A 72,089-nucleotide genomic window follows, 5' to 3' on the forward strand; every position below is an offset into this window, starting at 1 on the left:
TTTTATTTCTAAAAACTCTATTAAAATTAAATCTAAGAATGTTGGAAAAATAGACCCAAAATTACACATGGGTAGAGAAATCAATGCAAAACGGAATGTTTTTTTTTTTTTATTAGGATTTGAATTGATATACATGCTATTGTGTTTTTATTAGGCTAAAGACTGAAGTCATTAATACTTGTAAAGATGGTGTGAAGAATACATTAAACACCCACTATATAAAACATACATCATATTATGAGAGCAATGTATGTATTTACTTTTATACCTATCTTCTCTATACAAACTTTACCATAAGTAATAATATTCTAAATTTAATAGCGTCTAAAGTATATGTATTTTTTTTAGATTTATAAACTTGATTTTTTGCCACATGTATTATACTTAAAATATTGCAGCATGATAAAATTTTATCTTGAATCAAATCAAATTCAATAGTAAGTATTTTTAATTTTTTCTTTTTCCTTTTTTTTCCTCTTGCTACAATAACGATATATTTTAATTAAATTATGAAAAGAAATATGATAGATTATAAAGTAGACTTTTAATTTTAAGTTCTATTAAATATTATAAAAATGTAACATATAATAGAGTTTTTTGTGAAAGTTTCTAGCTAAAATAACATTTTCAAATTATTTGGTGTTTTTTTCTCATATTTTCACCAAATATGATATATCTATAGTACATTTTGAATAGCAAATTACTCACATTATTATTTTTTATTATTTTTTTTCAATATTTTTTATATACCTATTAACTATATTAAAAAATAAAAATATATATAAAATAGAAAATTTTCTATTTTTATAATTAAAAATATAATATATATATAAAAAAATATAAAGACTTTTAATTTTTCATAATCCTTCTAATTTTAGATTTTAAAATTATTACCATTAATTATCTTTGATATAGTAGAATCTAAAGTCTTTTCAAAACTACAAAAGTGTTTGAGAACATAAAACAATTAATTAAATAATTAATTTTTTTAATTAATGTTTTAAATTATTATCTTTTAATATAGATGCTTTATTAGACTTACATCTCTACTCACAATTATTGTGTAATTAGATCCTGTATTTTACATATTTTTATTAAAAAATTAAAATCTAATATATATATATATATATAATTTTTTTTGCACTAACATCAAATTCAGATCTTTTATTTGGTGAATATAATCTAATGTTGGGCACCTGAAAATTCTACATTTAGAATAGTTTGCAAGTCTATCAATCCACATCTCCTTAAGTGTCTTACATTCAATAGTTGTGGCTTAAGAGAAATTTTTAAAATACTACTGAAGTCAATAGTTCTAAAATCACTTATTTAATATTTTTTAAAATCTTTTGTACTTTCTTTAACAAGATACAATGCAAAATTATTGATCATCTCTTTTGTTAAAGAGTTATTTTTAGAATAGCCCTTTTATCTTTACTAAAATTATATGATATTTTAATTTATATACTCTCCTATTATTAGATCTCAAATGTCTTTTTTTATACATCATCTTCTTTTGTTTTTTTTTTCTTCATCATAATTACAAAGGATTTAGTTAAAGGTATTCAAGTGATCTAATATATTTGTAAATTCTTTTAATGTACAAAATATACAATTAATGATTAAAATTTCTCCTATCTAAAAAGCCACTATTACATAAATAATAATAATAATAATAATAATAATACTCTAAAATATTAAATAATACTTAATAAAAAATCAATAAAAAATAGAATAATAATAATATTCTATATATCAAAAAAATTATGATATTTTTTAATAATTTTATTTAAATCTTATTAAAAATCTATTGTATTTTGAAGATATGTGTACATGTTTATCAATCTATATATCTATCTTTCCATATATACACATACATAAATACATAAGTAATATGATTCTTTAAAGAATTGAAGTAATTATTATAATAATAGTAATAAAAATAAAAAACAAATCTATTATTTTATTGTAATTGATCTTAAGGCTTCAGACTGGATTTAAAAAATAAAATAAGTTCTAAATTAAAGTTATAAAAGCTTATAACTTAGAATATTTTCAAAATAAAAATTTAAAAATAGTTTGATTTGAATAAGATATAGAGGTTTAAAATCTTTTTTTTTTTTTTTTATTTTAAACTTAAAATTATATCAATTATATTTCAATACATAGTGCACCTTATCTATCATAAGTTATTTAATGCTTTGATCTAGGTTGTTTAGAGAGTGTAATTAATATTTTTTTATAAGCTATGAAGAAAAATATTTATTATTTAATTAAAATAAAAAATAAAAAGTAAAAAATAAAATATATTTGACTTATTTCATAAAATAATTTAGAATTATTTGAATAAATAGATAATATATATATACATATATATTTATATATATCTATAATAATTAATTAATAATATATAATAGAAATATAATATCTAATTTTTTAAAAAAATTAAAATATCTATTGTCAAAAAAAGCTTTCAAATAATCATAAGATTTAATATCTATTCTTATATATATATATATATATATATCCATCCATTTACTAAATCAATCCACCTTGTTGTAACCATATTAGAAAAATGGATCATCTTAAAAAACCATCATTACAATCATGGCTCGCATTCCGACCTCTTTTGTTTTCAATCCCTACTTCTTTTGTTAGCAAAGCTTGTTCCAACCTCTCTTATTCTTATCTTTTATCTCAATCCCTCTTGTTTCTAGTCCCCACTCCTTCTATTCTTAGCTCTCATTCCAATCTCCTCCATTCTTGGCTCCTGCTTCTAGTAAAAGTATAAGAGATCATGAAACAAATTCTTCTCATTGTGTATAAGTCAACCACACCAATGTTTGGTGGATTATGTAATTGTATTCCTCTATAGTTGAGTATTTATATGTAATTCTTATGAATTGTTTAATTGGTATTAAAATATATATTCCAATGGCATTGTGTATATTTTGCTCTTTGAAATTTGCATCAGTATCAATTAAGTTAGATTAGATATAAGATTAGAATGTATTTGAAGCATATTTTGACACAAATGTTGGTGTAGTTGGTATATAATCTTGTTGCACCAAAAGTAAGTGCCTTTTTTGTAAAAGTAATAAGGATTTTTTCAAGAACTTAGAAGTACGAGCCTACAATTGTCAAAATTAACCTCAAGAATAAGTGGACATTTATTTTTGTTTTCTTTTAATTGAAATAAGACAGTGGTTTCAATTGTAAGTACTATCAACTTGTGATTTTGAGCTATTATATGTGATTTAGAGTTTTTATTGTTCTTTTGTTGTTATCTTATACTAGTTGGATGTGGTGACAAAGGATGATGGTATCATCCAAAATATTCTATTTCGAACTTCGAAGCAACTAACAATGCAAAATATTTTCATTAGCAATAAGCACATTGGTGGCAACAATGCCATAAAAGCATTATATAATAAGGATCAACTTATTAAACTAAAATATAAGAGTGCTCTAGGCTAAAGACAAAGAAAAACCATAGCCTAAGGATGAAGTGAGAAAGACCAAAGCAAAATTTGCCCAAGAATAAGCTTTAAAAAAAGATAGTACAATGAATATTGTGGTTTAGATCAACTATTATTATTTATAGATGTTGATTTATATTGAATAAAACAAGATTTTTTGATATCTAAAATAAATTTAGTTGATCATACATTATTATATAATATATAGTAGAATTAATTCCAAAGAATGGCCTAATTATGATATGTGTTTGGTTGGTTAATCCAAGTCAGTTATAATTTGAGTGTTTTATATAAAAAAAAAAAAAATTAGATTTTATTGATTCTTATCTTTCTCCTCTTAAAAAAAAAACATTATAATCACATGAGTACCACCAAAGAAAGAAAAACATGCTCTTCATGAAATATTAAGAGCTATGAATGGAGAGAATTGTGATGAGAGTTGGAAACATAGGGAGCAAGGATTGAGAACAAAAAGAGTTAAGATGAAGGTTGAGAACAAAGGACAGGATATGAAGGAGGTCCGGATGATGGCCATGATTGTAATAGCAGGTTTTTGAAATGATCTATTTTTCTTATGATAGTTATAATATGGCGGATCGGTTTAGTAAATAGATGGATCTATTTAACAATTATATATATATATATATATATATATAAAGTGAGAGAAAAATTATTTTTTGAATCATCTAAGCCTTAAATTTTATTTTTAATATGATATATGACAAAAAAAAAATATTTATTTGAAATAATTATAAATATGTAACTATGATTTTAATTTGGCATATTTTAAGAGTTTTGAAAATAACTACACAATCTATGAGCAATAAAATTACTCTTTTATGTGTGTATTAAGAATAAAATTATTTTCTTTTTACAAAATAGAACTTCACTTGAATTTATATATACCAATCATAAACCCTTCAACTGTATTATATTTGCTTATATTTGCTTGTTGCATATTCACTTGAGTTTATTATATTTGCTTGTGTTTAAGAAGTCTTAGCCTTCCTTTCACAATTTCTATCTTCTGTTAATCTTTACATCGTAAACTCAATCTTAAGAATAGTTTGCAAATGCATAGTTTGTACAACAACAATTTTGTATTAAAAGAAAATATCAGCAAGTACATCAATACTATTGGTTGTCTCAATTCTTACAAAGATTTGCAACTATGCATCAATCACACTTATTATAATAAACTCACATATTTATAATTATTTTGATCATACAAATAGAAAAGTTGTTTTAAATTCACATTTCATTAATGACCACCGTTAATTGTCAAGAGGGAGAGAAAAAACTACACTTTCAAGCTAAATGATACACTGATCCATTTCGAATAGTATTGAGTACTTGCAAAAAGTTAATACATATTAAAACCATGCTTTAGTGCCCTCCAACAGTTTGAGGTCAATAGTACAGTTGAACTCGTTTGTGAGTAATTTTGATTGGCTCAAATGCAAGAATAATCTAAATTACAATCGGTTTCTATATTTTCAAGGCAAGAGGCACAAAAGAATGAATCCAAGAAAACTATACAGGGTGAGGCTAAACCCACTGATCCCCCTATCTCTGTTTTATTTTTGATGTTCCTGATAGGAAGCCCATGTCAGAGTGGTCATCCAGTGTAAGTCGACATGGGTCAAGCTGTGAGGAGAAGAAGAAATTCCTCCTGCCAGCACATGACTACAGCTGTAGTGATCATGGTGTCGATCGACTAGGACAGACACCAGGAGGCCACAACTTCTGTGAACCTGGCGTCACTGGCATCACCGGCATTGAATTTAGTTGACAGCTCGGAGAAGAAGGCCCTTGTTGATGGAATGTGGTGATTTGGTGCGACTAACAGAGGAGCTGTCAGTGCTATGCTGAGAGGCTTCGGAAATGAGAACATCTAAGTATGACAGGATTAACATGCGGCCTGAGTTTCTAAGTGCCATGCCACTTCGTCTGAGCTTCCTCAATAGCTGTCTTCGTTTGAGCCGCTGTTTAATTTTAAGTCGAAGTGACGGAGCATGTTGCATAATCAAGAATGGTTCCAGTTGTTGCTTGCGCATATCAGTATCCAAAGGTAGGTTGTGTCCTAGTCTGAGGTGAATGTCATAGTGTGACAGAAGGATTCATGTTGAGTCATGGCAGACTCTTCGGATACCCGCGGTTGCTGAAAGTTTCGCTGCGAGAGAGCCCAGCTCGCTGCCATGATTTTGCCTTAGGCTTCGGAAAGGTTCCCAGCTCAATACTCCTCCGAAGGATCTGCCGCATTGCCTGGGCCAGATCTGCTGCAGGGTCTTGTCTCGTGAAAGTGTTAAACTTGAAGCAGATTTTCATGTGAGCACAGAGAGCACTCTCCATTGAAGTTTCAGGACCCATGCGCATTCTCTCTTCCTTCACAGCCTCCCCGCAGAGACCGCACACGAGACGGCCGCAAAACATGGCCTTCATTCGGGCGACATAACCCGGGGTGCACTCTTCTGTTATCCCACAACACTCGCACTTGGACATATACTCTTGCTCCACCTCTGGCTTCTCCTTCACGGAGGCCACTGCAGGCACCTTGAACGAAAACTTGGATAGGCTCTCCACAATCACTGCAAGATCGGGCTCCGGCTGTGACCTGATCCGAATGAGGTGTTCCTTGAAGCTCTGCGACGTGACAAACCTCTTCGGTCTGACAAAAGTGCAGACCGGGCTCATAACTTCTACCTTAGCGGTGCCCATGATAGCCAATACCTTCGGCCTCGCAGCAAGGCTCGTTGGTCTGACTCAGTCTGCACCAGATGCCGATCCTGAAAGGATGCTATGTCTCAGTTCCGAACGTTTCTCGACTGCTTGATCCAAACAACGTGAACAGTTAACATTGTATAATGTTTATGTCAAATGAAGAAAGTTGATCCTGGTAGTTCAATTTAGTGTGTATACATACCATCGACACTGAATTTAGCTTGTTTCAGAAACATCTAGCTACTTGCTACGGCAAACAGCACACAAACGTCGACAACAAACGATAAGTCTAGCCCGAACCAGAGAAGACGCTCGCAGTCAGAGTATCTCCACCACTATCTCTGTAACCAACAACCGGCGCTGCGGCGATGAGATCCACTTCTCCTATCATTTGCACACCAATGCAGCACCATACCCATTCCCTATCTAATTCGCAAATTATCCTCTCAAATTCACCGTCCACAGACATGAAACAGACTCTGATTCCGAAAACAGTGTCATCTCTTTCTAACGACCAGGCCTGGAGTTCCGGAATCGGGTCGAACCCTGCAGAAACCCCACCAATCCATGGCTTCATGCCTGGGACTAATCCACTCAGACACTCAAAAACTCTTACCATGAAACCTTGTCCGCTACAAACGCACCCAATCGTGGCCCCGGAAGCCTGACCCTAGGTGATCTACCCTAGGGCAGTCGGCGAACTGCGCAGCGCAAGGCTTTAATGCACAGCAACATGTTCCCTCCGAGCAGCGGGAAGCACATCCAGCCTGCCTGGCTCGGCCTTCGCAGACCACCGCGATCCGCCACATGGGCGTGTCAGATACAAGTCTAAAGCGGGTGGCTGGCCAGCAGCTGACAATACCGAACACCGCCGATGTCGCAGCGCGACAACAGCAGTCGAACCAATTGGCCGTGGCCACTCGAGATCATGGGGCTCCCGGTATCTGGACTACGATCCGGAGCAGTGCCCAATTCTCCGCTGAGTGCTGGATTAGCGTCTCAGAATCTGCGGCCAAGGAAGAAAAGGATTTGCATCGCATCGTCCACGTCTAGGGCAGGGCTGCTGGAGCACCTCACTACCAAGCTTCGTGTCCCGCGCTGTATCCCCACCACTTTGGCGCGGCTTTTTCCTGGTGTATTGGTACTTTTGGCCAGCTTTAGCGCCAAAAATTGGCGCCAACTTTGGCCCTTGATCTGGCGCCAGTTCTAGGGGCTGCTGCGCGGGAGCATCTGAAGTCCCTCCACTTGGGCACCATCATCGGCAACGGAAACACTCTGAAAAACAGGAAATTTTGTTTTTTGTTTTTTTTTGTTTTTTTATCGATTTTTTATATATTTTATTATATATGTATATATAGAAACTAAAAAATAATTAAATTTGTATAAAAATTAAACAGAAAAAATTGGAAATTCCTATTTAGGATCTATAGCCACAAAAGACATAAAATAATATTTCATAACTACTTTTAATAGTGCTAGTGATTTAAATTTGTGAATAAAGACATAGATTCGAAATATTATTCATTGTAATTGAAAAATTAAAAACTAACAACTATTATTATGTCATATATCTGTGTGTTGATTATAGTTTATTAGTGTGTATATAAATATATATATATATATATATATATATAATTTTTATTCATAAAGAATTACTGTGGTTATAATATGATTAGTAAAAAATGTAAAATAATAAATGAAGTAATTTAAGATAATTGATATAGATATAATGTTATTTGCGTTTATATGTATTATATTATATATGTGAATTTTCTATTGCTACTATATCATAAATGATAGTAAAATTGATTAGGCACTTTAAAATAGTATATAAGAAAGTGTTCTTTAAAAAAAAACACAAAACAAAACAAAACAAAAAAAAACTTGTTTGGTCTTCTATCACTTGGTCTTAAATTTAAGTATGTATTTATGAATTATTGGCTTGTTTTTTTATTGCTTATATCACTATATATATACATATATACATATTTTATAAATTATTAATAGTATTATATTTAATCATTCAAAAGAACTAAAAATATTATATTATTTAGTAAAATATGTTGCATCCAATATTATATATTTCACATTTTATAAAAAATTGATGTAATATTTAATTAATTTAAGAAAAATATATATTTATCTAAGTTATATGATTTTTTTTTTAATTTTTGTGTTTTTTAATTATAGATCTTTTGGTTTTATTTTTTGAAACATTTTCAGTTATTCTTTAGTAATATAATATTATATGTAAGTATAAATAATAGATGATTGTATAAAAAATTAAATAATTAATATTCAATCAATATTTTATATTTAATTTGGTATACAAACAAGACTAGAAAAAAAAACTATTCTATGTTGCAGAAAATTTAATTACAAAATCTTGATATATATATTTATATTTTTAAAATTTCCACCAAAAAAAAAAATAATAATAATAATAATAATAATAATAAAATATTGGTGTTATATGTCTTATTTAAAAACATTTGGTTACATTTTAAATATCATTTTTAAAAAACATATATACTTAAATTGTTAATTAAATGGAAGAAAAGCCAAAGCTTGTTGAGATATTCTTATATAAAAGTTAACAACATTCATTTGTAATTGTGATATTTCTTTGTAATTATTCAATCTCTTTGACATATTTATACTTTGAAAAAAACTAAATTATTGACCAATCTAGTTAATTAGGGATTAGACTAGGACAAATAGGATTCAAATAAATAACACACTTGGACCAGTAAAGTCCACAGTAGAAAAACCAAACTTGTTGGGTATTAACAAATAGAAAGATCCAAATTAATAAAGTCCAAGTAGTACACTAGTTAGATCTAGATAAAAACTCATGAAGGGTTAGGCACTTCATCTACTTGAAAAACCAAATCCTCATATATAACAATTAGATTATAATACTAAAATAGCCATCTAAAAAAATTCATACCTTGCATAAGTAATTAGAAGTAATATAAGTATACAAAAAATCCAAGGAGAATCTATTTTTTAATGTTTTCTTTTTTGCAATTGCTCATTTTTAGAATTCTTATGTTCTATCAAAGATCAATCATATTTTCAGCTCAACCTAACATTATTTTAATTTTTTAGTACTTTGTACAATTACAATAAGTTTTTGTTTTAACTTGACTTATAAATGTAATCAATGAAAAATCTCCCTAACTAAGATTTTTTAAATTTTTTTATTTGGTAGAGACCAATATTATTGAAATTGTTAGAAGTTAGTATTAAGGTTTATTTAAACATAATTGGAACTTTCCAAAATTGGAAATTCTTGAGATAATTATTAAAAGAGTGTTTTATCTACTAACTTAAATTACTAGATTTTGGACCATTTACAACCTCTAATACAATTAAAGAACTTTTTAGAATTGACTACTGTTTCAGTTAAGCTCTTTGAAGGATTTTTATTACAACTTGATTTGTTAGACTTTGAATCAACATAGGTCTCTAAGTATCAAATCTCTAATTATAGACTGGTGAATAAAATATCTAAGTTTAGATTTTGAAAATAATTACAACTATAAGATTTATAATTATATATCTACCAAGTAGATATCTAAGCCATTTGGCTAGAATATATGTCTTGTACGAAAATCCAAACTAAGAGTAATTTAAAAGGATATTCAAAATCTAAATCAGCAAGTCCTTGCTTCCTTCATCTTATTTGTTATAACTTTTATTTATTTTTTTCTAGTGATTGTTCTAAGAAAACTCTCCTTTGAAAAAATTTAAAACAAAGTTTAACATAGATTTTATTATATAATAATATGACTATTTGTAAATAAAAATAAAAATTATATTATTTAATATATCAACATTACATATATATATATATATATATATATATATATTAAATTATTTTTTAATTAAAACTATATTTTTTATTGGATAAGTCAAATTAACTTAATATTTAAAGATTTTTTTTATTTACTATATTTTTCTTTTTCTTTTTACCAAAACTTAGCAGTTGTATAAATCATTGCATAAATAAAAAGAAATATAAATTATTTTATTATTTTATTAAAATAATTAAATGAAAAAAATTATAACTATTGGAAGGATTTCGCAACAAGATAGTAATTGATTTGTATTAAACAATGAAATAATGTTACTTCTATTACATCTTTAACTTGTAACATATATATCATAGTTTTATTTTTTATAAGATCTAATAACTTATCTTTTTTTTACATACCATACAATTAGAAAAAATTTCAAATAATTTAATACTATACACTTATCAAAAATACAAATAATTTTTTATGATTGTATTTTTAAAATCTCAAAATTTACTTAAATAAATAGAATAATTTATTATCAAAGATACTTAAATTACTTTATAGAATCACAAATATTTTAAAATATTTTTTAAATTTCTAACTTACTATTTACAAATTAGTAGTTATGAATAATTTTTGTACCAAATAATATTATGATGTATGCAAAGATACTTATAATTATTATTTTATATATATTTTTTATTACTCACTATGTTTATAAATTAATGTATTATATTTAATATTTAAAAACTAAGATTATTATTTCTTTCTTTCTTTCTTGATTATATTCAAATTAATTAAGTTTGTGTAGATTAATGAATTTTATTTTTTCTTTAATACTACTACATTGATATTTTAAAATTTTGAAATTTAGCTTTTATTAAAATAAATATTTTAAATATATTTTACTTTAATTTTAAAATTCATTAATGTATTATTTAATATCTATAAAATAATAAATCTTCTTTTTGCACTTCTTTTTACAAAACTTTATATTAATAGATGTAAAGAAAGATCTTTGTTGGTTTTTGACTTGCTTAAAGAAAAATACACATATTTTATATTTTTCATTTTCATTAAAACACTCTCTTGCTTTTGATCACTTTTTTTGAAAATATAAAAACAAATCAAAACATTCCAAAAATCAATTGACCTCATGTCAAGATACATGTCTTCTCTTGGACAACACTCATTAAATGTTATAAATTTTGCAAATAAATATATAAATGAATAAACAAAAATCCAAATCTAAAAGATAATAGCACATTACATCGAACGTGTTTAATTACACAGGCTTTTGCATTGTGCAAAAATGATTCGCCTGATGTTGAGAACCATATCAGACAAAACCAGAGCTACACCAGAAATTCAGACAACTTGTAACACACAATTTCATAGCACTTCTTTCCAAAAGTGGGCCCCTGGATATAGAAACTATATTGTAAAAAAATACTGCAGTTGTGAAGAGGGAGATAAACACAGAGGCTCTGCTTTCCGGACCAAAAAATACGATATCATTACACAATCAAATTGCTTCAGACAAATTTTGTTACACGTTTGGAACATAAACTGACCTAGGCCTAAATGAAGTCTACTGGAGTATAAAGTATTACTGGATCATTAGACTCGAGCAACGCGGCGTTTACTGTTTTGAGGCAAGTTTTTAAAAAATGATATCAAGCTTGATATCAGACTGCATCAGTGTGGTCTCAAATTGCATCATTCTGAAGAGCATTGGGATCCGTTTCCAGATTTCGACGTTAATCACATTCTGAAACCTTTGACCCACTTGGTGTTTGCTGGAGCTGGAACTGTGGCTAGGATTCTGGGCTCTCCTGCTGCTTTTAGGTTCCATCACTGCGCAGTTCACGGTCCGCTGTTTGACCATCGCCTGCGCTCAGTTTAGAGCCACAAGAGTCGCATGTTGTCTGTACACTACCTAGCGTGGATTTATTTGTTCTGCGTCATTGTGTGTCATGTCGTGTATTCAGTGATGAGTGATTAATGATTCCAGCTTGAGTGGCTGCAGTTGCAGTCTACACGGACACGGTCAGTGTTCACGTCATGATATGGAAGATAAACAGTATGGTGTCAAGACATCGATAAGTCGGCCACTGTAAAGCAAATGCTTCTGAGTTCTATCATCAGTTTGCTAATATTGTTGGTTGTGAAGGTGTTGAGCGATTTGTCCCATCAGCAGGATAAAGAAAAAGTGTGAACGTTGAATCCTCGACTGGACGTCTTCTTTGTATTACATAATGTGCAGATATCATTCCTTTCTGTACATAACGGCTGCAGTATCGCCTAAACTATTTACCACGCTCACTCTGCTTCTAGCTGCTGATCGGTTCGAGGATGATTACATATACGGCATGTATGATACATACAGCGTTATTCCTGTTCTGAATGTCGTGGTTCTGACTGCATATCATGTGTAATATGAATGATATTATGACGTTTCTACAGTTCACTTGTTAATCAACTTCCCTTTGTTTTTTCTTCCCACATGAAGCCACCGCCTCATGCTTCCCGTCCGCGATCCTTTCGCAGCAGTGCGTGATGCCATGAATGCCGCGATTCACAATGTCACTGATACTCTGTGGTCCACTCCGTTCCATGCATTCGTGCAGTAGAACAAACTAACGAAAGATATCTCGATTTGATAACCGTTGTTCCCTTTCAACACTATCCCACTAAATGTCTACTATAATTATCGACTCACCCCACCCATAGTCGAATGCTAGATCCAAGAGGCAACTTAGTGTCAAATGAGATGCTGTAGAAGTCCGGCAGAAGCAAGGCATTTCACAAGAGCAGAATAAAACCTCCAGGGGAGAATGTTACATGCATCTAATCATAGGCAGACGACAATGTCAGCTTAGACGCGCTACTCAAAATTTGATACACTTGGTTCTGCGTTGATGGTACACAAGTATATGACTTCTGCAAGGTAGCCCTACACTTCTGGTTAAAGAATGGTAAACCTAACTCGTGGACCCCTCTGCAAGGGAAAGGTTCCCAGGTTAAATGCGACCATCACGTCATGTTTACTATACAAAAGCATGAATGGCAGGAGCAGGTTTCATGATAAAAGTACAATTCACCTCCGTTGGCATCACAACCTGCAGCTGCGTGGAAACCAATACGACTATGACTGGTCTTTGAGCGAAATTAACAGGGTCCACAAAGCAACACCTATGGAGCAGCCACATCCTTACTCTTATGTGGAGTCGTCGAGGATTGATAATTGAGCCCAAAGCAGCGGGGAAGCTCTCATCGTCGCCGCTTCCGGAGTCATGTTCAGTGCCTCCGCGAGCATCCGACTTACCTTCCGCATAGAGGGCCGCTTGTATCCCTTGTCAGACAAACACATCTGCACTATCTTACACAACGCTACTAGTTCCTGGGCATTGTGCAACTTCAGCTCGGGATCAACCAGATGCAACATCAACTTCGGGTCGGACAAATATCTTTCCGCCCAATTCACCAGATTCTCCTGTTCTAGCTCACAATATGGGGGCCGTCCACTGATCGTTTGCAATATAAACACGCCGAAGTCGTACATGTTGCCCTCAAACCCAGGGCAGTGTCGGTATAAGCCATCCCATTCTTCCGAGTATCCCTCGCTTACCGTACAACCCATCCAGCTATTGCACCCATGAAGCATTTGGTCTTGTTTGGGATTGCCTGCACTCATCCTCGCAATGCCGAAATTGGCGATCTTAGCGGAATGTTCGTCCGTGAGGTATATAGCATTAGCGTCGAAGTTCAAGTGGCTGCAAGGTGGGGTCAGGTCGTGATGCATGTACTCGAGCCCGTATGCAGCTCCCATGATGACGCGCATTCGAGTCGGCCAGTCCAGATGCTCCATCTCCTTGGGGTTGTGAAGATGGTCCGAGAGAGTACCATTCGAGGCATACTCGAAAACAAGCATGCGCGTGAAGGGCTCTTCTTCGACACAGTAACCCACCAAATTTACAAGATGTTTGTGCTTCATGCGCGATAACCCCTCCACTTTGCGGCGGAAGGAGAGCTCGTATTTTGGCGACCAGTCCGCGGCGCACATCCGGATGCTCGTCACAGCGATCTCAGTGCCATCGGAGAGTGTTCCTTTGTACAGGAACCCGTCGGGTGACGACCCGATGATGTTGCTGAAATCTTCACATGCGGCTTCGAGCTCTTCCCTTTTCAGCAGAGGGCATGTAGTGTGGAAAGAAGGCTGGTTGCTCCGTCCTCCGCTCTTCCAGGGCGACTCGGGTATCAGGACAGTATGCCTACGATGGTGCAAACGACGAATCATGAACACCAACACCACGATTGCTACGGACAAAGCCACGGCAGTCACAATCAGAAGCGCGTTCATCCACACCATGGCATTTGCACTGGCGTCGGCTGGTGGAAGCGGACGCGCTCGCATGTCACTGGCGGGCAGTGTCGCATTGGAGCTAGACTCTTCACCAAGGCGGAGGACTCCCAAGAATGTACCACCAACTCTGCCGGAAACCAGTGCGATGGATACTGACCAAACGAGTGCCCCGACCAACATCTCCTTCATGATGCAGAACCTTCTCACGTCGTCGCTGAGCAGACACCCCCTGAGAACCCCTGACTAATGCAACAGAACTGTAAGAGCGCTGGCGGTCGTGATCATAAACATAGCCATAACGAACTTTCCCTTTGGTCGTTTCTTGCATCGCCTTCACCCCTCGTCCTTCGGACAGCAGAACCAGGAGCGAACACTGTAAACACCATGATCGTCAATCTTGACTGCTTCCAGAGAACGTTGACAGATGTGCGAGTAACAGATCTATACCCAACTACAAAAGATTTCAATCACCCCAGACTTGGTATGAAGCGTACAATGCACACAACGACACAACTAGAAACTGGAGCGCTCTGAGCCCCGGGAGCTGCCTAGTGCAGTCACAGCTCCAACGCGCTCTAGTTAGTTCCACCCATGCACAAGCTCTCTGCAGACCTGCACCCATGCCCGGCGGTCCTCCGGTCGGACAAGTCGAACAAGCCCAACCAACCGATCTAATGTCTCTCGCCACAGCAAAGTGGGTGTGCTGCCGCGGACGCACTTCGACGTGACGAAACAGTGCAGCGATGGTGCTGGTCCTGAACGGGCCTGGGGCCGATCGATAAAACCAAATGAGATCTAGCCCGTCGGAATAGGCGGTGGATGAGCATGTGATGTGAGTAAGGCACGAGAGAAAAATGGGGGCAAGTTACTGCGACTTGCCAGCTTTTCGCTACTGCTCCTCGCGTCTTCCCTGTACAGTTGTTTAACTGGGTCTTCTTCGGTCGTTGACTGCAGAGCGAAGTCACCTCGATAGAGTCGACCAAAATAGTGAACGACAGCTCCGTGGTGCAGGAATCCTCCTAGATGTCAACTGCAAGTGCTCCCTCTGCCCCACTATCTTCTCGCTCTTGTGGCAGTTTATAGCAAATCATCCATTGACACAGTCCCTCAGGCGCTCCCTAGAAACGTATCCCTGGAGCATTACAAACCTTGTGATCGACATGTTTATAGCATCAGGCATATTGTGGAGAACAATTGAAGTATGCAAAATTCGAGTACCTTTATTTACTATTCTTATTTTGGAAAACAAGTGGCAACCAAAATCACCGAATCGCACTTCTGTCAAACTTACTGGAAGATATTTTTCAGTCTTCAAACTCGCTTAGAATTAATTACCTGCTAAGAATCCCGAAGCTGACACTGAAACTCATTGCTCGAAGCTTGTCGAATATGTGTTTTACTTGAAATATCCTTCGATCTTGAATGGTCGAATATTCTCGCACAATCGAAAAATCTGTCAGGCCCACTCACACTATCACATCTCCATGTGTGAAAGAAACAATAAATTTCTAATACTTCGTTAAAAACTATCTATTCGGCTAGATTCGACGGTACCTACACTTCTAAGTTTGCAGCTCCTCGCTGGTTCTACTCACTGAAGATCTGCAAGACCAGTCACACCAAATCTGCCCGTGCTTATGCTTCAATAATCACATCGAACGACTCCCAAAAAAATTTACATTCCGTAAAACGCGCGCATCAAATTACAATCCGTGCAAATCATTGTAACCTGAAGGAGTGCAAACAATAGGAATGAACACAAGAAATGAATGAAAACGCGACATGTTTCCAGTGTAAAAATCTGTGCATTGAGTGTTCACAGCGGGAGCCAATTGGGTGAGATGTTCTAGAACCCAGAGGCAGCGCCGATGTATGCGGTGGACTGATCCACAGTTGGGGTGATGGGGGGGGGGGGGGGGGGGGGGGCATGTCTCGCAACCTTCGGCGAGACTGACTCCCTGTTAACACTGTGGGACGATGATCTTCGGTTGGTGCAGCTACTGCTGTTTGTTGGGATTTGGTCTCGGAATGGCCACTGACAAAGGAAGCTCCAGCGCAAGAGGATTAAAATGCAGGGTGAAAAGTCTTAAATTAGCAAGCTCCCTTGCTGGCTGGGTGCTTGTAGACTGGCTGGCACACACATGTATACTTAGGCTCTATGGTTTTTTTTTAGCCTCTGGCTTGATTTCCGTGATGCTCTTAAGCCATCGCTGGATGGTTGCAAACACACGAAAAGCCAACACCGAAACCACCACCACGAACAACAGCTACAACAAACAAAGAAACAAACAAACAAACAAAAGCGATGGAAAACAGCTTTTCGAAAGGTTCCTCATAATTTTATGGAATGTGAAGGAATTGGTTCCATAAGCAGCAGAATGGATTGTTGTGGCATTAGCAATTCCCTGGTAACCAATGACAGGAAAAGGGATGAAAACAGACAAGTCATGCACAAAGACATGATGCTTTTGTCTTTGATTTCTTTGGAATTTTTACTTTTTGTTTAAGTTGTTGCAATTCTTTGATATTTGGGTGGATGAAATGCATGTGTGTATACACTTTATAGTTGTGCTGGGTGCTACCTAAAATTTTAATTTAGTGTTTTGGTTTCTTTTTATATCAAATTATGAAAACCAACCACATTCATAAGAATATATATAATCTGTATTTTATTTATTTATTTATTTATTTTTTACCACTGAAAAAATTACAGCGCTTATCCAATATGAATTTATTGACTACAGCGATATACATGCACAAGGTGTAAGACTTAATTTTCCATAATTTTCACAAAAATAACAAATAACATAAAATGCAAAATCCTTCAAACATCATATTTTATATGAAATATCAAATAAATAAATATTTATGTTCTTAAGATGCAAAGTATATATATAATTGACAAACATGTTAATTAAATTTAAAGGAATGTACTTACAAATTTTTATATTTTGAATTAATATTCATATTGCATTGAATAACCAAAATATTTTTTAATAACATTTTAAATTATCTACACAAAATATAAGATAATTTGAGTAATAATAATAATAATAATAATAAATAGACATATATGCACACAGTTATTTTGGATGTAAATTTTCCATTTAACAACCATAATTTATTACAAAATAGTAACACATTTTTTAATTTTTTCACCAGATATTTGTAAGTTATAATAAAATATGGAAATATTTACACTTTAAGTTATGTGTATGATTACACTATATATATATATATATATATATATATATTTATATATATATATTTATAACATAATTATATTAGTTTCAAAATATACCATTTCAAATATAAACATATTTGAATCTTATTATAATATTATTGAATGTATATTTAAGTAATTCATATATATATATATATATATATATATATATTCAATGACATCAATAATAATTAGTTACAAATATGTAAATATGTGAATTTATTTATTTAGATAAACATATTGAGTATATTTTATTTTAATTATTTGAATTAACGTTTTAGTTGTGGTGTTATTAGATATTATATTATCATTTAAGAGTTAAACCAAAGTTTGGATATATTAATAACCCGTTGCAAAACTAGTTATATATAATGTACATGAAATGTTTTATTGAAAAACATATTGAGAAATACTCTGGTTCACATTGAATAGAAAAAAAATTCAATAAAACTTGCAAGTGTAACATCCAATTATTATACTTTAAAGATGGACTATAGCTTTTTGATGTTCAATATCTTTAAAGTGGTACTTATTAATTATATGCATATAAAGAATAAAGAATCTTGAGCATAGTTGGAGAAGAGCATTGTCAAATGGAAACATGAAATTTTACATTGTAAAAGGACAACATATGTTTTACATCTTAAAAGGGCAACATGCATTTTTACATTGTGAAAGGACAACATATATTTTTGGCCAATAAGAAAACTTCTTTGTCTCAATCAGTTGGCAAATGAGAAGACTACTATATTTCTTTGTCTTATAACTAAGCTTTCTTTCATACATATCATTAACAAAGCTTTCTCATAAATGAATCATAGTAAAAGACTTTCCAATGTTGCCATCAAATTCTCACATATAGATTCTTCACAATTAGAAAAGAACTAACAAAAGTATAAAGCTTATTGAGGTGGTATTTCAAAATTTCATTTAGTAACCAAACTCATGTAGGATTACATGTTTGGTGATATCAAGTCTAATCAACCCCATAATGTTTGGTCTTCAAAGGAAATACTACCATTCTAGTTATTGCCAACATATCTCCTACTTTCACACGTCTATTGATTCTTATTATTTTTATTACACCATTTCTTATTATCATACTGGTCACATTTTTTTGGTTTTCTGCCATTGGATGCTCAACTTAGAGATTATCCCTGAACTGCATGTTCTACCGACATAACCTGTTTGTCGGTGATAATCGCATCCTTGACAAGCAATGCCTGCACAACTCAAGCATAGAATCTGAACTCAAGCATAGAATCTGAACTCAAGCAGGTGAGATTCGGAGCCACATTTCCCATAATGCACACTCTGATTATGGCCTTGTAAAGTACCCGCATGGAATATCTATCGGTCGATCCACTTATACATCCATCATATAATCTATCAGTAGCCATTGCCTACCTTCAGTTTTGTGTGGATAACGCACAAGTCACATATGAATTGACTCCACATGGACAGCTTTCTGAAGCTATGGTGCCAGAGAACTGTGATTATGCAAATCCTCTTCACCAAGGAGAAGCTAGAGGTCCAAAAAGAGAGAATCTAGCTCTGGGTCCTGCGTACATTTTTTCTGCGAACTGCTATGAAAGGGTTGATTCCACGCACCAGTTTTTGTTGTTTTGCGATAGGTGTTTCATTCTGAGAGGTAGTTTGGAGTATGGATTTGTTTGCACATACATTGGATGTTCGGTTCGACAATCGGCACCAAGAGGATCCGGCCCCAACTCCGAAACTGAAGCCAATCCTTGGCGACAAATGAACGTAGGTTGCTTGAATGCCGAGTGCCCCACGCCACAGCCCATCCTGTTCCAGATGGGTCAAAACAAGGCCCACATATAAAGCTCTGAAACGTCGTTGGTCCAATTTTTGACCTATACGAGCTTCGTTGTCTCATGCACTGGACAGCTAGCACATTGAAGCACTGTGTAACGGCTCTAAGTTAAGAATCGTAAAGTTTGTTGCACCAGCGTGTCCCACACAAGTTAAGTTCTATCACTCACTCATTACAGCTACACAGACCATTCTTTCACGAATAAAAATAAGTTTGCGTATGTTGAAGTGGGAATTATGAAAATTGATACTAGAGTAAGATTTGCACTTACTATATTTGTTTATTCTTCTTGTAGTAAGATAGAGTGCAGCATCCATATTACAGACATTTGCGCAACATCCTTCAGATCTATCTCAAAGGTGGAATGCCAGCGAAAAAAGCACTTGACGGCTTGTAATGAAGACTATTGTAAGGAATTTAAAATGGAATACTATGGTACAGAGAATCTAGAGACAATGTTTCTACGCAGTATGAGCTGCTTCGACGTCAACTCTTAATCCCGCTGGAACTAGTATTGTCACCACGCTAGATTAAAAGGCTACTTTACCCTGACAGGAAAAGAGAAACCTCTCCAGTGTCACTCTCCTACAAGCAAATGAGGTACAAAATGAATGTGTTCTAAAATCTGCGTGTTAAGTCGAGCTAATCACGATAACTTATGGGATGCTATCTTGCTAGGATACATGGTATGCTCTTCATCTTGGTAAAATCAGTCAAGTGTTTGTGCCGTTCCTCGGAATTAGATTACAGTTCCATCCTTGATGATCCCGTTCTTCTCGATCACCGTCACTCCTGTTTTGATGTAGAAGCCAAGCTCTGGTCTTGTAGCTTCTTGGACGTTCTGCAGTCAGTCCAACCATATACCACATTTCATTTGAAGTACTTCAACAGGGAACAATGTTGAACACCAGAATCAGAAACCTTTCGGCAGTGCAGATAAATCACAACAGTAGTGACAGGAGCGAAATCTTACGTCAGTGTTGGCGATGACAACATTCTTGCCGATCCGGGCATTCTTATCGATTATGCAGTTGCTGATTCTGGAATTTTCACCAACTCCTAGGGGAATCTTTCCATTCCTTAACATATCTGCAACTTCCTTCTCGGTATCGTAAAAATCAGCTCCCATCATCATCGTATCCTGATAGTCAAGTGGCTCAGGAAATAAGTCTCAAAATATCATATGACTCATACAAATTTCTCGAAGATACATATATTCTGCGTAGAAAGAGCAAACCTAAATGAAATCAGGTTATTTTAATTTATTTTATTGTGTTTAATTATGCTTAATTGCTTCGGTAATCAAACAACATCTCACCTTCAAGACAGAACCGGACTCCAGACGAGATCGAACACCAACAATTGAATGCTCTACACTGCATTTCTTGAGGAAGCATCCGTGGGATATTATAGAATCCTTAACCTGCGCTTTCAAAACACCTTCAGAGTCGTGCAACCACATTCTTCACAAAGTCGAATTAGTAATTTTAAGCCACTACTGGCATCGGAAAGTCAACAGCAGAGTGAGATATACCAAGTAATTTAGAATAACAAAGTTAATCTAAATTAGTCCTCAACTCTCCGAGAGTATTGGACTGCCTGGACATAGTTCAAGTCGATCTTAAACGTATATTCCTAGAAGATGCGGGAAACTACTTGTAAACCAAGTGTACCATTGCCAACTATTCATGCACATGGAAGAGGATGGGTACCATGCATTGTTCAATTGATGTCGGGGGAAGATACCGAGGCGATGTGAAGATTGGCTTAGCAGCATCGTAAAAGCTGAACTGGGGTGGCTGCAGATAGACACACACGCACGCTTACGCATTGAACAATTTTCCTGAACCAACTCGAGAACTTAACCATCTGAAATAAAGCAACAGTCACTTTCTTCAATCACAGGACTGGAATACATATCAATAATGAAGGATCATACCTGGGCAGTAAGAGCTAAATTGGCATCGAAGAAGGACTTTATGGTTCCGATATCTTCCCAGTAGGAGTTGAACAAATATGCCTGAAATAAACGGAAAGGAGTTACTGGTCCTCTCTTCTAGGCAGTCAGTGTAATCTAATAAGAGTTGAAAAGTTGATTTTTCTGCGATTTGGATGTATGTGTAACAAGGGTTCTTGCTTTAATCTGAAATGAAAAATTACTAAAGCGGGAGCTCACTAAGCCAATGACAGCCTAATCCTTTTAAATTCAGATATCTCTCTCTCTCAAAAGAACAGACTCACGCTTCGCGAAGGAGTACCTGAACATTGAACTCCTTAGCTGAAGCAGGAATGATTTCTGAACCGAAGTCGTTGGCAGTTGGGTATCTCCATCTGCAGTAATCAAACAAATCTTTGTCTAAGGATGAGACATTCTTTACTTTAAACTCATCGAGACCAGCATTACCGGTAAGTAATTAATCATCCATGTACCCTATGCTCCGAGAGATCAGAATACTACAAATCCGTCTGCTATAACCACATCTTGGACCTAGACAATTCCAAAAAAAAAATATATATATATATATATATATATGTTTCTATTGTAGATTCAGATCGACCTAGGTTCTGTTGATAATCTGCCAAGTGGTGCTTACCTTAGAAGCTTCATAAGGACGTCCTTCTTGAATACATAAATACCCATAGATGCAATATAGGGCTTCTCTGCAGCTTCCTCGGGCGACAATCCCAAGATTGTTGTATCTACTTGCTGCGAAACATCACCTCCAGTTAGGAGACTCGTACTCCTCTAATGCAACGCAGCTTGTACTTGAATATGACGTGTAGCATACGCACGGTGCGAAATAACATCGGAAACAGGACCAAGCAAACTTGAGTTTGCAAGTTCATAAAGTGTTGGCATCCGAAGTGATACAGAATTAATTCATAGGTAAACATCACGAGAACTTACCATTTTTTTCAGATCATCACCCTTTGGTTTCTCACTGAAACTCATAACTCGTCCCTCACCGTCAATCTTCATCAATCCGTAGTCTGAAGCACGACTGCATCGCAGGTTGTAAACGAGAAGCATTAGTTCATCGAAGCACTCAGGTCAAACCAGCGACTTTAAGGGTAATAGCTATCGTAGTTTTCGCATGATAGAATATTCCAATAAAAACTTGTAGACAATTAGGGAGCAAGGAAGCTAATACAGAGGGGAGAAAGAGATGAATGAATAGATTCAGACCCTCGTGGAGAAATTCATCATTGAACTGCAGTTGATTATCTATTTTTCATCTTCGAAACTTAAAGAATAACCAGCATACCTGTCATCCATGGGTACGCAGGAGATTGTGATATCAGCACCACTATCCCTATGCTTCTATTATATGAAAAAAACAAAACAATATCAGAATTCCTGTAGTTAGCCATCATCTTGGCCTCGGCCATAATTCCGGAATCCTAGGACCTAGTAACCAATCACTTGAGCATTGACATCTCTGTTGAAAATCGAGCAGCACATATTGAAAAATGTTGAAAATAGGAGACGGTCAAACGTAAGGTTGGAGGTTTACCTGGACAAAGTCCATGTAGTCCATACGATAAAGATGATCTCCGGACAAGATTACAACGTCCTCTACAACTTTATTCTTCGCATCCTACAATAATCAACAAGCAAAGATGAAGAGTATTTACAATTTGTGGGTCAAACCCTTCAAACGCAAGAATTCTGTGATTTGAGTGCAGCTAGACTGAAATTGGGAAGGAGCGTACCTCGAACAACCACAAGTACTGCCTAACAGCATCGGCTGTTCCTTGAAACCAATCAGCTCCTCTGTCACCGGGAGTCTGGGTAGCTGCCAAGACCTCCACAAAACCATCGCCAAAGTTGATTTTGCCGAAGTTATAGGTGCGAGCAAGATGGCGGTTAAGAGAAGTGGAGTTGAATTGGGTGAGGATGAAAACTTTGTTGATTCCGCTATTGATACAGTTACTCATGGGCACATCAATTAACCGGTAGCCACCTCCAATTGGCACCTGCAATACATACAAAATTACAGTCACGAGTTTTCACTAACCAGGGTTCATTCACACTGTCAATAAAATTATAATGAGGTTTTAACATTCTATGCGTCTAGTTTGTTTTCAAACAAGCATCAACAAATTGAAGAAGACAAAGCTTCAGAGAAGAGTTTGCAAACACAAATTCTAGGATGTGTTAAGGGGCTTACAGCAGGTTTGGCACGTCTCTTTGTAAGAGGATACAAACGCGTGCCAGCCCCACCACCGAGGATGATTGACAGAACCGTTCTCGGATCAACTCGCTTCTCCTCCCCCGTACCCACCTGCCAGACAGACACTTCTCATTTAGTAGTCTGCATACGATTTTTGTAGGTGCGCTCAACGAATTCTTATTTATTTTATTTTTTATTTTATAAATCACCACCTTGACAGCGAATTGCAGTCTGGTGATTGACCGAAGGCTCTATAGATTCCTGATTAAATTCAGCAAGTAGAGTTGACGCATTTGTTAGCGTTTATCCCGTGGCCATCGTTACACCAGCGGTTATGGTGTATAGCTATTTTTTAAACGTTCAAGTGGACTAGCAGTTATCCAAGGAACAACATCCAAACGTAGAAACAGAGAGACGGAATGAAGACTTCAAGACTTAATAAAAAAACTAATCACAACTCTACGACGTGTTGTACTAATCACATTCTAATCGACAACGAGCTTGGTGACTAAAAACATTTCCTACATTTACGATGGTATTTTCAAGCGGTCGGGGCTCCATCAAGACGGACGAAACTTTAAGAGCATGCTTGGAGTCATTCCGGCGTTTGAGAGGAGCTACAGGCAACCACGCCTGGGCTTTCAGGGACGATGCAAGCTTCTTCCCGCAGAATGCAGATCGGGGCAGCGATGGAATAGTAGCCACATTCAGCTGCTGCCATGTGCGGCCACAGCCTTCCTGGACACACTTAATAGAGCTGCAACTAGTATACACGCACGCTGTCCCTGCAGCCATCTCAAAACAATAGACAATTGTCGAAGCTCCAAGTCCCGAACCTAAAACCCACTCTCACTCCTTTTGAAACGTCGCAACTCGACGTCCAAATCACAAACACTTCTACATTACCATCTCGAAACACTCCAATGCACTCCAAAATCACATAAACCAATGCACACACTCACTGGCAACTCTCAATAATCTCGCACACGACATTGCATTCACCACAAGTTGGGGAATGAGAGACTGAGGAGAGCTGCAGAGGGAAATCCAGGCTGCACTCTGCTTAACAAGAATGACGATCTAGCTCGCACATATGAATTTGACGAGGGGTTGGGGCGACTGGAATCATTCATCGAGAGCTTGAGAAGCATCGCGAGGGATTCTTTTTTTATGTTCTCCCTCTCGCGCTCTTCTTTTTCTTTGGTGGGCAGTGAAGTTCAGAGGTTCCTGTGGTGGCAAACGAATTCTCTTCCTCGGTACTCTCATACTGGGCTCCCAACTAACATCCAAATTTGCACGCTGCGTCAGAGTCAGCGAATCACTCATCATCCCTGAGCCGAATCAACTTCGACTTTAGAGAAGGGACGCAGGGGCTTCCTATCCGCTTCACTAACCCTCCACCCTTTCCAATTCCAGCCGTTCCCTTTTCTCCACCATTATTTTACTTTTGATTTGCGCCTCCCAGCTAACTTCACCTCTTCGTTGGGTTGTTGGCTCGTGAGGCAATGAATGGGAACCGCCCCAGATCCATCAGTCCTCGCATGTTGTCGAATCTGCCCTAGACAATGGGGCTGCCTTTTCTTTTTTATGTCTTCACCAGCCATTTTGAACATGCAGCATGTTTACCTCTAACATGGCTTTCAGTCCTTTAACCATTACAATGACGTTGAACTCAACGCTTCGTTGCCAAGTGTGTGTGTGTGTATGGGTGCGGGTGTATTTTTGTGTATCTGTGTATATGAGTGTGAATACTCTCCTCGCAGGCAAACTTGCGTCCGCTAGTTTGTACTAACCAGCGCCCGTTTGCGTGGCGACTTTATTTTATTGGCCCATGCACTCCATTCCGCCTGAGCGCCATTTTCATGAACTTGCCAGACGCCACAGTTCTGAAGCCACGCCATTCGCGGCAACGAAACTCTCTGGGAGTCCCCCAAATGTGTGAAAACGACGAAGACGACGAAGACGACGAAAACGAAAATATTCCACCTCCATTCAGAATGCTTGTTTGTATTACTCGAACACGTACGTAACCTGCTCGACAGAAGGAAGATTCTACCCACCAGGAAAAAAAGCACTCTGTCCATCGTTCTGTTGCTTTCATCCTTGATTTGTTCTGTAAAGCACAACTCCCTAAATTAATGTGAACTCAGATTTGTTGAGGTGCAAATAAAAGCGAAGAACACAGTGTTTCGGAGATTCTGTAGTGTTGTTATGAGAATACTTTCGAGTGAGGGATCCGGAGGCATTTATGAGTCCAATCTATGTGACACGATCCAGTGTTTTAAACCATCACATATTCATGTGTACGATGTTTTGTTAAATGACTACTTCCTATTGTTCGAATTCTTCCGCGACGATTAATATTCGCCGATCGAGCACGTCAACAATTCAGATGCAAAAATAGATGAAGAACATGAGGCCTTTGTTGTGATAAATGGAAAGACACCAGGATGTTAAGAAGGGGGAGGTTATAGGAGTGGCAGGGGTGATGGGTGCCTGGGGAATGTCGTGATGACGCGTTCTGGGCGACGAGGAGGTGAACTAGTGAACCCAGTTTGAAGACGATGATTGTGGACCTCGAAGGCAGGGAAATGCAACTTGCAGGGCGTCAGAATACAAAGCACGAGGTGCTTAATTAGATACCATCCCTGATAGTGAAAGAAGGGAGGAGATGAGCACAAAAAAGCTGACCGAATGGAGGGGAGAGTGCAGGCTTTGCGAACTGGCACCCGAGATTTGCTACCATCTGCAACACGCACCTCTCCCGAATCTTCTCAGGGTTCTCCTCCATTTGCCGGAATTCGCACATCTTTCCTCGCCGTACATTGGATACTTGGCAGATAGATTTTAGCGGCGTGAGATTTCATTCGCGGATTCCGGCATTTCGGAAGAAAATTACAATGATAACCATACAAATAAAAAAGAAAAAGAAAACAAAAAACAAAAACAGAAAAACGAGGGAATGTTGTCGCTGTGGATCTCGAGCCTCAGTAGGGTGGATGAAACTCTCGCAATTTGTCATGAGTAGCTGGAGTCAAGTTCGGGCGTCGATTGGAGCCTCTACTCCGATGATGAGCGAAGCAACGTGCCAAGGGTGGTTGTCAACTCGTTTTTTGAGGTCAAGTTCTACGAATATTTCTCGCACCGTTTGCAGGCCACTCGTGACGCTCGGTCAGTGTAACCCACTTCGCCGCCATTATTGACTTCTTCAGCGCCAGTACAAATCTATGGTCGGAATCGATGTGCGGAGGCGAGTGTCGACCGTTGCATTCCCGCGAATGAGATTAATGATTTCTGTGTAGGAAGAATCAATCATCTCTATTTGCTTTTCCTGATTTTTACTCCTAGAGAGGGTGGGGTCACCAGAAAGGCGAGGAAACGGGGGACCTGCTTGAATTGGTTGGCTCAGGACCCTGGTGCGGAAGCGACGGCTGTTTGTTGTAGGGGGCGGGGCACCGACGTTTGACCCACCTGGGCAAGCAAGTGGGGGGATCGCAAAGGGAATGGAATGCTCGTGCGAGGGAGGGAGTAAGAGTGTGAGTCCGGGACACTCTCTCTTGCTCTCGCAGAGTGCGCATGGTGTGTTGCAATTGGGAGTGAGGGAGGGACGCTGTTTCTGATTCCTCCCCATTTTTCAATCTCCACTCTCTTCGCGTCGCCTGATGTGGTGGTGCCGCATCGCCGGTTTCTTCGTCTCTTCTACGGAGGTGGGTCCATATCGGGCCCACACCACCACTTGGATGGTCTCTTTCGATGCTTTTCTGTTTCATCTATGTCTGCCTCTCCTGCCACCTTGCAATTTTCCTGCCTGCTTAGTGTTATATTTCGTTTACTATGTATGTATGTGTGTATATACTAACTAGAGGGAACCTAAATAAAGTAAATATATTGTTAGAGTCATTTAGCTACTGAATCATTTTACAATACACAACATTGGTTGTGGATTTTTCGTTTGCATACACGACAAAGACATCCACAACGCATGTGGTTTGAGAAAGAGCAAGACAATTCTCATTCTCAAGACCTTAGAATCTTGTTGTATTCTCCTTCACATTGTACTCTCTTCTATCCACATTCCGGAGAACAAGAAATCATGTGTTGCCTAGGAGCCAGGCAAACAAAATCATATTCCCCTCATTTTATTTGAAGAAAAACATAACTCGGAACACCACATTGGGAACATTCTATTGATCCCCTAAAAGAACATTATGCTAAAATGCAAGCATTGGAAGGACAATTGGCAATAGCTAGAAAACTTTGCAATTGTATATGAAAAATAGGGATTTGGATTTGGGGCACATTGCACAATCTCCACCTTGATTGGAATACATATATCTATGTAGAAGATTGAAATGTTTAAGTATTTATGTCTAAGGTGTATTTTTTTAAACAATATACTTCCATACATATACATTGCAGATAAAAAAAACATGTATTATTCAAAATAGATAAGCCTTCATATTGTAGGATATCAACAAACATGTTTTACATTAAGTAATATAGAACACATATTGTCTTACTTTTTATGCATTAATTGTAATACATAATATAAAAAAATTAAATAGAGATTAAGAATGCAAATAAAACTATCTAGGGGCAATCTTGAATTTTAAGCTCAATACCCTTTTTTTTTTATTTATCTTATAAATATGAGTTTAAAAATACTTCCTTATTCTTTCAATATATAACAATTATTTTACTGATTTATGGATAATGACCTACATTAGAAGAACTTGAGCATGAAAATAATTTATGTAATTTTTTTTTCTATTTTCTTTTATTTAGTTTCGTATCTCTTTAGAAATATTTTTAAATGTTTTAAACATTTTCATTGATATAAACAATTGAATATTGTAATAAGAATATAGTTTTTGTTTTTATTTTATTAGTAATTATTTTTTAAATCAATTACATTATGTTGATATTCTAAAATAGAAATATAAATAAATTAAAATTATTATTATTCTCCTAAATTTCAAATTTTAGCTTAAATTTATATTTGTTAGAATACATGATATACTAGATATTTATTTTTATATTTTTATATTACTTGTTTAAATTAAAAGTAATACTTGTGATAAAAATTTATATTTGATTAAGTATATTAGACAAAAATAAATAATAAAAATTAAAAGTAGTTATAAAAGTTGGTTTTTTGTTACCAACTTACTAAAATAATTAGAATCTAGGATAAAACTAAGATTTTTTTTTTTTTTTTTTTTTTTTTTGTTGGCAACATTTCTAAATTAGATGTTTAAACTAATAGTATTATTATGAATATTTTTTATATCTGTTGTTTTTTTGTATTATTATTTTTGAAAAATACAATTAAAATATTAAAATATATTACTTATATGAAATTGTTATATAATGTAGTTTTTTTTATAAACATGCAATAAAACTTATCAAAAAGTCATAATTCATTGTTATATTGTTTAATACTATATTTTTAGAATTAAATGGCAATTAAATCAAGTCAAAAGTTTATGAAATAAAATGGCTGATTATATTCTAATTTTCTTAAAGTTGTTGCATTATCCATTACAAAAAGAGTTTGTCATAAGAAAATAAAAAATAATAATAGTAATAATATTGTTTGAATTAATATATTTGAACTAGCTATTTTATTTTCATAAAGAATCATTATCCAATCAAAATTTGAGACATGGAGAAATAAAGAAAAAATTTAATTTTGATGAAAAAATTGAATAGAAAATATTAAAACTTCTTATTATAGTATTTTTTACTTAAGATATTTATATAGATAAAAATTAAAGAAGACTAAGACATAATTAGAGTTAAAACATAACCTATACAAACAACACATTTAAAGAAGTCTTTAATTCTTATTTAAAATTTATGAGAATAGGAATAATTTTAATAAAAATAATTTTATATATATTAATAATTTTAACACGAATAATTTTATATATTAATAATTTTCCTAAATTATTTATTTAAAAAAATCCTATTTCCTTAATTATTTTAAATTATTTAGATAAAAGAATTAAAATTTTAAAAAATTAACATATATATAAAATTTTAAACATTATATTTTATCAGTTAGTTTCTTTATAAAAACTATCAATTATACTTTGTCAAAAATTTATTAATTTACACATATTATTTACTTCTCATGAATAAAAATTTAGTTTTATTTTCTTATTTTTTCAAAATTAATATTAATAAGATATTTTTATAAAAAATAATAATTTTATTTTATAATTAGATATTTTAATAAATAAAAATACTAATATAAATATTTTAAAACTATTATTACTATTAATATAGAGAAATTTTAAATAGATCCAAGTTTTTACTAAATCAACCCACCCATCTTAACCATCATAAAAAAAAAAAAAAAACAACTTTTAGATTCATTTCTCCACTATTAGATTTGCAAGCAATGAAAATCAAGCACATTCATCATGATTACCATATTCTTCATGAAGGATGGATCTTTTTAGTAAAAGCATGGATCTGTTTAATGTTCTCCTTAATATATTGTATTACAGGCTCAAAACAAAATTAGATAATGAAGTTGAAAATTTGAAAATACTATCATATGACTTATATAAAAAAAATATATATATATATATATATATATATTTTATGATACACATGCCAAGTAGATTTTAAAATGAAAATTTATAATAATATAAATCATTAAGCATAATTTTAGTGGTTATATATTATGTTTTTTTTATAGAAAAAACTAATAATTTATTAAAAAAATATAGAAATTAATTCAAAAAAATATTATTATACATAATATTTTGGAAGTATCTAAATGTTGCTAAAAAGGAACTTTTGTTAATTTCTACTTCGAAAATTAAAAGTTTAAATAGACTTGCAAATTTAGAAAAGACTACAAAAAAATTAGATTAATTTTTTCTTCTCTAATTTAATTATCTTCACTTAAGATCCTTTTTAAAAACTAAACTAGATAGAATTATAAGTATAATTTAATAAATTAATTACATTTCTAAGTTTTTGATAATCAACAATAATTTGAATTATAAAAATAATAATGACAAAAGATAAAATAATCTTTATAATAACTTTAAAGTAATTTTGTTTTTGCTTCATTCATTGCCTAACCTTTTGAATAATATATAGTTTTAATTAAAATCCAAATAGGTATATCATATAAAGTTCAACTATACAAAATCATTAATGAAATCGATATTTACATAAATAATAATATTGTATTTTACATTAATGAAACTATTGGTAGAAATTTAGTTTTTAAAATCTATGTAAATAGTGGATTCAATGCTAATTTTACATTAATATAATTATAGGTAGAAATTTAGTTTTATTAATCTAGATTAGTTAAGGATCAAATGCCAATCGACTAAAATTTTAAAAAATATTGAATTTAAAACCAGAAAATTAGAAGACATGAATTTTATTTTATTTTTATTTTTTTGTATAATTAGAAGAGCTATATAAATCCAATTGAACATTGTAAAAATTTAACACCTAAATTTTTATGGTCTATTTAATACATTGTGCATTTTTATATTTAATAGTTTATTTAATCTACTATATAAAATATATTAGGGGAGGTATAAATCAATAGGATGATTCAGGAAGCCAAATTAGCCCTTTGATTGGTTGTCTTAATAATCTTGTCTTTAATAAGCTCCATACACAGTGCACTGAAGTAGTTGCTACCATAAGGGAGATCATTTAGCAAAAGAAGTAATGATGAAGCTTTTTCTATTGTTTCTTTTAGTAATTACATTGTTTACAATATATTTACTAATTATAGTATCTCTCTTCTTACAACTCCAATATTAGTTGCACTTGCAATTTGAGCTCTCTATGGCTTTGTGACTTGTATTTTGTTGGATTTTAGGCAAGTGTAGATTTTCAAATAATAACCATCCCTATATAAATCTCTATGTAAAACACATGATTGAATGACTTAGCTCAATTTTTTTCTTTCTGATGATTAAACTTTAAGATTAGTTCTCAAAAAAAATTAATTAATATTTTGCATATTTTTTAAGACAACAACATGGATTTATTTAATTATTAAATAATTCAAACTTAATTCAAATTAATTAATATTTTACATTCAAACTTACTTAAATATTTATATTTTTAATAAGCTAAAGCAAAAGATAATTAGATTCTTTATAAATAAATATTACAATACAATCTTTATAATGTTATAATATTAAATTAAAAAATAATACAAGAAATAAAATAATATAAAAATTAAACAATATTATCATAAAAAAATATGTCAGTTTAAAAGATAAGAAAACTAATTAGAGGTTTTATTTTGAAGTTTATATACTTGCAAAAAACTATACTAATTACTTAGATTATAACAATAGGATGTATAATTCTATATGCATAGAAAGTATTCAACTATACTAATTACTTTGATTATAACAATAAGATGTATAATTCTATGTGCATAGAAGGTATTCAAGTCACAAATATTGTTGCTAAAAGACCAAGATGGACGGACTTAAAAGGATCATATATACAATTGTATATCATATTATTTATCACATATTAATTATAGAATTAATATCAAGATATCATAAATTTTAATTGGATTGAAATATATATTATTTAGAAGTGTTTAAGGCATTCTAACAATATTTTTATATAATATTTGTTCTATGGGGTGGCATGTAGACTATTTGAGTCATTGAAAGACATTCTAATTGGTAATTTGTCATGTTGAAATGTATATTAAAAATGGTGGGCATTTAAGACATATATGATAGTTTTTACTTAGATTATCCATTATGCCTCTTAAAATAAGTATTAAGAGATTTTTAAATACAAAAAGACTTTAATATGCACAATGAAAGCAAGTAAAAGAGGTATTTTTAACACCCTTATCAGTTTTGTTTATAATTGAGTCATGGTTATTTACTTATTTTTAATTTTTATTTATGAATATTATATTGATAGTATATATTATATATCTACTCATCACATAATGATATTATAATTTTTTATTATATTCCAACTATATGGTATATTTATATATATATCTAAGATCTGCTACTTAAGTCACATGGTATAAAGAGTAGTTGTGGATTGTTATTACATGCCATGAAGATATAAAGAAAGAATAAGTGCCTCCACAATTTTTTCAATATAGAACATATATATCTACTTCTAGTTTTTTAATCATATAAATAGAATAAAAATATACATAGCATATATGATATAATTACTTTAAACAATCTTTAGATAATCAATTTTTATTTGATTCTATAATATAGTTTTTGTATAATGTAGCACTTACATAACATATTTGTGCACAATATATTATGCAAAAATTACATTGATGTGAAAGTCTAAATAGATTCTTTTGAGTATCTTTTTTTGATTTTTTCATAAAAATTATAAATTTTAATTATCTACCGCAAATGTATATCAATGGCTTTTATTCATACTTTTAAATTTTAAACATATTTATTAGAAAGAACATCAAATCTTTGTTTTTAGATTTTTTTGATATTTTATTAAATCACATACTTTATTATCTAAGATTTATTTTTTTGCTTCGTATTTTTTTTTATTTAATTTTTATTTATAGATTTTCCATGGAAATGATGTAAAATGAACATCTGGCAAGATCTTTATATGTATTGCTATATAACTAGTAATTATTATACTTATAGTAATTAAATGTGATGACTGATTTATTGCACATTTTGATGATAATTGCAAGAACATGTTGCTCTTTTACTTTTTAGATAGTTGCAAATATCCACAAGCAAATATATGATACACATACAAAGTCCACATTATTGATTTCTATTATCAAATTACTTGGAAGATACCAAAATCAATGCCTTTAAGGCAATGTTAAATATAGATAAGGCTTTTGAATTTATTCTGATATAAATATTAATAATAATATTTGGATTTAAAATTTGGATATATTTGATAAGATCAATACCAATCTTTACAACATAATAAGAAATTAGTTCTTTGAATAGATTAGCAATATTTCTCTATCTAAATTAATAGCTCAAATTTAAAGACTTAAATAATAGACAAGCATCAACAATCTTAAAGTATCAATAATCTCAAAGCTTCAATAATTGATATATCTTTGAATTGGTCAAAAGTAAAATTCATTTTAAGAATCCTTGTCCTTTGAATATGTTATATAATAATAATGTACCATGAAGTACACTATATCATTAACTTATTAAAACTCTAAATATGTTGGTTTATGTCTTGATATAATATAATATAAAATAAAATATTTTTTTTATAAAACATTAATGTTTATTTAAAGAAATTTTGATAAAACATACTAATTTATTCTAAATATCACAATTTGAGATAGATCCATTTGAAATTTTAGAAGTTAAAACTATATATGTTATGTGCAAAAAAATGCATTTCACCTCATCATTTCTTTTTAAAGCCTTTTGGTACATTTTTCAAAACACTATATTTTTATTTGTATAAAGACTAAATTTTACATTTGACTAATGAAAGAATTTAGAAGTTTTGACATTTCATCTTATCACTTAAATATAAAAACATCATATTTACTATTTTTAGTAATTTCTATATCAAAATATAAATAAAAGTATTTTCTGCTTAGTATTTAAATTAAATTTAAATTAAATAATTAAAATATTATATGATATTAAATTATATTCATAAATAATTTAATACATTATTTATTTGTGATATTTTATATATATTTATATATATACATATATAATTTTAAAACCAATATAATTTCCGATAAAAAATTTTCATATTTTTGAGAAATATTTTATTTATGATTTGTAGATTAAAAAATATATTTTTTCTTTAATTTAATGTAAAAAATCCTTCATTTTTATAAACCTTATGTAAAATTTTGTTTAAATAAAAGAAAATATATATTTTTAAAATTTTTTTTGGCAAAAAAAATCACATCATATTCAATGCAATAATAGAGTCAAAAAATTTAAAAAAACTTTTAAATTTTTTATATTCAAAGGAAAAACTAAAAATATTAAAAATATGTAGCAACTATTAAAATAAGGTCATATAGCCTTCTTCATATGATCACAATATATTAAGATACTTTAGTATTCTATTTAATGTATTTGTCACTTTTTAAACTAAGTATGTCTTTAATTATTTAAGAATCATTTTCTCTTTGAGTATAAAATATGTATGATACAAATGGTTTTCATAATTGTTTTTTGATAAATTTCCAACAAAACTTTCTAAATTTGATATGCTTCTTTCAAACTATCCTTCTAGTATAAAGTGTGATCCATACTTCATTTTCAAACACAAACTTCTTCCTTTGAGTTCATTTAGTCTTATCAATAAATTTTATTTAACAACAATCTAATCTTACAAAAACATTTGAATTTAGAAAGAAGAATTTTATCAAAAATGTATTAATGCCAAGTAAAGGATTTTTAAAGATTTTAATTATAGAAATTTAATGTTACTTTGTATTAGAAAACATTTCAATTCCAATTGGAACAAGTTTGGTAATAATTACAAAACCAGTATATATATATATATATATATATATATATATATATATATAGAGAGAGAGAGAGAGAGAGAGAGAGAGAGAGAGAGATTATGACTAATTTTTCTCCATCAAGTATCATTTTTTTCACTTTTGCGCCACATAAACTAAAATTAATATTATCTTTGTATAGAAATGGGATTTAGACCATGTGTCTTTTTTATTGAATAAAACTTAATAATAAATAGAATATTTTATTTTTGTATCACTAAATTAATAATAAAGATATTAATTTGAATTAATTTTTTTTCAAGTTTATCAAAATACATAACTCTTTTTTTAATAACTTAAGATTATAATTAATGACCAAAAATCAAATTACCAACTAAACCATAGAAAAATCAAGGCAAAAAATTCTTTTTTTAATTAATTTTTATTTCTAAAATAATTCTACTAATTTTCTAATAATCTTTTACTTCATTCGTATTGTCTATTAAGTCTTGCATGTGCAAAAGTTGTTTTCATCAAAGCAAAGATTTTAAGATTAAACATCTACTAAAAAATAAAAAAATACATGTATATACCAAAGTGATTTGGATGGAAACTTAAAGAATGTAAATAATCAAGTGAAATATTTTTTTAAAAAATATTAAAAAAAAAGAGGTAAAAATACTTATATATATATATATATATATATATATATATATATTCAAGAAGAAACTAAAATGATCTTGAAACTAGACTAGAAATAAGAAAATAGTTAACAAGAGTGAAGAAGGCCTGACTCTTGCCTCTATATTTATACTATCTAATTATGAGCTATAAAAGAAGATTTAATAGGATCTCTAATATGTATCCAACTTGCAAGAGACATGTCTAATTTTTAGGATCCAAAGTCTCTATATCATTGGATTCTATTCTTTTTATTCATTTTTATTAGTCTAATTGTAAAAAATCCACATATATGAAGATTTTTTGACAGAATTGGCTTATGAAATCTCTTTATATTTAATGTGAATCTATGATCTATATAAATTATATGAAACATTGTATTCTTAGAAAAGGCACCTTAATATATAATGTAATTGAGGTTTGTAGTCCTTAAGGATTTTAACCTTGATAATCCAATTTTTCAATTATAAAAGCCTTATTATATTTTTTTTAAAGAGATTTGATCTATTATATTATAATTCTAAGGTTAATCAAATCAACTAATTTCGACTAATTGCAGTTTATAAGATCTAAGAATTTAAGAATGAAGAGTCTCAAATAATTATTTCTATTATAATGATTGTATAAGGTATTTAAAAAATTGTTTCTTCTTTGTAATACTTATGAATGTTCACAAATTCTCTTAATTTAACTAACTCATTTGTTGGTGCTATTGTGTTAGTTTTTTATTTTTATTGCAAGAAATTGACCTTTGTTAGATAACCTTTTTGATTCCAATATAATTCTTATGTTTTTTTAGGAATTAAGATTTTAGTTGGCACTACTTTCTTATAGTATTAGCATTGTTGCTTTTAGTATAATAGAGCCTTTGGCATATGGTTCCAACATGTAGCTAATATAATAACATATGATCTTTGCTATTTTGTATTGAGTCTTGATTTAAGTCTACAATAAGAATAATTTGTTCTTTCAAGTACAATGCTATATAGCCATTGCATGGTGACACTTTGCTTAAATTGGCTTCTAAGCTATTAACACTTCTAATGTCTTTTTAGCTTAGGACTATCCACAAAATTTGATAAGATTGTGATTATATAAGAAACTAATTAAATATCAATATTGAATTAAAGATAGTATGTTAGGTTATTATAAAAGATTAGTGAAGAATTATAGTTATGACTTGTAGATCTTTAATTGTGGCTTGTATTAAACCTAGTGTTAGGTTTTTTTAGATTTTCATAGCTACTTTGGTTACATGTTGTTGTTTCTCAATTCTTTTAAAGATTTTTTCTGGTTGTTACTATAAAGAATAATAAGAATAAAATTCAGTATTTGCAAAGTTATGATTGTTGTGTTTCAAGAATATAGACATATATGGTTGATGATTGTTAAAGTTTAAAGTTGCAATTGTATTAGTATTTTTAGGCTTAGCAGATGGCTTTGTTTTTTCCTATGATTATTATTATTTGTCTTCAGCCTTGACTAAGACTATACAACCTTTGATCTAGTATATAAACAATATTAGGAGCAAATATGGAGATTTAAGTAATCAATGGAAACAAATTTGTGCTTGTTAGTCAATGGATTTAATACTTTTACTTTGAGCTTCTATTCCATGTAAGACTTCATAGCTATGCAAAATCTTGGCTTAATAATTTTGATATTGTGTGGGTTCAATTTTTTTATTGAAGGTTGTAAGGCCTCCAACACTTTCTTCGAAGCTTGTCTTCTAAAATTTTAACACATTAGCAACTGACTTATTTCTAATGAAATATGCAATAATTACATCTTGAGAAAGTTTTTCTACGGCTTAATTTATAACTTCTTCATTTTGAGTAGTATGTTGGCGTAACTCTCAAAGAACCTAATGGAAATGGACTCATTTGGCAATGATTTGATTAGTTACATAAATTCTTTTGTGTAATATAAGTCAAAGAAATCCAAGATCTCTTGCTCTTCAATTAAATTTGTTAGTAACATTTCTCAAATGTCTATTTTGACATTGCTTTTAGAATTTGAATGTGTTTGTCATTTTACTCTTTTAACACATGCTGCATAAGATGTCATGCATTGCAAAGCACTCCTACCTTATGTTGCATATATATATAAGTAAATAAATAAATGATATAATTACACTTCTCATTCATAGTAATTCTTTGTAACTATATTAAACTTCAAGACCTAATGTATCTTCAGCCAAGTTAGAACTTTGTAGTATGGCCATGGCTGTGTCAACAAAGAACTATAATCAATAACCATTGAAACCTTAGCTTGTGTGCTCAAGTCATGGCTCATCCATTGCTTTAATCTTACATTAGACCAAGTGGTAAGAATATCCAATCAATAATAATATTAAGAATAAGCTTGTTAGAGATCTTGGTTAACATTATAAAATCAGCCTTTAACAATGGTTCTTACTTTTATAAGCAAATTTATTCTTAAGAAGATAAAAGAAAGGAAAAACTTATAAAAAAAATATATTGATATAAGAGTTTTAAAAGAATTGGTATTTTAGAGATACAAAATTTAAAGTACTTTTGATTCACATTTTATATCTAAATATAGAATATAAAATCTTTATATATTGAAAGGGTGCAACTCTTGATACAAATAACAATATACTGATACAATCATAAGATGTAAATTTATATAAAATGTTTTATCTATGTAAAATTGTGTTTATAAAAAATTATATACAAAATATCCTTTACATTCATGTAGAAATCAGATGATGTATTGTGAATGCTTCAAAATCTTAAGAGCCTTGGGGAAGATGTTTTTAGATCATTTTTGGAATCAAGTAAAAAATCAAAACCAAAACCAACCAACAAAACCAATTTTGTATGAATATTAAATCAAACAAAGACTGGTTAGAGAAGTACCGATTCTAGTCTTTATAACACATATTCAACAACATTTATACCCATTATGTAATTCAACATCTAAAACACCATAACAAATAAAACAATAATGGTTGTAGATGTTGTGTCATCTACATAGCTGTATTTACATCCAAAGTAGTACTTATTGATTTGATTATAAATAGGCATGACTGACACAACAAAAATTCCAACGGGCTAGGTTTATTATCGTACTGTTAGAATGTAATCAAAAGTTGCTTTTCATGCCACTTCACTTTGCATCTCATTACTTTAATGTGAGCCTCTGAGTAGGAGATTTGGTTACTTGAACTCATTCTTGTTTCAGCAAAAGCATTATCTATAAACTTTTTGATCTCGGCCAGTCAAGCTTTACATTAATTTATGCTTATCCAAAACCGACTTAAGTTCCTTCAGTAAACTTTATCGAAACTGGACTAATCATAACCCCACCCATAACCGCAGCACGTGGATTAAAAGCCTCGAAGATAGCACGAACAAGTCAGGGTATCAATCTGACCACTGTCAGAAATTCACGTGGTATCGCATAGGTACAGCTTCACAAACAGAACCGGATGTGATGACATCTGGATAAAATCGTCAACAGGTCCGGTTATGTTTATTCGCAGTTCTTGCAGGCAACTTGTGGTCGACGTCGCAAGCACAATCGCATCCGACGTGGCCGAGGGGACAGAACTGTATACTCACTTGATACCCTTCCGGCGCCGCAGTATCAGCAGGATAAGGTGCTACGGACGTCTCCTTCGCCGACTAATAGGACGTGCTGGGCCCTGATTTGACGACGAGGTCTGGGTGGATACCCGGAATTGCACAAGCTGGGGCTTACCGCCAAGTGCCTCCGTGCCGCGGTGAGGGGGGATGTTTGAATCTGGCAAGGGAAGTAGCTCCCCTGATATGAGAAAATGGAAGCTTTGGGGGCATGGCACCGATGGGACCGCCCGCGTGCACGTGGCTGATGCGCGAATCCATCAGATTGTCTTCCGGCGATTGCTCATGCGCAACTCAACCCCACCCACCTCCTCAATCTGCTCAACGTCTCTGGCCTCTTTCTCGCCCCCGCTCCTGAGCCATTCGCTGGATGGTGGCTGCATGGTTTGTGGGGAATGAAGCCGGTGGCACTGGAGCAGTGAGGTCAGTGTACGCGAAACCCGATCTCAATAACCTGGCCCTGGGGTGAGATCATTGATATAAGTGCCGTCGAAGGTTGGGATGTTCGTTTACCGACTTTTGAAGGATGCTTGGCTCCGCAGCAGTTCCTTGGTAGGATTTTTCAAAAAAGTTAGATGGGTTGAGTCGGTGGCTTTTGTAGACCGACAGTGAAGGGCTCGAGGACTTAGGGTCTGGGTTTTGGGTTGTGAGCTCAGTTTCGGCTTTTGCGGCGTCATGGGGATTGGAGGCTTTCATGATGTTTTGAGGACGTGGCGGCGGCTTCGTAGGTTATCTGTAATGTAGTGGATCGATACAGTGGGTAGAATGGCGGTGAGTCTTCTTGGTAGCTTAGGCCGCGAGATGAGGTCCCTCGTTCCATTTTGCACATTCGATCGTTGTCCACCGGAGTGGGGTTTCTGGTGTTTGAACCTTTCAACCAGTATGCCAGATGTTGAAAAGGGTGTTGAGTTTGAATGTGTTGCAGGTATTATATGTGACTGGAGTTGCGTAAGAAGGGCTGGTTTGCATAGTGACGATGAGTTTGTCTGTCACTCCGTTTATCGGTCTGCCTCAAGTTTCACTGTGGGTTTTGAGTTGTCTCGTGGCGGTGATGATGAGCTTGGATTCTAGAAATGGGTCAATGCCGTCTTCAGTGCTATTACTGTTTGACTCAGAATTTCCCGTTTTTCCAGATGAGTTGTCTGCCCAGGTTATGATTCATTGTCAGCATGAGAAATGGGTTTATTTATGCATATACTACCGACATATGGGGTTTTGCTGACCATGCACCAGCTACTAGTCCTTATCATCTATACTTGTATTGGTTCTCAACGGAGGTTTTTATTTATTTATTTATTTATTTATTTTTATTTTATTATATTGGTAGTTACTGGTAAGTTGGGTTGAATCTGCGTTTGATGTTGGAATTTATTTCCACACTGTTCGCTGGTGTTACTGTTCTGCTGGGAATGTGCGTTTTTCAATTGCTTTAGGAACATCATCCTCCAAGTGCTAGCTTAGATCATGAAGGCAAAGAGCCCTTGTTGTGCGTTGGTATTGTTTCAGTTGTGCAATGCCAACGTTCACGACCAGGGGATATGTTTTGTGTACCTTCGAATGCCTGTTGGGTGGATCTGCTCTTCGCTGGCCTGAGCCCGCGCTGTGAACTTTTTATTTTTTATGGGTTGAAGTGTGGAGAATGGCTTCGGGTACTAGGCTTGACAATTTGGCAAGCTTTCTGTGCAGACTTTTACTTTCACTTAATTTTTAGCTAAATTTTTCGGTATCCCTGTGCTACATCACCTATTGCAGTGCATTTCTTCGTGGGATAGTCCGTGAGGTGGCTTATGGTTCCTCTTCTACTTTCCTGCCCTTGACCCGCAGGTTATGTTCCATAGTAGCTTTAGAGGAGTATCTTCTATGTACGTATAATTAGAGACTTGTGAACTTCAAGATTCCGGTCGAGAGGAGGGCGTGAGTGTTGCAGATTTTTGTCATCAGTTTAGGAATGGAAAAGGGGATTAATAATTTTAAAGAAAATTTGTTGAATTTGGTTCCAGTGAGATATGTATGATGTTTAGGGTGTTGTTAGTCTTGCGCTACGATATTCGGCACCATATCATCCTCAGCTTCCTATCTCCGTTCAATTTCGGGGAGAGTTCTTCTGTTTGCATTTTTCATGATTTAATTTTTTAAATAATATATAATGACATTTTGGTGTATGTGGCGCTGGATTCAGTCTAAGTTGGGGTTCGACGCGGCTGTCGGTGTTTGATGTTCATCTCGTGCTGATCTCCGATTACATGGAGCTATAGCCCCGTGCCAATTAAATCATGACCACTTTCTCTTCTTACGAGGCAACTTCAACCCCTCCGATCGGCACATCCATTACTCCTACTAATTCGAGCAGTCCTCGATGGAGGATTATTTTCCAAAGAAATTGCAAGCCAAAGACGTTGAGGAGTCGGAACTCAAGGTTTAGGTCCCAACAAGGATCAGGTCCACGACTTGCGGACCATTTAACCAGCCTTTGGCAACGAAGGCCTAGCTTAGATAGGAAGGACGCTAGTAAACCCCGGCAGATTCGAGGTTCAGGTAGAGATAACAGGCAAGTTGGTGCTAAAGGCTGGCACGTCTCAGCGTTTGGAGGCATAGACATGCTTGTGAATTCTAGCTTGATGGCGAATGTACAGGCCAATATAGTGCCGATGGCTGTGATTGTGGCGCTTGGAAGTCTGATTTTTACAATTATTCTTCTATTGGGCCTCGCGTAAGATTCCCTTTCACTACATCACTCAGACCCGAAGAATCTCTTCAATTCTGCACTTGTTTTGCAACTAGCGGATGGCGCTCAATCTCTCCGGACGCAGTATACGCAGTGTCTAAGCTTTTTGCGAAAGTGTTATCTCTTTGAATTTTTACTGGCTAGTTGTTTTTGGCAGGATACTCTGCCACCCACTGTGGATTGTGAAATGGACACAGAAACTTCAGCCACATGTTATGTATCTTAAACCCACACAAGGTAAACATCATCTCATATTTCCAACCATGTTCACATCATGCAGTAGTTTTTAAGATATGACACGTAGGTTGTGGGGCCTGATCAATCCTGTCTTTGCTGCTCTACAACTTAACGTTTTTTTTTTTTTTTTTTTTTTTTTTTTAAATTTTTTTTGGTGAGAAGTGCAGCTACTAGGTTGATATTTCTTCCTTGGGATTCAGGGGTTTGGCTGGGTACGTCTTGTCCGGGCGCACATAGTTTACGTATTCGTAGAAAGTTATGTTAATCTGATCGAGGAATTAATATTTCATCGTAACGATAGTGCAGAAAAACTCGTTGCTTTAACTCTCGATGACGGCCCCCATGCACACATCACTCCTCAGGTACATCTTCTCACCTTTTGGTAGCGTTATTTTTCTGAGCGGTGCTGTGGCTTATGATTCTGATGTTCCATTCCACTTCTTGAGTTTTGATTTTGAGCTTGCCTTACATTAAACAGTTGCTGGACATCCTAAAGGAGAATAACTGCAGGGCGACGTGGTTCCTGATTGGCAACCACATGGCGCGCTGCCCTCTTGTAGTGGATCGTATTATTGCTGAAGGTATCTTTATCGGCCCTCTCCACTTTCTCACGACTTAGAACGTTACAGAAACAATTACCTGGTGTTGTTTTTAGTCGTCAGTGAAATTAAGGGCCTTAAATCAGGAATGCAAGCTCTATGCAGTACCTTTTTTAGAGACCCTGGACAGAAAGGTAACTTTCAGGGTAATGAGTTCAGGAATCACCATTTTGGTGCAGATTACACTCTAGGCGCTCGTAGATCACGTGTCTGGAACTTACAGACGTTTGGATTGATGTAAGAGCAGGTCATGAAGTGGCGAATCATATGATGGCCGATGTTGCCAGTTGGACTCTTTCCAAGGTATCATGACAGTTTCTCCTTCCAGTTTGTTCATTAGTTTTACTTCTTATGGTTTGGACAGTCTGTCCAAGCAGATAGAGGGCGTGCTTACATGCATCAGCGGAAGTTGGTGAAGCGAAAGATCTTTCTTGCACGCTAGTCAGTAATCGTTCCACCTCTTGTTTCGCTCAATACTTTCGGTATTAGCTCTGAGGTTTAAAAGTGGTTTTGTGTCATGTAAAGGAAGAGTTTGAGACGCAGCTTATTGAATGCGACAATCGTCTGAAGGATTACTATCGGAACAATTCTAGTGGTCAAGCTCAGAAATGGTTCCGCCCAGTAAGCATTTTCTCCATCTCAACTCATTGACTTCTTTCCCTAGTGAGAAATCTAGAAATTGATGATGCAGGACAGTGGCTAATTCTCCCTACAATCTCGAGCCTCTCATATTTACATGTTTTTTGTGCTTTCAGGGACATGGTTTCTACAATATGCAGATTGTAAAGACTTGCAAAAAGCACGGCTATCGAGTTGCGTTGGGATCTTTGTATCCCATGGATCATATGTTCGAACGACAAGCTCATCTTCTCGTAAAGATTCTGCTTTGGCGGGTTAGTGCCCATTCTAAATAGTGCTTCCTTGTTGAATTAGGGAATTATATCACTGTGTTTGCCCACATAGACATCATGGTGGTCTTCAAATACTGGAGCCTTTTTTGATAGGCATAGTTTATTTTGCAGATCCATCCAGGAGCAGTTATTATACTACATGACCGTGTTCCTCAGTGGGCACAAACTCCTCTGGTATTCATCACAAGATGCAGAACAATGACTGAGAATCTTCAAATACTTGCATGTGTTTCAATCTGTCTCGTGAGGATGGCTTTGAAATTATTTTAAAATTATGTGGCAATGTAAGCTTTGTAGGATGTTCCATATTGTTCATGCTTTGAGTGGTGCAGGTCTTGCGCCTGCTTTTACCAGAGCTGAGGAAGCGTGGCTACCGAGTCGTAAGCCTCTCCGAACTAGAGGAGTCAGTGAGCAACCCAGAAGTGAAGCAGGCCGACTAATATAAGCAAATCTACGATACTTTTCACAAATCATTCTGGGGACTTTTTGATGCAACTGTGACATAAAACCTTTGAAGCGAAGGCGTGCTCTTGGTGTAGAATATATCTTAATCCTTAAATCTTCTGTCTTTTGAACCCAGTCTTTGTCAGATTCAGGAATGGCTTGGCATTGTATTCAGATTGGGGAACAATATTGCAAGTGGACAGTATCTTGACAGAATTGATCAGCATCAGCATTTCCAAGGGCCCTCTTCAAAAGATGCTTTGTGGAGCCAATATCCTAAGAACATTCAAATGGCTAAAGTTAGGCAAACAGGTACTACGATACTAATTACCAACTGGTCTTTGTGGAACAGGGCGTGCGTCAGCGTCTCTTGTCTGCTGTCGTGCTTAAGAGATAGATGGCTACATTCTATGTGTGATTAGGGCACATCGAAGGTATCATTTGTTTCGGCAGGAGAGTTTAGGTGGTGAAAGAGAGTAGCATGTGAAATAAAGAGTTTTGCTGCGGACTTTTTGAAGTTGTACACTAACATGGTGATCATTTCAAGTTCGTAATTTTGTAACTTGTTTCTGAGTTAGTCAATTCTAGCGTTTGCTTCAGCTCAGCGATAGTATGCTACCTTGGTTTGCTGTTTGAATGCTCTGAAAGGAGTGTAGTATTTCAAGATAAGGACTTTACTACACAGGTAGTACTTGGAACATTTGCCTTTTTCTTCCACAGATTTTTGAAATTCATCGAATCTCCTGTTCAGGTTTATAGTCCCTGGTGAGGAGTGAGGCCTTACGTCGCTTACTTAGCACCTTCAGTGTAACTTCTTCATAGCAAATGTCCTTCGTGACCAATTACAAGCCATTGGCCGTCGTGGTGGTGATCTCTAAGATTTGTGTTTAACTTATCTCAATGAATGGCATGCATTTAAACTTGAACCATTGCTCTCTCCGATTTTACAATATATATGTATAAATTGGGTGTTAGTGTTGCAATTGCGATTGTTTGTGTTAATGTTGGGAGTGCATTTATCTAGAAGTAATCTTACACTTCAAGATAAAATGAAGAACGACAATTGAGGAGTCTTAAGAAACTCTAGATTGAAATTTAAATGGGGTAAAGCAGAAATGGCATTTCCTTCAGAATGAGGATGAAAATAATGCCCTGTTTGCTATCTTATGTGTGTTTAATTTTTTAGTATTCTGATCGTACTAAATAAATGTTTCTTGAAAACAGTTAAATTCTACATTCACGTCGTTGTGTCAAGTTAAATGCACAAGTATTTGATTTGTTTGTACTTTTTAAAGTATTTTTTTCATTTTAGACATCTTTTTGGAGACTATTCACGATTCATTATCACTAAATGTTCTGTATTTTTATTTTAGTGTTGAAAGATGTTGATAATTACAGCAACTATTTGCAGGTATTTAACAGCTACAAATAAGATATTAGAATAGGTATTATGAACTACAAATAGCAATCATTTCCTTTGCTAACATGCATTGAGTAGCAGTGACATCGTGACAAAAGTATACAACAAAGTTAAAGATTTTTTAAAGATAATTATGGCAATTATTTGTCTATACCATAAAGTCTGATTAGGTTGAAATATGCATGTGTAAAACCATTTGTAATTCTGATAGGACAGTCCAACTATTGTTTTATGAAGGTTACAAATTGTTAAATTCAAAAGTGATGATAATTTGTATATATAACTTGGTTGTGTCAAAAATAATCTTACACATTCTAACTAAACTTTTAATACAACTTTTTAACAATCTGAAAAAATAATTTATTATCAAGATGGTAATGTATTTTTTAAAATTTCTACTTCATCAAATTTAATTTCTTTTCGTTATCTATATTTTCTAGAATACTTGCAATTTTGCTTTGATGAATATAAATGTATTGATGCATATGCATATATATATATATATATATATATATATATATATATATAATTTAAAAAAGAAATTTATTAAATATTTTAAAGTATATGTAATTTTTAATTCTATTTTTTATTATAATTACTAAAATATTTAAAGATTATTTATTATTCTTATCTTAATAGATCCAAATCAATTTATTTAATGTTTAAATGATTTATCCATATCCAGATTAATCTTTTGTTAATTTTTTTTGTTGCTAATTAGAACTTGTAAGACTTTTATGTAAATTTCTATATGAATTTAAATGTATAAATCTGTCTTTTAAGAACAAGTTTATATCACTTGCTACAACAATTATATCTTTATTCATTTTCAGAAAATTGATATTTCCACTCACACATATTATTTTCATCCATTGGAAAATGCTTGAAAAGTTCAATGTCCTTAGTCAATTGGTTTTATGCCTCCAAACTAATGCGTACATGGCTTAAATTTGATTGCCTTATAGATAATAAGTTGTTAGAAACCAACCATATTGCCTACAAATGATTGTTATAATGAATAATGGCTAATTGTTCTATATTGGTGAACTCCTCAAGCAAGTAGGGTTGACCTAACTTCAAGATGTTGCTTTCTTTGATTATAACTAATAGACAAGACCACACATTAGTAGCAATAATAGCATGCTCATTAATACAAAATTAGTTGGCCGAAGGCATTAGACTTCTCAAGCATAGCCTGATGTGTAGAAATAGATTGCAAAGAAAAGACAAAATATCATATTTATCTTGATCATGTAACAAAGAAATACTATGCCAAAGGAAGCATTTACATCTTAGGTGTGTTGTTATAACACAATTATTGATTTAAGGCATGCCACTAATTAGCAAAACCTTGAGCTAACATTTTGGTGACCATGCTAGGGATGGTCATTTAATTTGAGACAATAAACACAATGAATGATAGACATGGCTATTTGTTTGGAAGTATAGCTCAACAAACCATTGGTATTAGAAGGCATAGCTCCAAAAGAAGATACCTCCACAAAGAAAGGTGATAAATGTAAACTTCTTCTTGACCTTGTAGAAACATCAAAAGAAAGTTTGGAAGAAAAAGAGGAGTCTACAAAGGATCTCTTGACATGGATGAAATACCAAAGTTAGTATAATAACTAATATGTGTAGCAATTGCAATTATTAACATCTACTACCTTACAGATGGAATCCTCAAAATCCAAACAACTAGCTTGCAGAACAACTACAAAATAAAGATGGAGTATTATATCCTGAAGAAGTTCATTACAACACATTTCAACCAAATTAATAGTTGCATATGAACAATGGTTGTTGGAATTATAGATCTAATATTTTGACACAATTGTCCAACATATAAACCACAATTGTTGCTATCTTAGGTTAAGGGTCAAGTTTATAGAGCCAGTATAATAATTTCCAAAGTGAAGGATATTAGTACAAATGTTTCAACCATTTTTGCCACAATACACAATTATAAAAAGATCAAGATTTGGAGACAATAGAATACCGAATAAAACCCCCAAAATAATTTCTTCAATAACATTGAGAATAATTATATAACCTTAAAATGATGATACAAGAAGAACTTCAAATAATACAACTTAATATGCCAACTTAGGACAAAATTTTTGATACCACAAAAGTCACAATTACATTGAAAAAACTACTAAAATTCATTCTAGATCTCCAAACATATCTACAACAATTACATAAACTAATCACTATAACTTTAGAAGTTGTTGATATAAATACCACAATAATAGACTCAGATATTATAGTAATTTTTATTTAGTTAAGACAATACAAATTAACTAATGTGTTATTCAATGGAGGCTCCAAAGTAAATTTTATAGCCAATCATATTTGTAAGTATCTCTAGCTCTTAACACCAAAAGTTATATTGTTTATAGTTTGGATGACGAACAATGTGTCAATAATTCTATTGGAAATTCTCACAAATGTACCAATCTCTATACATGGTATCATGACATCTTTTACTTTTGCAATCATCAAGATGCTATAAGATAGTTATTTTTTAATCTTATTGCAATGACCTTGGTTACAAGACATGAGTACTACACATGATTGGAGTAAGAATTGCTTAACCTTAACTAAGAAACAAAGATTTATAATAATTCCAATAGACATTTGTATTATGCATGTTCAAACCAAAAACACAAGATGTTTAGTTAAAAGATAATGGAACTAGAGATTAATAACAAAGCATGAGATATTTTTATTATATATTAATAAAAATTTAGACTTCTTAAACAAAATACATCTAATAATCTAATTGACTTCAATCAAATAATGTTTAGATATTTTGCCACATTGTTCCAAAGAAATCTTGAACACTACAATATTAAAGAAGGTTTTAGTGTGCCTAGTGTTACAAAATACACCAATTAAGGAGTAGACACATGGTGTCATAGAACGTATCCAATTAGTCAATTTGAAAACTATAGAAGAATCAAAAAATATCAAAATCAATGCAAATGCACTTGATAAACTGAAAACAACAAGATATTTTAGAATGATTGCACAAAGATCAAAAGAACATATCTATAGCCATTATAAAACATAGTAGTTATTTATTACTAATCATGACTTTGATTCAGCAACAATATTATTGAATGAATGCTAATTATACCACTATGATATCCAAAAAATTAGACAAATTGTTTAAGGCGAAATTTATATCATATATCAATTTGGCGCCATGGATATCATCAATGGTAACCATTCATAAGAAAAAGGTAAACTATGCATTTGTATCAACTTTCAAAAACTCAATGCTGCAACAAGAAATGAATATTATCTACTCTTTTATATGGAAGAAATAATTGACAAGGTTGTAAGACTCAAAATGTATTCTTTTCACAATTATTTTTTAAGGTATTACCAAGTAGCAATGGCAAAAGTTGATAAGAGTAAAACATCATTTTCAATGGAATAGAGATCTTTTCAATTCAAAAGAATGCCATTTGGAGCTACAAATGCATCAATGATCTTCCAACAAGTAATAGAATTGACTTTTAGTCTAAACTTCAAGAAGTTTTTTTGAATTTTCATTATAATAATGGAAAAATATACAATAACACTTTTGATTATTTTTACTACTTACAAAACATTTTTTAAGCATATCATATTTATGCTGTGAGCTTCAATGCAGATAAATATATATCTCTATTCTTTGTAAGAGTGATACTAACTTATATTGTACCTAAACCCTAGTAAATTACCCAATCCTTTTAAAATCAATGACATTCTTAATATATAGCCATCATGTGATTAGAAAAGAATACATTTTTATTTTTATTTTTTTTTATTTTTTATGATTCAATTTAATCATATCTACATCAAATATTATTTAACATAAATTACAGAATTTTTTAAAGCTCTAATTTTTCTTTATTATCAATATTTGATTTATTAAATAATAGAGGTGCAATGAGCATTTAAGGCTATAAAAAAAACGTATGTTAATGGCTACACTATTAGTATCCAATTGATTGTTAAGGTTCCAAATTCATACAGATACATCCAATGTCACAATCAGAGTTATATTGGCCCAAAATTCCATTAGTAAGGTTTATCAACTAATAGCTTATGCAAATCAATTATTAAATCATGTTAAATATAACTATTCTATTACAAAATAGGAAGGACTTGACATAATATATTTTGTTAAAAAATATTATTTTATTTATTAGATAAGAAATTCTAATTTATTATGATTTACTATAATTTGTCTTAATTAGTGAATCAACTATTAATTATTGGACGTGTAATATGATAGATTATAATTCTTTTGGAATATAATTTTGAAATACTTCATGTTTCAAGAAAATATCATATTTTTGATAATTATTTATTTAGAAATACAACCACCACTGAACCAAAAGGAGTCAATAATAATTTTAATGATATGTATATCTTGATTGCCACAATTCAATTTATAGTAATTAATAATAATTTTTATTTTATGTATATATTATATATCACTACTAGCCAAAATTTTAAAGACTTAAGCAATACATGCTACACTAATTTCATTTGTTAAGCCTTATCCTATACATGTATAAACCAACACCTTCACAAATATAGTATAGATAATATAGTACAACTTTGTGTTCTTTAAGAATAGCAATAAGATATTATCAAAGAATTATACAAGGATATAGCTTGAAGATACAAAGAACTTGTAACAACCATTGAAAAGATATTTTTAGTAGGATATTAGTAGCCCATTTTATATATATATATATATATATATATATATATATATATTTATCAACCATTGTCATGCATATCAAATGTTTGCTATAAATTTTGCATACCAAGGTAAGGTTCAACTATGCTCTCTTTTATTGCTTACACCATTCATGCATTGAATCTTGAATTTCATTGGCCCAATTAAATCAACAACATGGCAATGGTATATATATATATATATTGGTAACTATGGACTATATGACCAAATAGCTAGAGGCCAAGGCTTTATATACCAATTTGTTTTTAGTCACTATGACCTTTTTCTATAAATAAAACATCATTATTTTTGAGTGCTTTCTAGAAATTATACTAAATCAGGGTACATACTTTGTTAATCAAGTTAATATAAACCTTATGTGGAAATAAATTATTAAATATTAAGTCTTTATAATATATTATCAATCAGATAATAGATTAGCAAGATCCACAAATAAGACATTACAATCATGTTATAAAAATTTATCATTACAAATCATATTGATTAAAATTTATATTTATGAGCAATCTTATAGATATATTAAGTTACACATAAAGATACTACAAAATTTAGCCACTTAGAAGTGATATATAGAACACAATTGTTGCTTCTTACCAAGTATATCACTCTAATGTTTTGGTCAAATATTCCATATGAGTATGTCTTATACAAAATATTGGTAGCTTGGCTAAAAAACATTTACCACATTAAGAAATTATATAATATAATATAAAATAATTATAATAATAATAATAATTAAATACCATCAATTTATCAAACCACAATATATATTAATAGAATACAATTAATTTTATGGTACCTTTAAGACCTCAAAATTTATACAAGAAAATTTGATTCTAAATGGCATGGCTTTTATTGCATCTAATTAGTAATATATAATAATATAATTCTCATCATCAATTAAAATCATTACAATCTTTGTACAATCATTCTCAATACAATTAAATTAAAACACTATTATTTAGAAGAATTAAGTCTAATTGTTGTGCCAATACTATTGCAACAAATATTCAAAAACTTGAATAACTTATGAAGTAAGGTAGATCAAGATCCTAATTTCAAAAGATAACTTATCATCAATACTTAGCTCGCTTTCCTACTATCTATTACTATCTATTCAATTCAAAGACTTCTTTATTCTTATCAATACCTTTTTAGTCCTTAGTTTGTTTTCAAGACTTTCTAGTCTTCTTGTCTTTCACAATAGCTATTGTATTTTAATATCATACCTTCTTTGAATGATTTTTTAGTCTTTTGAAGTGGCCAAGTGTATTGATCTTTTAGACTTTTGAGATTCATGTCCTTAACAACCTTCTAAAATTGATCTATAATTGTCTTAGATTTCTTACGTTTATTAACAATACCATTAATGAATTTTGTTCTTTTGCTACTCAAACCATCAATGATATAATGAACTTGCCATTTTCTAGTTTTTTTTCTTTTCTTGTTTTTTTTGGACAAGTATTATAAAGAGGATGGCACATTTGTCCAACAAACTTGTGTTGAAGTTTTATATCTACAAGGCAATGATTCAGTAAAAGTTACACTTTGATACAATTTGGATCAAAAAATGAAATCTACTAAAGTATTACAATCACCTTTGGAATAAAGTCAATGTTGAATAATGCAAAAAATTCATATGGACCATAATTTTTGATAGAAAATACTTAACAAAAATTATTAAAATAATTGATATGAGATATTCACCATTATATTTGAATCTATTTTTTAGCTCAAATTTTGAAGGTGAAGTTACGTCAAATTAAATCACTTGTAAGCATTTTAGCCCAAACATCAAATGCTTTACAAAAGGAGTATATTACAACAACTATGGATATGCCATCTTTAAGCCTTGACAATAATATGCAAAGTCTATATTCACTTAATTTTGCAATATAATGAACACCATTTTTTTTGCAAGAATTGTGATTACATTCAGAAGAATTATATATTTAATAACATATAATAGCAAATATATTAATTGGGGTATAATTAAAGATAAATGCCTTTATATTAAATTTTGCCATTTTAGTCACAATCTATATGCCAATAGCTTCATAGGTCCATTATTTATTTTATATATTCTTTGTTATTTAATCCATTATTATAAATATAATATATTATTTTAATTAGGATCTATAATTGATATACAAAAGGAATTATGCAAGCACTATGATCAACATCAACAAGCCACAAAGACATCAAAGCAACACAAAAAAACATATCAAATCTTCAAACTACTCAAATATGATAAAGAAATATTAGATGAAAAAAAAAACCAAAGATAATCCAAATATTAGCAATTCACAACAAGCCAATATTCAAAGTATTTCATTTTTTTTGACAAATCATTAAGAAATGCTTAACAAAGTTATTTTTTATAAAAACTAATATTTTGTCTTTTATTGAGGGTAATCAAGACCAAACAACTATGCTCATTGAGACCAATAAGTCTATAGAGTAATATATATATATATATATATATATATATATATAGGATATATTAGATCTCATCTTAGAATTCTTTACATTATTTCAAACAACAAAGTAGTAGCAATGCACCTAGAATGACATTAGTCCTCTCTGTTACTTCAAAAGTATATAGGAGACTTTGTCCTTTCTTTCATCTCTTCAAAAATTAGACATTCAATTATAAGTAAAAATAGCAAGATTGCTTATTGTAGTTTTAGAAGGTAGATAGAATAATGTTACATTTTTTTTTTAATTAAATGAATAAAAAAAAAGCATGGATTCATAGTCTTTGAGGTACTTGTAACTCAATTGTATAGCAAAAAATATTGTGCCAAAGAAAGCATTTGCACCTTATGTCATGGACATACATTGGAAGATTCTTCGAATATTCTTCGAATATTCTCTAAAGATTCTATAAAGATTCCTTTAGAAGGTTCTAGAAGATTCTTAGAATATTCCCTAAAGATTCTCTTAGAAGGTTCTAGAATATTCTTAGAAGGTTCTAGAATATTCTGATAAATTCTAGGAAGTTGCTCGAGAAGTTTCCTAATTAGTAGAAGTTGTTGGAGAAGCGTCCTAGTTAGCGGAAGTAGCTCGAGAAGCTTCCTATTCAGTAGTATATATAGGAGTCGAGGCTGAAGGGTTCTTCAGTCTCGACAACACATCTCTTGGAGTTCTAGCTCACCTTTCTGGTGTTGTTCTTGTACTCATCTGTTTAATCTAGTTCTGTCACTTCTTCTTGAACTTCTTGTTAGATTTCAAGTCTGTATTTTGTGTCCGTGACAGTTTGTCGAGACTGCATTTTCACTGGTATCAGAGCTAGTTCCTTCTTGTTAGAGAGTGGATTACCCCTCTTCTTGAAGGTGTGCTAGTGTTTTAGAGGTTGCGGATTACCCTCCTCTAAACTGATATCTCTTCTTTCTCAATATTGGAGCCTTATTCTTCTTGGAGAGAGTGGATTACCCCTCATCTTGGAGTCTTAAGGCGTTTTAGAGGTTGCAGAGTACTCTCCTCTGAACCAATATTGTCCTCTTGTCAAAACTCTTTTTTCTTCTTTCTGAAGGTTAGCCGAAGGTTAAGACGTTAAAATGGCTGAAAGTTTGGAATCCAAACTAGACGCCATCATAAATGCTCTTGCCTCGTTGTCACATAGGACAACAGAGATCGAAGGAGTCATGGTAGGACTCCATAACAATGGAGCATCTGGGATAGCGCCATCTAAAGCATATCAGCCTCAAACTTCTGCGCCAGAAGAAGCAGTTCTACCTCCATTTCAACAAGATCGAGTAGTCCTACAACGAAAGGAGCCTCGAGTTAGTCTTCCGGATAAGTTTGATGGAACTCGTTCCAAGTTTCGAGGTTTTGTCAACCAAATCAGGTTGATAATAATTTTACAGCCCGAACGTTATCCGACGGAGGAAGCGCGTATTGGGCTTGTTGGAACTTTGCTTACAGCACAAGCTCTGTCTTGGTTTACTCCCTTGTTCGAGAAGCAATCGCCAATCCTGAGCAACTTTGAAACGTTCTTGGAGGCGTTTGCAGAAGCATTTGGCGAGCATGATAAAGTTCGATGGGCTACAACAAAGATCCGATCGCTACGACAAGGAACACGCTCTGCATCAGTCTATGCCTCGGATTTCAGACAATTGGCAAGTGACATTAATTGGGGTGAAGAGGCATTGGTGAGTCAGTTTTATTGGGGCTTGAAGGATGATGTGAAGGACTTGCTGTTATCTCTTCCTGATCCTCAAACGCTCAACGAAGCTATTAGCCAAGCTGTAAAGTGTGACAACCGCCTATTCCAGCGTCGCCAAGACCAACGTCCAAGACACCAAATGACTCGTTACGACGTGACTATGTCTGCAAATAGCTTAAACTCACATTCGGAGGCAACAGACATGCAAATCGACACGACGCGTGTCCGATCTCTTACTCCAACAGAGAAGAAACGGCGTATGGAGGAAGGGTTATGTTTGTACTGTGGAGAAGAAGGTCACAAGGTTGGAAATTGCCCAAAGAAGCAAAATTGGCACCCTGTCAAGATTAGAAGTGCGATGATTCTCGAAAACGACGACGCCCAGCCACAGTAGGAACCGTGCGGCTGGACAATCTAATATCACGACAACAATCAGGTTCCTCCTTCTCTGTCCAACCTGCCCCTTGTTTTACAATTCCTTTGTTTTTAGGCCCTCAAAAACAAAAAACTTTAGCTTTATTGGATTCGGGGGCATCTACTTGTTTTTTAGATGAAGAGTTTGCTAAACTCCACAAGATCCGTTTAGTACAGAAGTCCAAACCTGTTCACGTAGAGGTGATAGATGGACGACCCTTATTGTCAGGCAACGTTACCCACAAATCAGAACCTATAGAAGTGGTGTTTAAGGACCATAGTAGTCACGTTATTTTTAATATTATTAGAACCCCATCAAGCCCTGTTATCCTTGGTCTTTCTTGGTTAGAAGATCATAATCCGTCCATTGATTGGAGGCTACGAAGGATAACATTTCCTGAAAAAAATAATAATAAACCTGTTGGTAGAACCTACATGAAGAAATCCATGTTTATTGGAGCGAGAGCGTTCCTAAGATCGTCCAAAGAAGGCGCACCATTTGTCATTTATGCAGCTCCAACTAGCGGCGAGAATATCTCAACATCGAATATACCAGAGCAATATAGGGATTTTGAAGACATGTTTCAGAAGAAGAACGCCGATATACTGCCGGAACATCGACCATATGATTGCGCCATAGACTTAGAGGAAGGAGCGTAACCACCTTTTGGTCCAATATACAACCTATCGCAGACGGAGTTGGCAGAATTGCGGAAGTACATCGATGAAAATCTAGCCAAGAATTTTATTCGACATTCAAAGTCGCCAGCTGGAGCACCAATCCTATTCGTGAAGAAAAAGGATGGCTCACTGCGGATGTGCGTGGACTACCGAGGACTCAACAAGGTGACCAAGAAAAATCGCTATCCCTTACCTTTGATCTCCGGCCTCTTAGATCAACTTGGACGTGCAAGGATTTTTACAAAGATTGATTTAAGAGGAGCCTACAACCTTGTGCGAATCAAAGAAGGAGATGAATGGAAGACAGCCTTTCGTACAAGGTATGGCCATTTTGAGTACAATGTCATGCCTTTTGGTCTTACCAATGCTCCAGCGGTCTTTCAGCATATGATGAACGATATCTTTCGGGAGTACCTCGATGACTTTGTTGTCATCTATCTGGATGATATTTTGATATTTTTCAAGAATGAAGAAGAACATGAGAAGCACGTTTGTTTGGTTCTTGAAAAACTACGCGAACAAGGACTCTACGCCAAGTTGGAGAAGTGTCAATTTCACCAGAATGAGATGGAATTTTTGGGCTTCATTGCGACTACAGAGGGCTTGAAGATGGATCCAAAAAAGGTAGAAGCAATTATATCTTGGGAAGTTCCGAAGACGGTTAGAGATGTTCAGTGTTTTCTTGGATTTGCTAACTTCTATCGGATCTTCATCAAGAATTATTCTCAAGTTGCTGCACCACTCACGCGTCTAACAAGCAAAGACAAGCTCGAATGGGGATCACAAGCAGCAAAAGCATTTCAAGATCTTAAGACGGCATTCACTACGGCTCCAATCTTGGTACAACCTGACTTTGCAAAGGCTTTCTATTTAGAGACCGATGCTTCAGATTTTGCTTTGGGAGCTGTGCTTTCACAGATGGGCATAGACAAGAAGCTTCACCCAGTTGCATTCTATTCACGAAAGTTCTCTGCTGCTGAGATCAACTACGAGATCCAAGACAAAGAGCTGCTTGCTATAGTGGATGCCTTCCAAGAGTGGCGTCACTTCCTCGAAGGAGCTGCACATCCAGTGACTATTTATACGGACCACAAGAATTTGGAGTACTTCATGACAGCTCGAATTTTGAATCGTCGTCAAGCTCGATGGAATATGTCTCTATCACGATTTGACTTTATTATCACTTACCGCCCTGGAAAACAACAAGGATTATCTGACGCATTATCGAGGAGATCGTATCTTGCGCCAAAGGCTGGAGAAGCAACGTTTGATCAACAATGTACAACATTGTTGAAACCAGAAAAATTCAGGATTTTTGCTACTGTTGCAACTATCGATGACGGCTTCCTCAGCGAGGTACGTACTACGACCATTGAGGATTCTATAGCTCTTGACATCGACCATGGTCTTCAGTTTCTATGGACTTCATTACGGACCTACCGCCATCGAATTTATTTGACAGCATCTTTGTTGTGGTGGATCGATTTACAAAGATGGCGCATTTCGTGCCTTGCAAGAAAACATCGTCAAGTGAAGACACCGCAAGACTCTTTCTTAACAACATATATCGTTATCATGGCCTACCAGATGATATCGTGTCAGATCGAGGTACTCAGTTTGTATCCAAGTTTTGGAGGTCCCTCTTTGAGATATTGAAGGTGGATATTAAACTCTCTTCGGCTTTTCATCCTCAAACTGACGGTCAAACGGAGCGGGTGAATCAAGTTTTGGAGCAATATTTACGATGCAGTATCAACTATCAACAAGATGATTGGACTGCATATCTACCGCTTGCTGAGTTCGCATACAACAACACTCTTCATGCGTCAACTCAACAAACACCATTCTTCTCCAACTACGGATACCACCCCAAGCTCGATTTATTGAGTTCTTCAGCAAATAACAACCCAGCAGCTGAAGGATTTGTGAAGCAACTATCGGAGCTTCAAGCGACGTTGAAGCTTCAATTGCAATCTGCCCAAGAGAGTTACAAGGCATTTGCAGATAAATATCGAAATGAGGCGCCTACTTTTAAAGTTGGAAGTAAAGTATGGCTTCTTCGACGGAATATCAAGACCAAGCGGCCATATGACAAATTGGACTATCGGAGATTAGGGCCATTTGTTATCGAGAAGCAGATCAATCTGGTGGCATATCGTCTGGAGTTACCAGCTACTATGAAGGTACATCCAGTCTTTCACGTGTCTTTGTTGGAACCTTATCGAGAGTCAGCTTTTCCCCAAAGAGTACAAAGTCCGCCACCAAGTATCGAAATTGAAAACCATGAGGAATACGAGGTGGAAAAGGTACTAGATTCACGGCGTAATAGGAGAAAATTGGAGTATTTAGTGCATTGGAGTGGATACGACATCAATGAACGAACATGGGAGCGTGCCAAAAATCTTGCCAATGCACCAAAAAAGGTACAAGAATTTCATCAACGATATCCTCATAAACCTAAGCCGATTCAACGATAGCTTCTTGCTGAAGCTTGCTCATCAAGTAGCATAAAAAGGGGGGAGGGCACCTCCAAAACCCATAGTTCGATAGTGTAGAACTTTGTTAGCAACTATAGTTTGCTCTCATCATTTTAGCCTTTGGACATGGATAGTCAAGATACTATACTTGTTATGTCATCTCAAGCGACTAGCTCACGAAGACGACCGCGAGATGAAGAACCGCCTGCACCACGACGACGTCGGAGGATACCGAGCAACAGATTGCTAGTAATTGTATTTGAGGTCGAGCCTGCCTACGACGGTCAGCCAGAAGGTGTGTTTGGAGGACAGTTTCACAATGAAGACACAGAAGTCCACGCTTGGTCAGAGGTTGAAGGTGTTGGTCACTACTGTTGGCTCCAAGGGCCGATGAATCATTTGCCTCGCGAACAACAATTGGAATTCATAGCGGATGTGATGCGACAGATTTTCATTTTCTTGCGTTGGTATTGACTGATAACAACATTGCTTCTCGGAGACCTCGAAGTTAGAAGAGGAGGTGATGTCATGGACATACATTGGAAGATTCTTCGAATATTCTTCTAGAATATTCTCTAAAGATTCTCTAAAGATTCATTTAGAAGGTTCTAGAAGATTCTTAGAATATTCCCTAAAGATTCTCTTAGAAGGTTCTAGAATATTCTTAGAAGGTTCTAGAATATTCTGATAAATTCTAAGAAGTTGCTCGAGAAGTTTCCTAATTAGTAGAAGTTGTTAGAGAAGCGTCCTAGTTAGCGGAAGTAGCTCGAGAAGCTTCCTATTCAGTAGTATATATAGGAGTCGAGGCTGAAGGATTCTTCAGTCTCGACAACACATCTCTTGGAGTTCTAGCTCACCTTTTTGGTGTTGTTCTTGTACTCATCTGTTTAATCTAGTTCTGCCACTTCTTCTTGAACTTCTTGTTAGATTTCAAGTCTGTATTTTGTGTCCGTGACACCTTAGGTGTATTATAATAATAGTAGATGGTCTAGGTAGCGTCTACCATGTCTTCATGGACTTGACTCACATACTTCTTCCACTGCTATCAACGCATCGACAGACAATGGTATTAAGTTGGGTAGGTCGTGATGGACGTGTGGTCATGGATTTTGTCCTTAAAACCGAAATTGGACAAGTTCTATCTCCTATGTTGTGGTTTCTAAATACAACTCATCCTTCTATCCTTCACGCTAAACATGAAAGTAGGGGGATATGTCTAGACTAATTTTGGGCCTAGTAGCTGCTCTATAAAGGTACTCCCAAAGGAATACTATTTAGATCCATGAAAGACCTATGTTTGGGTGCACATAGAAATGCCATGAACTACCAAATCTTGCAATGGTTCAGTGTGATCAAACTCCAATCGGTTGCATGTCATGTCGCGACATAGAATGACTCAGGCTCATTGGAGGGTAGTCAAGGCCAACATTGGAGACTTTGAATCTCGGGTCCCATTTGGTGTCGATATATTTCTATGAAATGTTACAACCAGATATTTCTAATATTAGCCACCTGCATAGGAAGATTATAGATAGATTGTTGATGGGTAGTGTTTATTGAGATCATTAAATATAGTTGGCGCTCTCCATAATATTTATTGTAGACTATAGTAAATACTGTAGCTATAGTATTTAGAGTCTAATGGAGAAGTACTATTTATCGTCTTCTCTTTTTTCTACTTATATACGAGACACAATCAGATCAATAGATAAATGTGTGTGTGAAGCTCTCTCTCTTTAGAAACCCTCTTGTGTGTATGACTTACTATTGCTCTTCTGTCTTTCTAAAACATTCTCAACATGTTATCACCACGACTCTCTTCTACACACTATCACAATTTTTTGCTCTAGTCTTTGACTCTTCAAACCTATTGCTACCCTTGCTTAGTGTCTGTGTCATGATCTTGTTCTTCTTGCTGGTCCCTCACACATTAGCTGCTTGCTTAGAGCACTTGTTCCACTCTCTGCCTTGTTTGCTCTGAATACTTGATCCAACCCAACTCCACCCTCTGCTTGCTCCTTGCTGCTCTGCTTGCTCCCTGCTGCACCTCGTGCCTGCCGCTGAACAGAAGCCGAATTACTGCCAAACAACTACCAAATTGCCACCAAACAAAACCCGAATTATTGTTGAACTGCTACCAAACTGCTCCCAAATCTACCGCTGCCACCCTGTCGCCGTTGACGCTGCCATCGTCATAGTCGCTGCTGTCCGCTGCTACCGGCCGTTGCCACCTTGTCGCACCTACCGCTGCCTGCTGCTGTGATCTTATTGCTATTTATTTATAATGAGTGATTCAACATCTTCAACTACTTCTACTATGGTTCCAACTATTACCAGTGCATCCCAACATTTTCAAGCTCTTTTATTTCTACTATTGACTGTGGATGGAAACAATTATCTACTATGGACAAAAATGGCAAAAGCAAATTTATTTGTAAAACAACTCTCGGATGCCATTATGTTTGAAGAATCTCCTATAACAAGTATTTCTATACTTCCTGCTATTCATTGGAAAGTACTTCTTCTCCTTCGTCGTCATCTTGTACCTACATTATAACATCAATATTTGGAAATAGAAGACCCTGCAGAACTTTGAAAGAATCTTAAATCTAGGTTTGATCATCAAAAGACCATTTTTCTTCCATGTGCATGTCATAATTGGACACATTTATGTGTCTTGGATTTTCCAAATTTAAATACTTTTAATAGTGAAATGTATAGTATTGTCTCACAATTATGATTATGTGGACAAAGCATTTCTGAAGAAGAAATGATTGAGAAAACTCTCTCTACATTTCCTCCTGCATCTATTGTGTTTATTTAACAATATAGGAACATGAAATTTCAGAGTCATTCTGATCTCATGTCCTATCTACTTCTTACGGAGAAGCAAAATGAGCTACTCTTGTGCAATGCGGAAGCTCGTCCTATTGGAACTATAGTTCCAGAATCTTATACATTTAATATTTCAAAGTCTAAGAAGAAATTATATAAACATGGGAAACATGCTCATAAGTATCAGGGTAGTCATAGTCAAGACCATTTCTACCTATATAGAAAGAATGAATGTTCTACTATTAATTATAGTAAAAAAAATAAATCAGAGATGCATTCTTGCCATAAGTATGGAATGATTGGACATTTAGCACATGCGTGCCATACTTCAAAATATTTTATTAAAATGTTCCAAAAAAAATAAGAAATTACAAGCTGAGGCTCATGAAGTTCATACCATGGATGCGTCCATGGATTCAATTGGTGTTGATGACTTAGAGGCTTATATGAATGATAGAACCTCTAAAGGTGAATCAAATGATGTGTTCATTGATTCTACAACAACACATACTATTTTGTGAGATAGACGATTTTTTATTGAAAAAACTTTAACTTGGCAAACTAAAAATATGATAACCATGGCTGGAGCAAATGCGTTTTGTTTCCAAGAGGGCACATCGATGGTAAAATTACCTACGGGTTCCATCATAAAATATAAATATGCGATGTTTGTATCCTCAGCACCTCGGAGTCTGATCAGCTACCGAGATGTGCGTATTAATGGTTATCACCTCTCGACTGCCACTTTAAATAGAAAAGAGGTTTTGGTTCTTGCGAAGAATCATAAAGTTGTTGAAAAAGCTTTTGCTACAGAAAATGGTTTATACTGAATTGTGATTCGGCCTCCCATTATATTTAATTTTGCATCATCTATCTCAAAGAGTTGTGTTTCTCTCTGGCATGGACAATTGGGACATCCAAGATCCACATTATTTAGAAAGATCATTCCATGTATAATTGATTACAATTTAAAGCCTGCACATGTAGACTCTATGGAATTATGTCGTGCATGCGTGTAAGGTAAAATGATTACTCGGCTTTCAATTTAGAAACTTCCACAAGAATTACCGCCAATGCTTGAAAGATTGCATGGTGATATTTGTGGTCCTATTAATCCAATATCAAGACCATTTCATTATTTTTTGGTCCTTGTTGATGCATCAGATAAACAATCACATGTTTCATTATTATCAACTAGAAACATGGTGTTTGCTAATCTTATATATATGCTTATTCACTTTCGAGCACATTTTCTTGATTGTCCTATAAAAACATTGCGTATGGATAATGCAAAAGAATTCGCATCAAATTCTTTTGAAGACTATTGTACTGCAATAGGAATTGAGTTGACATATTGTGTTCTATACGAACATGCTCAAAATGGACTTACAGAGTCATTTATGAAGCGTATACAACTCATTACCCGGCCACTCCTTCTTCACACAAATCTACTTGCATCTATGCGAGGTCATGCAGTTTTTATTGAGAAAAGAACACTATAAGCATAACACAAGTAAGTAGAAATCAGCAAGGTTGCACATAAGAGAAGTGTGGAATGAGGTAGTTCTCTCTTCCAACTCTCGTTACTTATAGGTGGTGGTTGCTGCCCTAAAAGGACTTCTTCCACCATTTGACTTTTACACATATGCTCCTTGGATCCTTTGGCTCATACCACGAGGGTATCCAAAGATCTTAGGATCCTATGGCATCTTATATACCACGAGGGTATCCTATGCCATATACTAATTACTCTTACCTAGTTCTTTGGATATTTCCTAGGACACATTTTATCCTCTTGACTTTGACTCTTTTTCCTTGACCGCATCCTATGTCCATAGGATGCTTTTTTCTATATGCCAAGAGTCAAGCCTTTGACCATTAATAACTTATCTAATATAATATCCTTTACGAGGTAACTTATTTTATTTTAACTATTATCTATTCATCTTTATCTTTTACCTTAACACTCCCACTTTGCTAATTGTCAAAGCCCTTCAAACCTAATGCCTTTGTCAACATATGATGTCTATCTTTGACCAATGCCTTTGTTAACAAATCAGCAAGCATATCTTTTGTTGCACAATACTTCAAGTCAATCACTCCCATTTTAATCTTCTCTCTTATATAGTGATGTTGAATGTCAATGTGCTTGATTCTTGAATGATGCTTTGGATTCTTTGCAAAAGCAAGGCATCCTTGATTGTCACAATTCAATGGAGTTGCTTCCAATTGCACAAGTTCAATGTCCTCCAAAACTTGCCTTAATCATGTTGCTTCCATTGCACCCTGGCTTGTTGCCATATACTCTGCCTCCATTGTGGACCTTGCAATTGTGGGTTGCCTCTTACAATTCCATGAAATTGCTCCCACTCCAACAAAGAATACATAGCCCATTGTTGATCGCCTATCATTTGCATCTCCAGTCCAATCTGCATCACAATAACCATGCAAAGCAATACTTTCACCTCCAAGGCACAATTTGAAGTCCAAAGTGCCTTTCAAGTACCTCATGATCCTCTTGATGGTTGCCCAATGAATTCGTCCTGCTTTTGACATGTGTTGACTTATGACACTCACTGCATAAGCAAGATCCATCCTTGTACCAACCATTGCATATATGAGTGACCCAACTGCTGCATTGTATAGATCACCTTACATTTGGCCTTCAACTTGTGCAAACTCTTCATCCATGAGCTTCATCAACTTCAAATTGGACTCCAAAGGTGTTCCAATAGGCTTGCAATCCTCCATGTTGAATCGTTTCAACACTCCTTCAATGTACTTCCTTTGGCTCATTGTGATGGTATTGTTAGCACGATCTCTTGCAAATTCTATTCCTAAGTAATAGTGAAGCTCTCCCAAATCACTCATCTCATATTCCTTTTCTAACTTTGCCTTCAACCAATCCATCATCTTTAAAATATTGGTTAAGATGATTAAATCATCTACATAAAGGATAACAATCATCAAGAACTCTTTTGATTGTATCACATACATAGAATGGTCAGCCTCACTCCTTTGGAATCCCTCATTAACAAAGAATGTGTCAATTCTTTGATACCATGCCCTTGGAGATTGCTTGAGTCCATACAAGGATTTCTTCAACTTACAAACAAGATGTTGCTTGCCTTCTTCTACAAATCCTTGAGGTTGATCCATGTAGATGTCTTCTTCCAACTCTCCATTCAAAAAAGCTGTCTTCACATCCATTTGATGCATCTCCAAGTCCATTGCTGCCCCAATTGCCACAATGGTTCTAATGGTAGTGAACTTAGCCACGGGAGCAAATGTCTCATTGAAATCAACACCAGAAACTTGTGAGTATCCTTTGGCAACTAACCTTGCCTTATATCTCACAATATCACCCATTGCATCCTTCTTGGTTCTAAACGCCCACTTACAACCAATTGAAGATCGATTTGGTGGAAGTTGAGTCAATTCCCATGTTCTATTGCTCATGAGAGATTTGTACTCTTCTTCCATAGCCTCCTCCCACTTCAACACATTCGTAGACTTTATAGCATCACATATATTCAATGGATCAGCAAGGAGTGCAACATTGGCATGTTCTTCACTTACTTGAGGAAAGATGTGGTCCTTCCACCATTCACCACATTGTTTTCTTTCTCTTGTAGGATATCTCCTATCATTTGAAGAAGATTCACCTTGATGCTCTCCAACCTTCTTTTCTTTTGAACCTTGTCTCTTCTCACTCAAAGGTTGGTATTCCTCATCATCATCATCACCTTCAACTTCTTCATTGTTTTTCATCCCAATTGTATACACTTTCTTCTTCTTCTTCTTCATCTTCTTTGGTTCTTCATGTTGATTCAAATCTCCACTATCTTCATTGTCTTCATCTTCTTCTTCTTCTTCTTTCGTTGCTGAAATTGAAGATGTGTCCACAAACACACCATTACTCCCACTTGGACACATCTCCAAGTGCTCACAAGCACTTTTATGCTCCATAAATTCAACATCACGACTTTTGATGATCTTCTTGGTATCCAAACACATTAGCCTATATGCCTTGGTACCTTCACAATATCCAAGAAACATACATTTTGTACCTTTTGCATCAAATTTGGACCGCATACAATCTGGTACCTTTGCATAAGCAATGCATCCAAAAGTCCTCATGTGTGAAACACAAGGTTTCTTCCCACTCCAAGCTTCTTGTGGAGTCATTGATGTAAGTGCATTTGTAGGACACATATTCCTTGTATACACTACATTCACCACAGCTTCCGCCCAAAATTCATGCCCAAGGTTTTGAGCATGAATCATACTCCTTGCTATCTCCACAATAGTTCGATTTGCTCTTTCAGCAACTCCATTTTGTTGTGGAGTATAGGGAGTGGAAGTTTGTCTTGCAATACCATGAATCTTCAAATACTCATCAAAATGCTTTGACAAATACTCACCTCCATTGTTTGTACGCAACATCTTGATCTTGCACTCACATTGCTTCTCCACAAGTGCCTTAAATTCTTTAAACTTTGAAAAACATTCATTCTTGGATTTAAGGATGAAAATCCACACCTTCCTTGAAAAGTCATCAATAAATGTAACAAAGTACCTTGATCCTGCCATTGATGGTGTCCTCATAGGTCCACAAACATCAGAATGTACAAATACCATAAGATCTAATCCACACAAAAGCAACAAAGAGAAAATGACTTCAACTTACTTGAATAGCACAACAAAGAGTGTGTGGGCCCATAACCTATTGAGAAAAGAACACTATAAGCATAATACAAGTAAGTAGAAATCAGCAAGGTTGCACATAAGAGAAGTGTGGAATGAGATAGTTCTCTCTTCCAACTCTCGTTACTTATAGGTAGTGGTTGCTGTCCTAAAAGGACTTCTTCCACCATTTGACTTTTACACATATGCTCCTTGGATCTTTTGGCTCATACCACAAGGGTATCCAAGGATCTTAGGATCCTATGGCATCTTATATACCACGAGGGTATCCTATGCCATATACTAATTACTCTTACCTAGTTCTTTGGATATTCCCTATGACACATTTTATCCTCTTGACTTTGACTCTTTGTCGTTCTCTTGAAATTGTTTCACCACATGAGCTCATTACGGGTCGTATTCCAAATGTATCTCACTTACGAATATTTGGTTGTCATGCTTGGATTCTAGTATCAGAACCTCAACGGCGTACCATTAGAACTCATCGACAAGAAGGCATATATGTTGGTTTTGATTCACCAAGCATTATTCGTATTGTTGATCCATCAACTGACACATTATTACGTGCACGTTTGTAAAATTTCCGTTTTGAAGAAAATATATTCCCATCTCTTCGAGGAGGAGTATCCAATCAATAAAGAAATAAAGTACTCATATTTGAAACACCAGAAATGTTTACAATGAATCCCAATCTTAGGACATCTTTGGCAGAAACTGAAGTTGTTTAGATTTTACATTTAAAACGGATTGAAGATGAAACACTTGATGGCTTCAATGATGCACCTAAAATTACAAGAGTTCCTATTAATGAGGCTCAGAATGCACTTGCTCAGATTGCAAAGCCAATGACTACAATACCTCAAGTTATAACAACAACAACTAAAAGAACTCGTGGACGAGATAAACAACCACGTAAGAAAAAAGCTATAAAATTAACTAATTCTGGTATTATTTCTCAAGAAATTGCCACTCATCTTGCAAGACTACCAATTCATGATGATATATCCATGCATAATGTACCTTCAATTCCAATGAAAAACAATCTTGGAATTGGAAGGAATAAGAACAAGTTGAATAAAGAATTATCTATTCTGTATTGTACTGCAGATTATATTTGGAACAAACCATCTATTATGGTAGATGAATCATTTGCATATATGATTATAGAAGCTCTTTCTTGCAAGGAAGACGATCCTGAACCTTAAACCATCCAAGAGGCGATGCGTTGCTCAGATTGGTCAAAATAGAAAATTGCTATTGAGGAAGAGTATGCCTCTTTGTGTAAGAGGAAAGTCTTTGGTCCAATTGTAGACACTCTTACAACTCGCCCCGTGGGATATAAAATGGTATTAATATGCAAGCGAGATGCTCAAGGCCAAATAATCCGCTATAAAGCTTGTCTTGTTGCTCAAGGATTTACTCAACGATTTGGTATTGTTTATGAATCATCATATTTTTCAGTCATGGATTCAATTACATTTCGATATATTATTGGAATGAAAGTTCATGCCACCCTTGAGATGCATTTGATGGATGTAGTTACTACATATTTATATGGTTCTCTTGATGCAAATATTTATATGAAAGTTCCACTTGGCTTAGAAACAGGAACTCCAAATCTACCCGCTCTAGAAAAATATCGTGGTATTAAATTATGTAAGGCCTTGTATGGTTTAAAACAATCTGGACACATGTAGTATCAACGTCTTTGAGATTATTTAATTACAAATAATTTTATAAGTGATCCACTAATCCCTTATTTGTTTATCAAACGAGATAAAACTAGTTTTGTGATCATCGCTGTATATGTTGATGATCTTAACCTAGTAGGTACTACATTTGCATGTGTTACAGCTACAAACCTACTTATATGTGAATTTGAGATGAAAATGTTAGGAAAAAAAACTTTTTGCATTGGTCTTCAAATTATGCATCTTACAGATGGTAGTATTTTTTTCTACCAACTAACATATATTAGATGAATCTTGTAAAGATTTAATATGATTGATGCTTATCCATTGTCCACACCAATGGTTGGACATGGTCGTGATGGTCATGATCCATACCGTCCATGCCAAGAAGAGGAGAAAATATTGGGAGACCAATATCCATACCTCGCAGTGATTGGAGCACTTTTGTATTTAGCTACATCTACAAGACCAGATATTGCATTTGGAGTTAGTGTTCTTGCAAGACATAGTGCATGTCCAACACTACAACATTGGAATGGCATCAAACATTTATTACGTTATTTAAAAAGTAATGAAGACTTGGAATTATATTACACAAAAATTGCAGATCCAAAATTGGTTGGATATTGTGATGCAGGATATAAATCTGATATTGCAATAGCTAAATCTCAAACAAGATATGTATTTTTAAGACATGGAGCTACAATATCATGGAAATCAGTGAAACAAACAATAACTACAACTTCATCCAACCAAGCAGAAATTATTGCCTTACATGAAGCATCTCGAGAATGTATTTGGTTGCGATCAATTGATAAATTCATTCAAACAACCTGTGGATTTTCATATGATGATTCTCCAACTATCTTGTATGAAGATAATAGTGCTTGTATTGCACAGATGCAAGTTGGTTTCATTAAAGGCAACAGGACAAAGCATATTGATCCAAAGTATTTTAGTTATACTCATGACTTGATTACTGATCAAACACTTATAATTAAGAAAATTGAATCTACAAATAATCTTGCTGATCTCTTCACCAAAGCTCTCCCATTAAGCAACCATCGTCGACTTACTTATGGCATTGATATGCAGTGACTTGCTTTTCTTAAATATGAAAGTTAATGAGCTCTTTAAATAATTAAAGAAAATGATGTTGTACTCTTTTTTCTTCATCTATGGTTTTGTCCTTAAATAAAATAAGGTTTTTCTAGATAAGGTTTTAATGAGGCAACAATTCTTGATCTTGCAAGATCACAGAAAAGTATAAATCATGATTCTATACAAATTTTATATTATGTAAATATTATGATGAGCGAGGAGGAGTGTTGAGATCATTAAATGTAGTCGGCGCTCTCCAGTTTCGCTGCAACACGCAGTGAGCCTACAGATATTGCCAAGCATTACGGTCATATCAACCTCACTTTCCACGAGCTATTCAAAATATCGAAGACGGAAAGAGTTAAACCTTCGTGTGTAGAAACTAATGACAACCTTCAAACAGTAGTTTGTATGAGTGAATCTTCTATGTTGTCACTATACTTCATGCAAAATCATACAGAAAGACTCACGACCAATCTTATGCAGTTATATTACAGTTTAAGAAAGAATAAATTTAAGGCTTATAACATGTGCTATGTTCGAAACCGAAAATTCTGCGGGATGACAGCCAATGCTTTCTCCTTCTGGCAAAGGGAACCTTCGAGTCGATCATTTTAGAACAAGTAATTTAAATAAAGCCCGTACTTTTTTAACTGTCACTAAATTCTAATGTATGTTCAAAGAATATTTTTTTACAAATTTCTACTTTATACTCCAAATAATAATATTAACAAAAAAAAGTTTATCACCTTCTTCTTCTAACTCTAACCTTTTGTAATTTTAAAATAACATAACAATATAATACACGTGATGTGGTTTATTCATCACTAAATGCTTACGATGCTTTTTTACAGACAAAAAAACCACATCACCAAGCGAATAAAAACGAACAAAGCTGCAGAGCCATTTTTACTAATATGTACTTTACACCAAAAAATAGCATTGTTAAAGTTTACCACCCTAGTTTCTTCTTTTTTTTTTTTCTTTTTTTTTTGACACACCTTGTTTGTTAACCAATTGGGCGAGAGTTTCCATTAGGCCCATCCATAAGTATCCATCCCGGGAATCGAACCCTCCAACCATGGCATTCGCTTTGAGTACCTCAATGCTATCACTTGGTATAGTTTCGGGTTATCTCCGACCGAAAGAGCTCCGTAACCGGGACTCGAGAACCCAGATCAACTGGGTGCAAACTAGGTATCCTAACCGTCAAGACTATTACGGAAGTGAGCATTTACCACCTCAGATCCGTAATTCCTAAACGCCAACCGGCAGAAAGTTGCCGTCCGTCCGGCAAAGGGCACGAAGCCAGGTTGGGGGGGGGGGGGGAGAGATTAGGGTTTGGGGGCTCTCGCAGCCCTGTGGAGGAAGAAAGGGTAGAGCCTGGTTCATAACCAAGGCAGCTTCACTGCCCTCCACCTTTTTCACAACTTCCCACGTCCCCTCGCGACTCGGAACCCCCTCCGTCGCACCTCATACTTCGCCATGGGCCGCCGTAAGTCTCCATCATAGCTTTGTTCTTTGAAAACCTCACACTATCTCGTCGCCCTGCCAGTTCTCTTGCTGGTTCTGCTTCGATCTGCTGTTGTTTCCAGTGTTTTTCGGAGCTGGGTCTTCCGCTTCCTGCTTCAGTCTTCTGGACTGTGTTGTAATTCGCGTTCTATGTTCGCTATGGGTCGCCGTAATGTCTTCTGTGTCCCGCTCATCATTTCCTCTTATGGATGGGTACTTGTGGTTTAAGATTTAGGGTTTTGATTCTTAGGGTTTTCTTTGTCAACATCGTTGCGTGCTTTCAGTGTGGTGGTGTTGTGTTGCACACGAGTCTGGTTTCGATCTGACTTAGCTTGAATGCTAGGTTCCGGTCTATCGTGTGTTTTATGGTATGGAAGGTTGTTGATGTGGTGAGAGTGCTGTATTGCAGGTCCGGCTAGATGCTACCGGCAGATCAAGAACAAGCCTTACCCTAAGTCTCGATTCTGTCGGGGTGTTCCGGACCCTAAAATTCGTATCTACGATGTGGGCATGAAGAAGAAAGGAGTTGATGAATTTCCCTACTGTGTTCACTTGGTGTCATGGGAAAAGGAAAACGTCTCTAGCGAGGCTCTGGAGGCTGCTCGTATTGCCTGCAACAAGTACATGACGAAGTACGCCGGAAAGGATGCCTTCCATCTGCGCGTGCGCGTGCATCCCTTCCATGTGCTGCGTATTAACAAGATGCTTTCGTGCGCTGGAGCTGATAGGCTCCAGACAGGCATGAGGGGAGCCTTTGGAAAGCCACAGGGTGTGTGTGCTCGTGTCGCCATTGGTCAAGTGCTCTTGTCCGTTCGTTGCAAGGATCAGAATGGTGTGCATGCACAGGAGGCTCTTCGTCGTGCTAAGTTCAAATTCCCTGGTCGTCAAAAGATCATTGTCAGCAGGAAGTGGTGAGTATCTTGGATGTTGTTAATTGTGGTTATCGATTGAGCTCTGGGTGGTGTAGTCCTTTAAGATAAAGAAGGCCCGGCGTTCTGGATCCAGACATCTGATTTATGTAATCTCGCATCGGTTTGTCATTATATATATATTTTTCACATTTTTTGGTCAGTGGAAACACGTAGAGCCCTTTTGCGATACATGTGAGTTTGGGTCCGTGAGGTTTAGACCTCTCTCAAACACGTGTGTCCTCTCTATACAGGGGATTCACTAAGTTTGCCAGAGTGGACTACGTGAAGTGGAAGGAAGAAAACCGCCTGGTTAACGATGGTGTCACTGCTAAGGTGAGTTACATTGTGATGAATGAGGAGCTTAGAGTGTTTTCCCTCTTTTCTCTGAACTGAATCATTTATATTTGTTGCCAATTATGGCGAATTCTTAGGGTTCTCTATTGTTTCAGCATGAGCTACTCCTAATTTTATTTTCATGTTTTCCTTGCATGACAGCTTCTTGGATGCCACGGACCTTTGGCCAACCGCTCTGCCGGAAGAGCGTTCATTGATGCCGCTGTTGCCACTCACTAGGCATTTCATCTAGATACCTCTTACAAGTAGAGCTGCAATTGCCCACGAGATTGATTTTTAAATGAACGTTTATCTTGTTAACACTCCAGTTTTAATTGTTGGAATAATCTGTGCAACCTATCTGATGATGATATGTATTTCCTTCTTAGTACTGTAATCAATGAAGTAATCTTAGTATGGTATCATGTGTTTCATTCGCCAGGTCTTTCAGTTCTTCGTTACTTTTTCCTGGGTTCTTCCAAAGGCTGCTTCCGTGTCTTTGTAAAGTTGTGATATAGCTATCTACACATGGCATCTAAATGCAAACACAACCGGACATGCTGATATAGCTACCGCATCAATCTCCAGCTCCTGTGTTTGGGTTGGCGGGTGTAAATATTCGTTACAAGATTGTTGAATCCCAGGTTACTCCAGTGAACGATAGACATGATCTATTCTGACCTTTGAATGTTTCATGACTACGTAATCATTCATGACTGTAGTTCAAGGTTATGTAGATGGAAAGCTGTTTTAGGATTTTTACTTCTGTATGAAGTAGCACGACACTTCATC

General features: G+C 34.4%; 5 protein-coding genes across 16 annotated transcripts; 2 read left to right on the top strand and 3 right to left on the bottom strand.

The window, feature by feature from the left end:
• Positions 1 to 4,832: 4,832 nt before the first annotated feature.
• On the bottom strand, positions 4,833 to 6,988 carry LOC112284376 (uncharacterized). Of its 3 annotated transcripts, none has more exons than XM_024524124.3 (2): positions 6,817 to 6,988; positions 4,833 to 6,265 (listed from the first exon to the last, which is right to left on the bottom strand). In XM_024524124.3, the coding sequence occupies exon 2, from the start codon at positions 6,195 to 6,197 to the stop codon at positions 5,610 to 5,612; it is 588 nt and encodes a 195-aa protein (XP_024379892.1). In that variant the 5' UTR covers positions 6,198 to 6,265; positions 6,817 to 6,988; the 3' UTR covers positions 4,833 to 5,609. The 3 variants fall into 3 exon arrangements, with proteins under 3 accessions (XP_024379892.1, XP_024379889.1, XP_024379893.1); XM_024524121.3 differs by having other exon boundaries at positions 4,833 to 6,304; positions 6,817 to 6,947; XM_024524125.3 differs by lacking the exon at positions 6,817 to 6,988 and adding an exon at positions 6,501 to 6,634.
• A 5,225-nt stretch (positions 6,989 to 12,213) lies between these two features.
• Positions 12,214 to 15,411, bottom strand: LOC112284282 (protein MALE DISCOVERER 2). Its single transcript, XM_024523969.3, has one exon. The coding sequence runs from the start codon at positions 14,556 to 14,558 to the stop codon at positions 13,224 to 13,226; it is 1,335 nt and encodes a 444-aa protein (XP_024379737.1). The 5' UTR covers positions 14,559 to 15,411; the 3' UTR covers positions 12,214 to 13,223.
• Positions 15,412 to 19,820: 4,409 nt separating this feature from the next.
• LOC112284220 (glucose-1-phosphate adenylyltransferase large subunit 3, chloroplastic/amyloplastic) lies at positions 19,821 to 24,733 on the bottom strand. The gene is made up of 13 exons (XM_024523829.3): positions 24,130 to 24,733; positions 23,602 to 23,715; positions 23,144 to 23,407; positions 22,945 to 23,028; positions 22,696 to 22,751; positions 22,338 to 22,431; positions 22,024 to 22,136; positions 21,688 to 21,760; positions 21,369 to 21,449; positions 21,142 to 21,228; positions 20,748 to 20,852; positions 20,403 to 20,570; positions 19,821 to 20,270 (listed from the first exon to the last, which is right to left on the bottom strand). The coding sequence occupies exons 1-13, from the start codon at positions 24,397 to 24,399 to the stop codon at positions 20,169 to 20,171; spliced, it is 1,611 nt and encodes a 536-aa protein (XP_024379597.1). The 5' UTR covers positions 24,400 to 24,733; the 3' UTR covers positions 19,821 to 20,168.
• A 14,828-nt stretch (positions 24,734 to 39,561) lies between these two features.
• Positions 39,562 to 45,208, top strand: LOC112284919 (uncharacterized). Of its 10 annotated transcripts, XR_016504255.1 has the most exons (13): positions 39,562 to 39,789; positions 40,292 to 40,370; positions 41,119 to 41,190; positions 41,546 to 42,076; positions 42,249 to 42,328; positions 42,635 to 42,690; positions 42,807 to 42,909; positions 43,175 to 43,230; positions 43,453 to 43,548; positions 43,683 to 43,820; positions 43,950 to 44,012; positions 44,171 to 44,594; positions 45,034 to 45,208. XR_016504255.1 is itself a non-coding variant. In XM_024525298.3 (11 exons), exons 3-11 carry the CDS (start codon positions 41,640 to 41,642, stop codon positions 44,276 to 44,278), a joined length of 1,137 nt encoding a protein of 378 aa, XP_024381066.1. In that variant the 5' UTR covers positions 39,562 to 39,789; positions 40,292 to 40,370; positions 41,546 to 41,639; the 3' UTR covers positions 44,279 to 44,886. The 10 variants fall into 10 exon arrangements, 6 of the variants coding, with proteins under 6 accessions (XP_024381066.1, XP_073391519.1, XP_024381069.1 ...); XR_016504256.1 differs by lacking the exon at positions 41,119 to 41,190; XM_024525298.3 differs by lacking the exons at positions 41,119 to 41,190; positions 45,034 to 45,208 and having other exon boundaries at positions 44,171 to 44,886.
• Positions 45,209 to 69,975: 24,767 nt separating this feature from the next.
• On the top strand, positions 69,976 to 71,719 carry LOC112284588 (large ribosomal subunit protein uL16). The gene is made up of 4 exons (XM_024524494.3): positions 69,976 to 70,036; positions 70,463 to 70,964; positions 71,216 to 71,297; positions 71,460 to 71,719. The coding sequence occupies exons 1-4, from the start codon at positions 70,027 to 70,029 to the stop codon at positions 71,535 to 71,537; spliced, it is 672 nt and encodes a 223-aa protein (XP_024380262.1). The 5' UTR covers positions 69,976 to 70,026; the 3' UTR covers positions 71,538 to 71,719.
• The last annotated feature ends 370 nt before the right edge of the window (positions 71,720 to 72,089 follow it).

Source organism: Physcomitrium patens, chromosome 7, assembly GCF_059467195.1.
Source record: "Physcomitrium patens ecotype Gransden chromosome 7, ASM5946719v1, whole genome shotgun sequence".
NCBI classification, from domain to species: Eukaryota; Viridiplantae; Streptophyta; class Bryopsida; order Funariales; family Funariaceae; genus Physcomitrium; species Physcomitrium patens.

Bases quoted from the DNA above. Each gene is read 5' to 3' on its own strand.
- LOC112284282 (XM_024523969.3), bottom strand. From the start codon at position 14,558: ATGAAGGAGATGTTGGTCGGGGCACTCGTTTGGTCAGTATCCATCGCA.
- LOC112284376 (XM_024524124.3), bottom strand. From the start codon at position 6,197: ATGGGCACCGCTAAGGTAGAAGTTATGAGCCCGGTCTGCACTTTTGTC.
- LOC112284588 (XM_024524494.3), top strand. The intron at 70,965-71,215 runs GTGAGTATCTTG...CTCTCTATACAG, and splicing joins ATCATTGTCAGCAGGAAGTG to GGGATTCACTAAGTTTGCCA. The intron at 71,298-71,459 runs GTGAGTTACATT...CTTGCATGACAG, and splicing joins ACGATGGTGTCACTGCTAAG to CTTCTTGGATGCCACGGACC.
- LOC112284919 (XM_024525298.3), top strand. From the start codon at position 41,640: ATGACCACTTTCTCTTCTTACGAGGCAACTTCAACCCCTCCGATCGGC. The intron at 43,549-43,682 runs GTAAGCATTTTC...TTGTGCTTTCAG, and splicing joins CTCAGAAATGGTTCCGCCCA to GGACATGGTTTCTACAATAT. The intron at 44,013-44,170 runs GTATTCATCACA...TGAGTGGTGCAG, and splicing joins AGTGGGCACAAACTCCTCTG to GTCTTGCGCCTGCTTTTACC.
- LOC112284220 (XM_024523829.3), bottom strand. From the start codon at position 24,399: ATGGCTGCAGGGACAGCGTGCGTGTATACTAGTTGCAGCTCTATTAAG. The intron at 21,450-21,687 runs GTACTCCTTCGC...CGTTTATTTCAG, and splicing joins CTAAGGAGTTCAATGTTCAG to GCATATTTGTTCAACTCCTA. The intron at 20,853-21,141 runs GTACCCATCCTC...TTGAAAGCGCAG, and splicing joins CATCAATTGAACAATGCATG to GTTAAGGATTCTATAATATC.